We start from the raw sequence: 72,089 nt of genomic DNA on the forward strand, positions 1-72,089 counted from the left end.
GAACAAAGATAGGTCATGTCTTCCAAGAAGCAAGAATAAGCATTGTGAAAAGAACCAAATAGAGAATTTGGAATTTAAAAATATGATTGTTTAAAATTTTAAAACTTGGGGTGCCTGGGTGACTCAGTCAGTTGAGTGTCTGACTTCACTTTAGGTCATGATCTCACTGTCTCTGAGTTCCAGCCCCGCATCAGGCTCTGTGCTGATAGCTGAGAGCCTGGAGCCTGCTTCAGATTCTGTGTCTCCGTCTCTGTCTGTCTCTTTTCCACTCATGCTCTGTCTTTCTCTCTCAAAAATAAAATAAAAACATAATAAAATAAAAATTTAAAACTCAAGACTGGGTTGAAGATTAAATGAGTGAACTAGAAGATTTGCCCAAGAAATTCTCCAAGGAAATAATAGAAAAGTATAAAGGGATGGAAAGGGAAAAAGTTTAAGAAGTCAGGAATTAGATCCAGAAGTTCTAATAGGCATTCCAGAGGGAAGAAGAGAGTGAGGCTGAAACAATATTTGAAAAAAAAATCGCTGAGAATGTCCCAGAACTAAAAGATGGATATAGTTCTCTTATTGAAAAGACTCACCAAGAGCTGAGGTAAGTATGGAAAAAACCCCATTGAGCCACATCTTAAAGGAATTTCAAAGCATCAAAGAAAAAAGAGAAAACCTCAAAAGCTCCCAAGAGAAAAAAAATTATCTACATAGAAACCAAAATCAGATTGGTAAGGGACTTCTTTCATCAGCAACCTGAATGCCAAAGGAAGGCACTGAGGAGAAAGAGACTATTTAACAGCTGAATGTTAGTGTCACCCCAGAATTCATATGTTGAAACAATAATCTCCATATGAGGGCACTTGGAAATAAGACCTTTGGGAGGAGATTGGATCATGAGGGTGGAGCCTTCATGAATGGCATTAGTGCCTTTTTTTTTCACAATTAGAAATAATTTTTTCATTTTCTCCAGCTTTATTAAGACAAAATTGACATGTAACATTGTGTGAGTTTAAGGTATATAATGTGATGATATAATATACGTACGTCTATATTGCAAGATGATTACCACAATACAGTTAGTTAACACATTACCTCACATAGTTGCTGTTGTGTGTATGTGTGGTGAGAACTTATAACATCTACTCTCAGCAACTTCAACTATATAATACAGTATTGTTAACTATAGTCACCGTGCTGTGCATGACATCCCCAGAATTTAGTCATCTTGTAACTGGAAGTTTGTACCCTTTGACTGCCTTTAGCCATTTCCCTGACCTCCACCACTGGCAACCACCAATCTAAATCTCTGCTTCTATGAGTTCAGTTTTTTTTTTTTCATTATTTAAAAACATTTTTTTAAATGTTTATTTTTAAGAGAGAGAGACAGAGAGACAGAGAGACAGAGCATGAACGGGGAAGGGGCAGAGAGAGAGGGAGACTCAGAATCTGAAGCAGGCTCCAACCTCTGAGCTGTCATTACAGAGCCCAAGGTGGGGTCTGAACTCATGAACCATGAGATCATGACCTGAGCCAAAGTTGGACGCTTAACCAACTGAGCCACTGAGGTGCCCCTCAGTTTTGTTTTGTTTTATTTTTTTTAGATTTCACATGTAAGTGAGATCATATAGCATTTGTGTTTCTTTGTATGACTTCTTAAACTTAGCATGATGCCTTCAAAGTTCATCCATGTTGTCATAAATGGCAGGATTTCTGTCTTTTTATGGCTGCATAGTGTTCCGCTGTGTGTGTGTGTGTGTGTGTGTGTGTGTGTACCATTTATTTATTTATTTATCCCTTCATCTGTCAATGGACACAGCCAGTTTCTATGTGTTGGCTAACATAAATAATGGTGCGATGAACCTGGAGACGCAGTTACCTCTTCAAGATGGTGATTTCATTTCCTTCAAATATGCTTTTCTATTTTATCAATTTTTAATTTTTTTGAGAAACTTTCATGGTGTTTTCCATAGAGGCTGCACCAATTTACATTCCTACCAATAACACACTAGAGTTCCCTTTGTTCCACATCCTCACCAGTGCTTGTCATCTGTCTTTTTGGTGATTATTCTAACAGATGTATGGGATGATATTACATCATAGTTTTGTTTTGCACTTCACTAATAACTACTGATATTGAGCACCTTTTCATGTATCTTTTGGCTCTTTTAATGTCTTCTTTGGAAAAAATGTCTATTCAGGTCCTTTGCCCATTTTTCAGTCAGAACATTTTATCTTTGCTATTGTATTGAATGAATTTTATAATTCGCTCCAAACCAGATATCTGATTTGCAAACAGCTTTTTTTTTTAATTCTGTACATTCCCTTTTAATTTTGTTGATGGTTTCTTTTGCTGTGCAGAAGCTTTTAGTTTGATGTAGTCCCTCTTGTTCATTTTTACTTTTGTTGCCTGTGCTTTTGGTGTCGGATCTTAACTATCACTGCTGGGACCAATATCAAAGAGCTTTTCCTCTACGTTTTCTTTTAGGAGTTATAGGGCTTCAGGTCTTACATTTCAGCCTTAAGCCATTTCAAAGTAGTTTTTTAAGTGGTGTAAGACAGGGTTCCACTTTCATTCTTTTGCATGTAACTATCTGTTTTTTTCCAACATCATTTTTTGAAGAGATTGTCTTTTGCCCATTGGGTATTCTTGGCTCCCTTGTGAAGAATACATATGTGTGGGTTTATTTTGGGGCTCTTGATTCTGTTTAATTCATTTTATACCAGTACTACATTGTTTTGATTATGAGAGCTTTGTGATATAGTTAAAAACCAGGAAGTGTGATGCCTCTAGATGTGTTCTTTCTCAAAATTGCTTTGGATGGATTAATGCCCTTATAAGAAGAGGTCATAGAGGGCTGCCTGGGCGGCTCAGTTGGTTGATTCTCTGACTCTTCATATCCACTCAAGTCATGATCTCATGGTTTGTGAGGTTAAGCCCTGTGTTGGGCTCTGTGCTGATAGCATGGAGCCTGCTTGAGATTCTCTCTTTCCCTCTTTCTCTGCCACTCTGCCACTTGCACTTTGTCTCTCAAAACAAACAAATAAATAAACATTAAAAAAAAGAAGTCATAGAGCTAGCTAGTTATCTTTCCACCATATGAGGACACAGCAAGAAGATGGCTGTCTATAAACTAGTAAGAGGGTCTTCACCATGAACCCAGTCCTGCTGACACCCTCATCTCAGATTTCCAATATTCAGAACTGTGAGAAATAAATTTCTGTTGTTTAAGCCACCCAGTCTATTGTGATTTGTCATAGCATCCAGGACTGACTGAGAGAACAATCACATTATTATTGTTCACATGTGATTCAGAATAAATACATATTTTTGATTGCAGTATTATTAGCACACAGTGTTTTATTAGTTTCAGATGTATAATATAATGATTCAACAATTCTATACATTACTCACTGCTCATCACAATAAGCACACTTTAATCCCCTTTATTTATTTCACCCATCCCCCTCCACTTCCCCTCTGGAAACCACCAGTTTGTTCTCTGTATTTAAGAGTCTGTTTTTTTGTTTGGCCCCTTTTTTTTTCTTTGTTCATTTGTTTTGTTTCTTAAATTCCACATATGATGAAATCCTATGGTGTTTAGGTTTCTCTGACTTATTTCACTTAGCATGATAGCCTCTAGGACCATCCATATTGTCACAAATGGCAAGATTTCATTCTTTTTGATTGCCGAGTAATATTTCATTCTCTCTCTCTCTCTCTCTCTCGATACATATGTATATCTTCTTTATCCACTCATCTGTTGATAGACAATTTGGCTACTTCCATATCTTGGTTATTGTAAATAACACTGTAAACATAAGGGTGCATATAACTTTTCAAATTAGTGTTTTGTTTTCTTTGGGTAAATATCTGATAGTGGAATTACTGGATCATATCATATCTATTTTTAATTTTTTGAGAAACCTCCATACTGTTTTCCACAGTGGCTATAGTAATTTACATTCCTACCAACAGTGCACACTTTTTCTCCACATTTTTACCAACATTTATTTTTTGTCCTTTTGATTGTAGCCATTTGACAGGCATAAGGTGATATCTCATTGTGGTTTTGATTTGCATTACCCTGATGATGAGTGATGAGAATCTTTTCATGTGTTTGTTGGCCATTTGTATGTCTTCTTTGGAAAAAGTTTCTATTCGGGTCCTCTGCCCATTTTTAATTGAATTGTTTGGGGTTTTTTTGGTGTTGAGTTGCATATGTTCTTTATACCTTTTTGGCATTAACCCCTTATTGGATATCTCATTTGCAAATATCTTCTCCCACTGAGTAGGTTACCTTGTTGTTTTGCTGATGGTTTCCTTTGTTGTACAGAAGCTTTTTATTTCAGTGTAGTCCCAATAGTTAATTTTGCTTTTGTCTTCTCTTCCTGAGGAGACATATCTAGAAAAAAATGTTTCTATGGCCAATGTCAGAGAAATTACTGCCTATGTTTTTTCGTTTTCTAGAATTTAATGGTTTCAGCTCTCACATTTAGGTCTTTGATCCATTTTGAGTTTATTTTTGTGTATGCTGTAAGAAAGTGGTCTATTTTCATTCTTTTGCATGTAGCTGTCTAGTTTTCCCAACACCATTTGTTGAAATACATTTTTTAAGCATTCAAGGATCCAGGAAAACTTTCTGCCCACAGACCCTACATGAAAGATCTGCTAGAGGATATGCATAAGGAAGGAGAGAGAGTCTGGGAGAAAATAGTAACTTATAAGAAGCAAAGAATAAACAAAGAAAGAATTCATTGTTTATGTAAATTATGCACATTGTTTTTTTTTTTAAGAATTACAAATATATTAATCTTAGATGACATCACTGTGGTGGGAGTGAGGATGAAGAGGTTCTTGATTCATTCATTGACAGCAGGGTGGAGTGGGCAAATTTTGTCCAGACTCTGCCCATCAACTGTTAACAGTCTGTGATGATGTAAGTTTAAAATTTTGATAGTACTTTAACAATGTCTATTGAATCTAAACAAAACAAAACAAAACTGGGGCTTGTTAAAAAAATCAAGTGTTAGGCAGAGATGTGAAGTGTTCCATCAGGCACTTGCCAATTTAAGTAGTAGAACTCAGCTCCAAGTGGCTTAAACAATGAAGGGGATTTATTAGTTCGAATAGCTGAAAACAGTCCATGGTTATGATCTGCATCCCATCTGCCCCTTCAACCTCCTTTCCAACTACATCCCTCCTCTCCAGGTACTCAGCCTGCTTTCTGTCAGAGTGGAATTCTTTGGGTTCCTTTCTGCCTTGGGAATTCCTATCCGGAATTCTCTCTTCCCTGCTCCACTTATCCACTCAAATTCTACTAATTTTGAAAGAGAGAGAGAGAGAGAGAGAATGCAAGCAGGGGAGGGGCAGAGAGAGAGAGAGAGGGAGAGAGAGAATCCCAAGCAGCCTCCATGCTGACAGCATGGAGCCTCATGTGGGGCTCAAATTCACAAACTGTGAGATCATAACCTGAGCTGAAATCAAGAGTTGGATGCTCAACCAGCTGAACCACCCAGGTGCCCTAAGAGTCCTTCCTCAAGGAAGACTTCTTTCCCACATACAGCCATATGGTTCTTGTTATCAACTTTCAGTTTCCTGCACTTTTGGCTAGTACTTTTAAAGTTGCAATTAACTTTGTGTTTATTTGTGTAATTATTCACTCAATATCTATCTCCTTGTTCAGCGACTCTGAACCCTGCAGGGTCTGTGCCGTGTTCTCCTCCTCCACTGTCATTTTCCCCCTCACTAGACCCTTATTGAATAATTTAGTGGACGCATTTTTGTCAGACTGTGGGTTTCCGTGCAACTTTGATATCTAAGTTCAGAATAAAAAGGGTTCGAGAAGCACACAATTCTGACTGTCATCCTATCTGGAGTTACCCAGTTTTCTTTCTTTGACTCCTTCAAGCCAGAAGCAGGAGCTACTTCTTCAAGGACAGATCACTGACTTGTTCTCCTCTCATATTGTTCCGGATCTCTCCTGTCCATGCATCCCTCTGTCTGAGGACTCAGTGGCTTCTTTCCAGGGAGAAGGATTCTGAAGAGGGGATGAGGCAGTGACTCATAACAAGCACATGGTTAATCCATGATAACTGCTTACAGCATCATAGTGGGCTGTGGGTGATGGGCTTGATTTAGTGGAGTGCTGTGCTAATCTGGCCTTGGATTTGGAACCTTGTTGGTTAGCTGTTGTGTAGCCTTAGGAAGTCAACATAACTCCTGCCAGCGGTTTCTTTATAAATCTGTGCTCTTTGCCCCCAGGAATTGCCTGAATGGGGAGCTAGTTAAATTTATCCTCATCCTACCTCACCCCCAGGACTGGAAAAAAATAAAATTTAAATCCTGCCCTTGGCATATACCTAACAGGTGAAACGATGTGGTGCACATGGCTCTTTTGAGGAGCAAATGGCCATGCAGATATAAGCTTTGTTGCTGCTTTCTTTGGCTATGGTAGCACATTGCGGAACATATTTATTTAAGTTAATTACAACAGGAAGAGAAAGGATTTTCATTGCATCTCTACAAACTATCCCCTAGATTCCAAGAATGCTGTTTGCCTGGCAGATTTCGATAAAAGCATCAAGTGGGGTGGAGAGCCACAGGAAATCAAGACAGATCTAGAGGTAATTTCTACAACTAGTTTACTTTTCCATCTTTCACCTTCCTTTTTTTGTTTCATTCATTCCCTTATGTCCTATGGCCAATTAGAGGTCATCATTTCTATTTTAACTAACTTTCACAGTGTTTTCCCAGAGATTGCTGCCTTCAGTCCTGTGCAGACAGTAGCATTTCTCTGGGTTGGTGTGGAGTTGGTTGTTGCTGTGGTTCCTTTCTGTATCTCTTTGGATCTCTCTCCTTCTGCACCAGCTAGATAGTAAATAAATCGAGCATGCCACATCTCTTCTAAAATTACCTCCAAGAAGCATCTCCAAATCACCTCCAGAATTCCTGCAGGAGGTATTTTCTGCCTAAGGACAAAGCAGTTGAGATTTCTTTTCCCATTCCATCCAAACTGGGGTGCTAAACTCCTGGGAAGGCCAGATACTACAGCCCTCTGAAACACAAGGGAGGGATGAGATTGATCTTCAGCTTGAAAGAGACTAATCGTGGCCAAAAGGGTTAAGACCCTGAATAGCTGTTTCTCCTGGGAGGAGAGAGGGCAGAAACAGAGCCTGACCTCTGCAGACCAAAGGTTCCAGATTGATTCTTATCCTGTCAGGGTAGCTTTGTCCTGGGGGATTCTCCAGGGTGCTCAACTTTCAACCCCAGGAGCAAGAGCTCTCTATCCATGTCTGGCCTTTGCTGTTAAAAGCCTCAGATTTTAGCTTCTTCCCTGACTGGTGTCTTGCCTGCTGCATGAAGTTCCTATGCTGACCTCCTTCTTGGCCTTTCCTCCCTGTCATGACCTAACTCCTGGGGCTATCACTCTGTCCCACTGGACCTGGACTGGCTCCTTTATCTGCTCCCTGACATAGCCCCAACCCAAAATCCCAGTTCCCAGCCAGATTCCTACCATTTCCCTTGCTTAAAATATTTTTCTTCTCCCCTGTTTATCTGTATGCTGTCCATACTTTAAGATCAAGCTCAAATTCCTCTTCCTTTAAGCAGTCTGCCCTGACAACTCTGGCCCATGATTACTTTTCACTCCTTATAAACCTCAGTTGTGGGGACCATATACTGCCTCGAAGGGTTCTTTATACACTACCTGTGTCTTTTCTCCCTAATACGCCTGTGGACTCCTTGAGATTTCTCCCACTTTCCATTTGGTCATAACCTATATCACACCTCCATACAGAGTGATAATTCTTGAATACCTTTAGCTCAATTTATGGGTTTCATGCAGGCCCTTGGACTGCTGGTCCTATATGTGGTAAAGAAGGGAGACATCCCTTTTGAAACCCTGAAGACTAAAAGTAATGAAGAGGTGATTCAACTTTCTCCAGATGAGGAAACTTGTAACCTCATTCATCACCTGTTCAACCCTGGAGAAAATGTGAAGGAGCATCTGAGTGGCCTGCTGGGTCATCCCTTCTTTTGGAGTTGGGAGAAGTAAGTAAAGCTTGATTGCATATTTCAGGCATCCAGAAGGGAGACAGTGAGTGTATTAGTCAGGAGATTTTATATATAACATATATAAAATCATATATCATATATCCAAATGATAAATATAAATATATATTTATTTTTCATAAGGAAATGGCTCAGGCAGTACTGAGGCTGAGAATTTTCATGATCTGCCTCTGCAAGCTGGAGACTCAGGAAACCCAATAGTGTAATTTAGTCTAAATCCAAAGGCCTGAGAGCCAGGGGGCACTGATGATGGGGATTCCAGTAAGGGTCTGAAGGTCTGAGAGCCAAAAGGGGTGAGGGCAAAAGAAGGTTGATGTCCCAGATGAAGCCATAAGACAAGAAGGGGTGAATTCCAGGTTTTGTTCTATTCAAGGACCTCAGGGGATTAGATGAGGCCCATTCACAAGGGGAAGGTGATCTGCTTTCCTGAGTTCACCAGTTCAAATACTAATCTCATCTGGAAACACCTCACAGATATGCCTAGAATAATATTTAATCTGGGTCCCTTGTGGCCAGACAAGTTAACACATAAAATTAACCACCATGGTTAGGTGGTGTGGGAAGGAGTTAGGCTGGGAATCAGAAGACCTGGGCTCTCCTCTCAGCTTGGCATCTCCTGACTGTGTATCTTTGGAGTAGTGACTTAATGTCTCTGGATTCTGGTTTTGTTTTCTGAGGAAAAGAAAAAGCCGGGGGGGGGGGGGGGGGAGGGGGAGCGGAGAAAGAGAGCAAGATGCCTGCCTCTTCCAACATACAGAATTTTTAGAGACATGGTTTTACTACTTTTATCAAAAACCAAAATGTAACATTGTTCTTTCTGAAAAGAGAAGGCAGAGTGGAATGACCATGATAATTTTGTCATCTTCAGCCGCTATAGGACCCTTAGGGATGTGGGAAATGAATCGGACATTAAAATGCGAAAATGTAACAGCAGGATTGTCCAACTACTGCAACTTGAAATGTCTGAATGTTCCAGAAGTTTTGCCCAGTGGACTTCTAAGGTATGAACAATTCCTGTGTCTGGAAGTTATTCCAGGAGTAAGGATCTGTGTAATGTGTTATGTTAGTTTTTTTTTTTTTTTTTTTAACTTTCAGTATACTATTGGCCTGGCTCAGCCAAGGGGTAGAAGATGTGATTTCCCTGCCTTCCTCCCCATCCCAGCCCCCTCTGCCCTGTTGGGTCTCTGTCTCATCTTTCAGAGGCTAGGCCCTCCTGACAGACTCTCATCTAGACTTCTCTTCAGGATGGCCGCGTCCCAGCCCAGGAGTCTTTTCCTTTCTCGTGGCTCTTTCCCTCCAGCCCTGGTTCTAAGAGAGGCCTGGCTAATCATCCTATTGCTATTGTGACAAGAGCAGCTGATTAAATAGAGTTTAACCCCAAGGAGGTCCCGCACCGTGAGACTTCTCAGTCCAGGGAGAGATTGGCTGCCTCTGCCGACTGTCCAGCCCAGCTCTGAGGGCCCATATACACATCTACATTCTGCCTGGGGAAACACACCATGAAGAAATCTTTCAAATTTCTCTTCTTCAAGAAATGGTCCACCTAACTTGAACTAAATACAGTAAAACATAACAAATCAATCATCACCTCGATCTGGTCAATGCTACCAAAACTTTCGTTATTATTACTTAGCAGATACCTATCGAGTGCCAGTTTCGTGCTAGACCCATGTGAGGCTGTGGGCATGTAAGGCAGAGTACAGCATGGTCCATGGAGGGCCGAGAGACCCACAGAAACACTGGCTGTATGATACATGCTGGGCTCCCTGGAGACAGTGCAAAGCACTATGGGAGAATCCATATCTCCAGGTCTTTGACCGAAACCAATAGCTTCCCAATCATATGCCTGATCTAGGACTGCTTGTCTCACACCTCTTTGTTTCTGGGTCTCATTTTGCTTTCCTTCCCTTGTTTTCCTCTAGATGACACATCACACTCATAATTGCTGCCTTAGTGTCCATTTCCCCCCACTACCCTGTAAATTCCAGGGGGGCAGAGACTGTCCGGTGTCATGTCTGTTACTGAATTCCTGGCATGGAGTAGGTATGCCATGACTCTTTGCTAAATGAACGTCTATAAAACTTCAGCTAAAACTTAAACTTTTAGAAACAGAGAAGTTTGAAACAAGAACAAGTGATAATAACAGCTGACAATTCTGTAGCACTGACTCTATGGCAGTTATAGTTCCCAGGGCTTTGTGAGAGTTTCCACAGCTAATCCTTATAACAACCTCTAAGGCAATTACCTCCCTTTTGTGGGTGGGCACACTGAGGCACAGGCAAATACTTTTTCCAAAGGCACAGAGCCAGCAACAGAATCTGAAGCTGGGCAGTCGGGCTGCCGATGCTGTGTGCTAAAGCTACTCACTGCACGAAGTAATGATGCCATGAAGTCCACCTGTTCATTTAATTGCTGAGGAAATTGAGACTCAGAGGTATAACCTAAAATAGCCAGACCTGGAAAAGCAAAGATTGGCAGCGCCTGGGAAGGAAAACCTGTTCTTTTGTTTCCCAGTTCATCAGTTCTTTCCCCAAAACTTTATGGACTTATGATGCATTTTGACTGACTTCAAGCCTTACCTTTTTACTATTTTTTAGGTTTTTTTTTAAGTTCATTTATTTATTTTTGAGAGGGAGAGCACAAGCAGGGCAGGGGCAGAGAGAGAGAGAGAGAGAGGGAGACACAGAATCCAAAGCAAGCTCTAGGCTCTGAGCTGTCAGCCCAGAACTTGACGTGGGGCTTGAACCCATGAACCACAGGATCATGACCTGAGCCGAAGTTGGATGCTTAACTGACTGAGCCCCCAGGCGCCCCTCAAGTCTTATCTTTTAATTCCCATTTGAGACTTTGACTTTCTGTCAATTCTCACGACTTGCCCATTTTCACGGTCATACATTCAGCTTTGCGGCAGCCCCGAGGAGCCAAGTTTTCCAGCGTGTGCTCCTGCCTCCTCCCTCCGGGGCGCCCCGCGCTGGCGTGCAGTGGCTCAGCCCTTCTCCCAGGTGCGCTGCACATGGCACATGTGGACTGTCTCAGCAGGTCTTCGCTGGGGTGGTCTAGTCACCCGTGACTCTTGAGGGACTCTATCTTCACGACTGTTGGGTGCTATTCTCTTACCCCTAATGCTTTGTAAAAAGGAGAGCCACCTATAAGGGTGCAAACACACAGAGAAAGGCATGGGCTTGGGAGACGCTGCTGTGAGATACTTAGAGGCAAGGAGGAACATGGAACCTTTGGAAATAGGATTCAGAACAAAACAAAACCCACCACACTCATTTTGGCAATAGCTGCAGGGTCCGATTTTAGTCTGAACACCCCTCTTCAGGGGGGAAATGTAATCAATTACCAACTTGGACAGGTGGCCACCAGGATAAAAATATTGTACAGTCTAACGAGTAAATTTCCTAGGATAGTAGCCAACGAATGTCTAAACCATGTTTCAATATATTTAACTTCCTATGAAAACAATTCACTGAGAAAATAGATACCAGAATGTGAAGTTACTTATAATCCCACATCTAGACAAAACTACTGTTAGCATTTTGATGTTATAGTATTTACTTCCGTTCTTTTTCTATTAATTTACTTTATTAATCAGTGGTAATTTGGGCATATATTCAAATTTGCATTTTGCTTTTTTGTACTAATAGTGCGTTAGGGTTTATTTTGTGTTGCTACTACATTTTTGCTTAACATTTTGTTTTGTAGATTGACAACTACGTTATGCAAGAAATGAATAAGTATTATGAAAACAAACGCAAACGTTATAAGAATACTGTGAGTGATCTGTTAAAGTTCATCCGGAATTTGGGAGAACATATTAATGAAGAAAAAAACAAAGAGTAAGTACTATTTCTGTTCCTCTAAGTCATCTATGAAATGAGGGTGATTTAAAAATCCAATTCTAGGGCTGCCTGGGAGGCTCAGTCTGTTGAGTGTACGACTTCAGCTCAGGTCATGATCTCGTGGTTCATGAGTTCAAGCCCTGTGTTGGGCTCTGTGCTGACAGCTTGAAGCCTGGAGCCCACTTCGGATTCTGTGTCTTCCTCTCTCTCTGCCCCTTCCCCATGTGTGCTCTGTCTCTCTCTCTCTCAAAAATAAATAAACATTAAAAAAATTAAAAATTCAATTCTAAATTTATATCTTCTATTTGTTAGAATAGGAAATTTATTTTGATGGAAGAAAAGTAATTCCTCCCCTCTGGAAAAGGCCAACACAAGGGTCTTACAGTGAATGACAGATGTGCCCCGCAGGCTCTTATCCTCCTTTTTAGCTATTGCTGAGCTCTCTTGAACAGAAGGGTAGTGACTCCCTTATGGGAAGAAATGCAGGGGCCCGGGCAGCTGGCTAAAGTGAATGTGGTGCTGTAAAAGTCTCAAAAGTAGCCCCTGTTAGTGAAATCAGCTGGTGCAGCCTAAAATGTTAGCTGTAAACTCACAGAAAGCTTGCAGTTTTCAGGGCTCTTTTGGATTTTGGAAATGTAGATAAGGGACTGTGGAACTGTATCATCTCCATGTTATGGAGAATAAAACGGGTTCACAAAAATCAAGTTGCTAATTAGTTGAAGAGTTAGGAGATGAATCTTGTTCTGTCAGATTAAAAAAATTTTTTTTAATGTTTATTTATTTTTGAGAGAGAGAGAATGTGAGCAGGGGAGGGGAAGAGAGAGAGGGAGACACGAAATCTGAAGCAGGCTCCAGGCTCTGAGATGTTAGCACAGAGCCTGACACAGGGCTTGAACTCACGAGCTGAGACATCATGACCTGAGCCAAAGTCAGATGCTTAACTGACTGAGCCACCCAGGTGCCCCTTGTTCTGTCAGATTTTAAAGTCCTTACTCCCTCTGCTCTAGAAACCAAGGGAGCAAAGAGATCTTTGGTCGCAGATGCTATAATGGGGGAAGACGATTTGGGGGCAACCATGCCAATATGTTTATGTTTCATTTCAGGATGAAGTCGAGAATTGGAGAACCTTTCCAGTATTTGCAGGAGAAATTTCCCGATCTGGTCATCTATGTCTACACGAAACTACAGAACACAGAATACAAAAAGCATTTTCCCAAAACCCTCAATCCCAGCAAGCCTTAGTGTGATAGAGGTCATCCCTGAGTGGTGGCTGAGCTTTTAGAGTTCAGGGAGGTACTTACTTAGCTGTGATCTGGGGCAAGTCACAACTCTCTGTCTGGGTCTCTTAACTAACCTGGTTGTTTGCGGGGATGTTAGATAGCGGGTATATCAGGCCCTGACACAGTGCCCAGTTTTCCCACATGTTTACAACGAAAAAATGTATATGCTCAAACTACCTTCCTTGTCTTTTTTATGGATAAAGCTTAGTGGTAGGAGCTGGGAGGGCATCCTGCTAAGATTCCTCTTGTCAGTTACACCCCAGGAGTTGAGTGGCTACACCTGTAATGCTTCTATGTTTTACCTTGATTGTCTCATTTAATTCTGCCAACGACCTTGCAAGACAGGGTTTATTATCTCCATTTAAGAACTGGCAGACCTGAGATTCAGAGAGTTTGAATTACTTGCCCCAAGATCATACAACTTGCATAGAGCACTGTATAAATGCATGTCGTGTTATTGTTATCACTTACTTGGGTATTTAGAACTTAATCACTAGCCCAGGGATCTTCTGGATGGATCCCCAAAGGAATATGCCAAAGGGACTCCAGAAAGCTCATTCACTCATTTACTCCACTTATGCATGCATTCATTCATTCAATATTTGTTGAACACCTAGTATAAGACCAGACACTAATTGTATGAATTCCATTCCTTCTAGAACCACCTACATTGGTTTTCCATGACCTCAAGGCAGTAGTTCTCAACTGGGGGCAGTTTTGCCCCTCAGGGACCATTTAGCATCATCTGGGGATGTTTTTGGTTTTAAATCTGGGAGATAGGGCATGTTATTGTCATCAGATAGATGGAGGTCAGGGATGATGCCAAACATTCTATAATGCACAGGATAGCCCCCCACAACAGAGAATTATCCAGCCTAAAATATCAGTGGTACCAAGACTGAGAAACTCTGCCTCAAGGAATTGGGACACTTTTGAACTGGCTTGGGGACTAGGACCATGGATTGTGTAGACCACCTCACAGAGGAGTGACTTGGATTTATTTTCTTGCTTTTGGATTTGTAGTGAAACAATTCCAGTGTCACCTCCCCAGAAAGCCCCCTGAGCCCCCCCCACCCTCCATCCCCCAGTCTGAGTGCTCTTTCTGGCCCCCTAGCACCCATAACCAGAGCATGCTTCTCTCCACCTTGAGCTTGCTTCTTCCTCACTGGAATGTAAGCTTTCAAGGACCAGTGATATTTATAATGTTTATTTATTTATTTTGAGAGAGAGAGTGAGTATAAGTGAGGGAGGGACAGGGCTCAGCGTGGAGCTCGATGTGGGGCTCGATCCTACAACCATGAGATCCTGATCAGAGCCGAAATCAAGTGTTGGACACTTAACTGACTGAGCCACCCAAGCACCCCAATATATATTTTTTGATTTGTATCATTAGTGCCTAGCAAAATGTCTGCCATATGGTAGCATTCAATAGTCACTGAAAAATGAATGAACCATCTTTATAAATGAATAATAATGTTACCTTACATTTTAATCGTGCTTTATAATTTATAAATTACACCCACATATTTTCTCTTTTAGTTTTCAAAATTATCCTGTAAGGTAGGTGTTGTTATCTTCATTTTGCAGATGAGGATAGAGACATATTGATTTACTCTAATACATAGCTAGAAAGTATCACTGTCTTGATTTGAACATATTTTCTGGCATTAAGTCTGATGTATTTTCCACTTATCCTCGTTCTGGTGGTCAAGGTGGAGCCTTGTAATGGGAGGAACTGGGGATAAAACAGTATCTTAGGTTCTTTCTGAAGAGATGACGACAGTAAATGAAGTTAAGAAGAGTTGGAAGTCAAACTAAACATAATTGACACTGATGTCCTCCACTCTCACCTATGATTGCATGGATCATCCTCTCCTTGCTTAAAAAAAAGGTACTGGAAGAAAGAAACTTAAGGCTGTTCTGTAAGGTTTTAGGAGAAGCAAGATTGCCTTAGATTTTAAAATTAAGGTTTGTTTTTCTGATTTGTAGTAAGTACCTGGTTATGTCAATCAAAATGCCCATTTGTAAAGCATAGTCAATAAAACTTGGAGTCATCTTATTCAGTCTGATTTTCTCTAAGTGATATTTCCACTATAGAGAGTAGTGATAAATATAATAGAAAATGCTCAATGAATAATTCCTGGTTAGGTTTTAAGAAAGGGCATCCTCCTCTTTAATAATGGGAAAAGGAGCCTATTTTCAGCCTTTCAGTAATTCTGGAACAATTTGAGGCTGGGGTGTCTGTAGAGAGAGAAGGAAGGAACTGATCGTTTTACCCTCTGCTTTCATTCTCTGAGGGTTTCTGTGGATGCTCTGCAAATATTTCTCACTTGGTCCTCATTATCACAAACATTTCACTGAGTTTGTAGCTCATGTTGGGTGCTATGTTAGGCAAGGTGATCCTGTGCCCGGACTTGTCAAGCAGAAGTGCCAGTTACATAGAGAAGAGGGAAGTTGCCCACCTGGAATGTACTGGACAAGTAATACAGGGGAGACAATTATGGTAAACGTAATAATTACCACTTCTTGAGCACCTACTGGTTTCCAGTGCCTAATGCTTCTATACATGACATCCATCAACACCCAGGACAATGCTATGAGATGCAATTATTCCATTTTACAGAAGAGGCAATAATGTGCAGAAAGGATCGATAAGTTGCTCGAGTTCACAAAGGTGGTAAGTGGAAGAGCTAGGATACAAACCCAGGTCTGCAACTCCATCAGGTGTGGCCTCCCCAGAGAGCCAAAGATGGTGAGTTTGGCAGAGCTGAATGATAATTGTGAGTGGGGCTTATTGCGGCTTTCGTCAGTTGCTCCCAGTGCAGCCTAGGAGGTCAAGGTTACCCATGACCTTCATAGCACCGAATCCAATGACACTTCTCTGTTTTCACCAGTCTACCGGCTGACCACTCTTTTGCTTTTTCACCTGCCCCCATTAGCATCCTCAGCACCACACTCACCTACTTTTTCTCACCCCATTGTTTGCTTCTCCACAATGTCCTTTGCCAACTCATTCTCTGCTCATCCTCTAAACATTGAGTGTCCCTGACTTAAGCCTCAAGCAATTCACTTTTTCCCCCCTTTCTCTTTTAGACGATCTCTTCAACTACCATGACTAATATTATCATAAATAGGCAGAAGATATCCATGTTTTGAAATGCAGGTTCTACTTATGGATTTTACCACCTTCCACCTAATTGCCCCCAAATTATTAGTCTTGTAGGATTCTTTTCTCCACCCCTTAACATCCAATCTATTAACAAGCCCAGTTGGTTCTCCTTCCAAAATAAGTCCCAAATCTGCTCACAACCTTTTGTTTCCACTACGTGGATCAAACCACAATGATTTTTCACTGGAACTGAAGCATCAGCCTCATAACTGACTTCCATACTTGTCCCCTAACAATCCTTCCTCCACAAAATGATCTTGAAAAAAAAAAAAATCAGATCAGGTCACTTCCCTGCTTAAAATACTCCAATGACTTTTCATTGTAGTTAAGATAAAACCCAAATTGTCACCGTCACATAGAGAGTCCTAGAACTCTGTGATTATTGCTTTCACTCTCCTATCTTGCCCTGGCTGTATTCTGTTCCTCAAGAATCCTGAGACCATCACTTCCTCAAAGGCCTGGATTTTGTGGTCCTTTCTGCCTGGGGTTTTATCCTGCTGATCTTAGCATGATGGTTCCTTTCATCTGCTAGGCCTCAGCTGCTGTCATCTGATGGGCTTTCCTTGTCCAAAGTTGTTCACAACAATCATTATTTTTGAAGACATCATAGGACTAATCACTATCTGAAATGATCAAATGTATTTGTTGCCATTAAGAAAAAAACCTTCCACATCATTAAGGAAATCAGGAAAATCACATCAGGAAATACCTTGCATCTGCCTAATCCTTAATCCACACAAATGTGCGTATTTCCCCTGAAAGGTAGAGCTGGAGGAGCCTGGACTTCCTGGCCAAAGGGGGCCAGGTTGGGTTGCTGGGGCACTCACCAGTAAGAGAGACCTGAAAGCCCTGATTGCTGGAGAAGCCTGGGGCCCCATCAGGTGAGCAGTCCATTTGGGAGGGGGTGGGTATTAACTCACCAGCTAAAAGTTGACATTAGATTTTCCTGGGAAGGGCTCTCTCTACCCTGAAGCCAATCAAGGCCAATCAAGTGGTCAGTCTGGATCTTCACAGGCCTGGAGTGCCCCCTGCAGGCCAAAACTGACTGACAGACGATGAACCGCATCTGCGTGCACCATGCAGAATAGGGAATAACTAGGCACCTGGATCAGGGCAATGTCAGAGAGGCAAGGTCACAGGAGAGGCCTATTGGGAGTACATGGCATCTCCTAATTCTAAGCCTTAACCTACCTACAAACATATGTAGTCCCCTGAAGGCAGAGTTGGAGGAGTCCTGACTGCCTTACCAGGACTAGATCTGGCAGGCTGGCTGGGGTATCCTCCAATAAGAGACAGCTGGGAGAACTGATGGCCGCAGAAGCTGGGACCCTATCAGGTAGCTAGTCCACGTGGGGCTTGATCGTTGTCCATTTCAGCAGCTACCTCAGAGCAATTTGGGGCGGTAGGCTTCCTCCACCCTTAAGACAATGCAAGTGGTTGGGGATGAGCCATAGTTTCAGAGGCCTGGAGGGTCCCAGCTGCCCAAGGACAGGTGATGAAATATATACTGCACCTGCGTGGGAGGCATAGGTTAGGCTTGCCAGGGACCCTGAAAGGGGCAAGTGTCAGCACAGGCTAGGTCACAGCAGAGAGCTGTTGGGGGTCCAAAACGTGGGCCAAATCTCAAGCCTCATCCAGCAATGTGGAATATTCACTCTAATGGCAAAGCTGGAGGTTTTTCAACTGCCTTGTGGAGCAAGGGAGCAGGTGAGCAGGAAAGGACATGCTCGATTGGGAGACACCTGGGAGTCCTGGTTCCTAAGGAAGCCCTGGACAGCAAGTCCACATGGGGTCTGTCCCCCATTTGGAGAGGCCACCTCAGAGAAATTTTCAGAAAGTTGGGTCCCTCCATGCCCGAGGCTATGCCAGAGTTCCAAAGGCCTGGAGGGTCAGGCTGGCCTGAGGCTGGCTTATGGGTATTTACTGCGCATGTGTGGGTGGGGCAGGTCAGGGTAGTTAAGGAGCTGACGAGCGCAAGCCTCTGGAGATGCTGGTCACTGGAGCAGGCTCTTGGGGTTACAAGGCAACCGCTTGATTATAGGCCTTAACCTACCCAAGTGCTAAAGGCCAAGCCAGAGTCATCTGGACTGCTTGCCAGGGCTGGATCCTTGTGGGCTGGCCTGGTATCCTAATTAAGAGACACCTGGGAGCCTTGACTGCTGGAGAAGCCCGGGACCCCAGAATACAGTAAGTCTGCGTGGACGCTGACTGTTGCCCATTTCAGCAGTCACCGCAGGGCAATGGGCGTGGGCTCCCTCCATCCCTGATAGTGTGCGGGTGGTTGGGGATGGCCCCAAGCTCTATGGGCCTGGAGGGACTCAGCTTCCTGAGGATGGCCAGTGGGGTCCAAAATACACATGCGTGAGACCTGGAACAGGGCAAGTGTTGGGAGAGGCTGGGTGACAAGGGAAGTACGAGGAAGTACCTGGCATCAGCCTGATTCTAAGCTTTAACCTGTACAGATGTGGATATTCCTGCTGAAGGCCGAGCTGGAAGATCCGGGCTACTTGGCCATCACAGGCCGGGCCACTAGCTGGTGTATCCTTCAGTGAGAGACACCTGGGGGACTTGATTGCTGGAGAAGCCGGGACCCCATCAGGCCTTGGGTCCAAATGGGGACTGACTATTGCCAGTTTCAACCCACTGCTTCAGAAAGACTTTGGGTAGTGGGCTCCCTCATTCCTGAGGCCATTCAGGTGGTTGTGTTCTGGCTGACATTGCACAGGCCCAAAATGCCCCCACGGCCCAGATCCAGCTGACCGTGTGTGGACTGTGCAGGTTAGGGTGGCCGGGCACCTGGGGCAGGGCGACATTGGGTGAGGCTGGATCACAGTAGGGGGCTCTTGCGGGGACAAGACATTAGTCCAATGCATAAGGCCTACCTGCCTGTTGTTTAATCCTCCCCCTTAAGGCAGAGTGAGAGGTTGTTCAACTGCCTTGACAGTGAGGGGCCAGGCAGGCAGGGAAAGGATATCCTATTTGGAGACACCTGGGAGTCCTGGTTCCTAGGGAAGCCCAGGACGCCACTGGCTGCAAGTCCACCTGGGGACTGACTGTCACATGTTTCAGCTGCTGCCTCAAAGTGATTTTTGAGTGTGGACTGCCTCCAGCCTTGAAGCAATGCAGGTGATTGGGGATGGGCTCCAGCTTCTCAGGGCAGGAGGGCCCCGGCAGCCCAAAGTGGCTGAAGGTGCGCTTACTGCGCATGCGTGGGCAGTGAGGTCAGGTTAGTCAGGGACCTGGAACAGGGCAAGTGTCGGGACAGGCATGTCCCTGGTGGCAGGCTTTTGGTGGTGCAAGGTATGGACGGAACTGTAAGGCCTACCTACCCATTATGCAGTATTCCCCCTAAAGGCAGAGCTGAAGGGTTTTCAACTGCTCTGCCGAGGACAGGCAGGGTGGTCGGGACAGGGTATCCCTCCACGAGGAGACACCTGGGAGTCCTGCTTCCTTGTTCGGGCCGGCACCCCATCAGGCAGCAAGTCCACAGGATGACTGACTGTTGCACATTTGCAGCTGCGGCCTCTGCTTTTTTCCCTCCACCCCAGAGGATATGCAAGTGGTCGGGGCCTGGCTGGAGCTCTATGAGCTTGGAGGGCCGGGTCTGCACAAGGCAGGCTTATGGGTGCGTACTGTGTGTGTGTGGTCCACGCAGATCAGGATAACCAGGGACTGTGACAGGAAAAATGTGGGCAAAAGCTGTTCATGAGAACGGGCCCTTGGGTTTATGAGGCCTGATTCCCTGAGTGGCCAGGGTATCCTCCTGTAAGAGACACTGGGGAGCCTTGATTGCTGGAGAAGCCCAGGACCTCATCAGGCAGCCAGTGCAGGTGTGGTCTGACTGTCGTCTATGTAAAGCTGCCACCTCAGGAAAGGGAAGGGATCCCTCCACCCATGAGGCTACGCAGGTGGTTAGGTCCTGGTTGAGCTGGGAGGCCCTGGCTGCCCATGGCCAGATGATGGGGTAAACACAGTGCTTGTGTGAACCATGCAGGTCAGTGCAGTCAAGGAACAGGGCAAGTGTCAGGATAGGCCGTGTCCTCGGTGAGGGCTTTTGTGGATCAAAAGTATCTGCCTAATTCTGAGCCTAACCTTCACAAACCCACACATTTCCCCCGAAGTCAGGACTGGAGGAAATTGGATGCCTTGTTAGGGGAGAGCTGGGCAGGTGAGCAGGGGTATCTTTCAATATGAGACACCTGGGAGTTTGGCTGAAGTCCAGAACCCCATCAGGCAGCCAGTCAAATGGAAACTGATAGTTTCAAGTTGATGCTCCAGAAAGATTTTGGGGGTGAGCTCCTTCTACCTTGGAAACTGTCAGTAGTTGCAAACTGGCTCAAGCTATATCCACCTGGAGGCCCTAGCTGCCAAAGTCTGGCTGTCCTGGTGTGGGCCACACAGGTCTGGGAACTCAGGGACCTGCAACTGGGCAGTGCCTGGAGAATCCAGGCCTCAAGAGCAGTCTCATGGTGGGGGGCTCTTGGCATCTGCCTTATTCTAAGCCCTAACCTGTAAGGATGCACCTGTGGGGGCCAAGGATAGGCCACCCTAACATGTGCCACTTTGGTACGTTACTTAAGAAACAGCCAGTGCAAGAAAGTCACCCAGACTCCCCCCCTTTGTCTCCAGAAGGCAGGAAAAAAATCTCACATGTGAAAGGTACCCTCCCTGGACCAAAATCTAAAAGATATCCGCATCAGAGGTAGGGCATTCAGAGTTGAAAAGGCTGTATAAATCCTTATCACTTTTATTAATGGCTGCCTCAGACCAAATTCTGTTTAGAATTTCTTGCTAATGGAAGCTCCCAAACCTAAGTGTTCTCCTTTCTGTCAATTTCGGTCTAAAAAGTATAAACGCTGCCTGCCTGGGTCTTTTCTTCAGTTCTCAATTTGGTTACAGACAGTGAGCTAAACTTTGCTTTCTTCTCCTGTGAATCTGCCTCCTGTCAGTTTAATTCTTAGGCCAGCTAGAGGAACTTTGAGGAAGAGGAAAATATTTCCTCCTCAAGAGCTGGCATAGTCAGCAAGACAAACTTCCCTGCCTAGACACTGTTAGCTGAGACATCCTGGGACATCTGAGCAGCAGCTGGCAGAAGATAGGAATATTTCCATGTCAGCCCCTGGCTCTCTGCCCACAGGGTCTAATGGAGCAAGAGGGAGGAGTCCATTTTCTCTCACTTTCTAAGTTTAGTCAGATAAAACATTTGTAGAACTAGTTTCTTGGGCTTAGTGACTCTGGCAAATTTGGTAAAATACTCTTGGTGTGATTGATCCCTTTCCTCCCAGAGGTGGTTACTGTTTTCTTTGTCTTTTGTGTCATTGGTCACAAAAAGGATTTATAATACCACAGGGAAAGGACACCAGTCTAAGCCCTTATCCGCCTGCTGTTCAAGCCAGCTCACAGAGGGGGGAGCTCAGGTTCTCCTAAGACCAGTGTCTGTTTAGACAAACTTAGCTGTGGGTCCTCTCTGTAAAAACAAGATGAAGTTTTTCCTTTCATCTTGTTCTGCGTCCTAAGAACTTGGCTTTGTGACCAGTGAGAATATCTCTGGTCTCTGTCATCTGAAGGATGCACTTGCCGGGGTGTACCAGGTGGCCAGTGGGATAGAATACAGTTCTGAAACACAAGGCTCGCAGCAGCACTCTTTGTCGAGCCTCTCCCTTTCTCCAAGCTCTCAGTGGAGTTTGTCATGAGGGGTCCCAGCCATAAGGGATATGTGTGTCTCAAACTTCATTGATTGTTAATACTGGAAAGTCCCATTCCGGTGGTGCCTGCCTGGTGTCACAGATTAGCAGTCTGGGACTGGAGATGTCTCACATTTCCAGGAGAGAACAGAGACACTGTCTTCACTACACCATCCTTACTGCCTGTGCAATGAACACCTTTGCTTTCTTAGAGGATTTTTGGGATCATGGGGGCCAGCATCGGTGATGCCCTCTCTAAGCATGCCCTTTGCATCCATGGTCTAAGCCTGGAAAGTTGACTTTGGGTCTTTCTGTTACAAGGTGTGTTGGTTTGAGTAGCCGTTGAGGTTAATAAACACCTACTGGTTAGTGGCCAGATGGCAGATCCTTTAAATTTGTTATATCTGAAAGGAAAGACAAGTCTTTGTCTTATTAGTAAAACAACTAGCTTAGGGACTCCCTTGGTAAGATGAAAGAAGGGAAATTAGACTTAAGACCAAATTTAATGTCTGCATCCAACTAAAATCCCCCTTCTTACAATCTGGCCCCATCTACCTGCTCTAACTTCCCTTTTCCTACATCATTTACCGGGAGCACTCTGGCCTAATCTCTAGGTTCAAAGTATAGAGGTTACTCTTATAAATGCTGAAAGTGAGGAAATGAATTTAACCAGCTCCTGAGACTGGTAGTAAGGCTGGCTTTGCGCCTACTGTTTAGGCCTCTGCCAGCTTCATGCATTCCTATGCAATGTCCTTTATAGATCTATCCTAGACCCTCTCCCCCACCCCATCAAAATGAAATTCATGTCCCCTGAATAATCATGTCTCTTCACTCATAAAGCCCTTTTCCCTCCATTTTCAGAAGATCTCCCAAATTCAGGGAGCAATTAGAAAGATAGTTGTCATGCACAATACTTCCCCACAGAGAAAATAGGTGACCAAAATATCTCCTAGGTGCATCTGCAGATGATCAGCAGAAGGGCTGATGTTCAGGGACTGATAGACGCCAATGCTGAATTGTGTACACAGAAACAAGGCTTTTGTTAAAATGCTTTATACAGACCTTACAAAGGCCTAAGTTGTCTGATTTTCATTCTAGTTAAAATCTCCCTGATGTAAAGTAGCACGTTTAATTAAAAAGGTGGGTCAGTCCCTTAATACTTAGGCTATAAGCCAATTCCTTTGGGAGGATTAAAAACAACGGTCTTTGTCTTGCAAATCTCTACAAAACCAGAAATCCAACTCAAGAAATGGCCAAAGCCCACCTATCTTTACTAACCTCCAAAGCTCACCTGTATCTCTCAAAATGCTTGTAGATAAACATCAAGATATTGGAACAAAATTGTCCTGTATTTTAAAAAGGTCAATTACAGGGGCGCCTGGGTGGTTCTGTCGGTTAAGTGCTGACTTCGGCTCAGGCCATGATCTCATGGTTCCTGGGTTTGAGTCTGCATCAGGCTCTGTGCTGACAGCTCGGAGCCTGGAGCCTGCTTTGGATTCTGTGTCTCCCTCTCTCTCTGCTCCTTCCCCACTCGTGCTCTCTCTCTCAAAAATGAATAAAAATTAAAAAAAAAAAATTTTTAAAGAGGTCAATTACAACTACCCCAAATATCTTAGAAAAAATGTGCATTATTTCTTTTTTAAAGTTAGAAATCTTAGGTCTTTGAAACATAAACATAGCTCACAGTAACCTGAGAGTAAAGGGAAAAAATGGAAAGAGGCCTTTATTTAAAAAAAAAAAAAATTTAATGTTTATTTAGTTTTTTGAGACAGAGAGAGACAGAGCATGAACGAGGGAGGGTCAGAGAGAGAGGGAGACACAGAATCTGAACAGGCTCCAGGCTCTGAGCTGTCGGCACAGAGCCTGATGCGGGGCTCGAACTCACAGACCGTGAGATCCTGACCTGAGCCGAAGTCGGACGCTCAACCGACTGAGCCACCCAGGCGCCCCGAAAGGGGCCTTTAAAAAATACAAACAGTTAAAATGAATCTTGTGCCCAAATTCTAGCACTGCCTCCTTAAGATTACTGCCAGGGACAGATACAAATCTCAAAAGTCTTCCCCACAAATAGTAAAAGACTTTACTCATCTGAATGAGTAGACAGTTTATTCCAACTCTTATTTATAAGCTGGTGAGTTTTATAGTGTTGTAAAACAGAACTATAATACCTCTGTCTATATGTGTGTATTTGTGTACATTTTAGGTGTCGACCTTAAAAATAAAATGCCAGTTATTTTATCAGCAAAATGAGTTTATTTGGGACTAGCAGCAGAATTGTAATTCAGGACAAGCTCCTGGGTGGCTCAGTCAGTTAGTTGAGCTAATATGGTTATGATTGCGGACAGGGTGAAACAAGCTATGGGAACATCTGGTCAAATCAATCTAACCTGATTGGTGACATCCATAGTCTTATATATGTATTCAGTTGTGGCATTGGACTATGGAGAAATTAGTTACAAGACCAAAGGGTCTCTGACATTGTGAACAAATTGGAGTTTCTGGTGACAGATTTAAAACTCAGGGTTTCCCTTTTTGCAACAGACTGAGAAATGCACATAGGAGTATTATCTCTCCAAGTGAAAGGGGCGGGGGGCAGGGCGGGAAACAAGGTAAGAAGGAACAGTAAGGAGAGGGCATACCGGCCTGTTCTTATTGTCTTGGGAAAGCTGTCTTCTTCAGATAGATGCTTCAGTTCCTGGAAATCTTTACTTTTAGGTCACCTATGAGTGTGTGGATCTAGTCAGGGGTTGGTGCTTCCTTTTAGATGTGACACATGAATCCAAGGGTCTGGTCTTTGGAGTTTGGTGACACAAGAGTTGGTCTGACAGTTCCTGATTAATGTCTTTCCAACGGGGTTGAAGAGAGTCTTTCTGGAGATATGTTTTCCAGTAGATAAAGTCCCCAGTTTATAAAGGTGATGTTTTAATTTCTGTCTTCCAGGAGCATATGCTGTGGAATGAATGCTCTACAAAAGCGTGATTATTTTTAATAGAAGCAATGAGGCCTTTCCAATATTAAAGTATATCTCCTTTTATCGACTGTTGGTCAAAGCAGGAGGTAGTTGCATTGGGTATGCTATTCCAAAGAGAACAGATTCTCATGAACTTGTGTAAATACATACATTGTCATAAATGATAAGAATATTTAATAAGAGTTTAATATTTGATAATTAATTAAATATTTAATAAGAATTTAATAAGAGTTTCAGAATTCTAGAGGGATCAGGTAGGGAGAAAAAGTTAAATGCTTTAATTTTCATTTAGAGATATACTTTACTTGGGTAGAACAGTCGGTTGAGCGTCCGACTTTGGCTCAGGTCACGATCTCGTGGTTCGTGAGTTCGAGCCTCAGGTCAAGCTCACTACTGTAAGCCTGTCAGTGAAGAGCCTGCTTCAGATCCTCTGCTCCTCTCTCTCTGCCCCTCTCCTGCTTGCTCTCTCCCCTAAAATAAGTAAATTAAATAAAAATATATTTTACAAAATTGTTGTGAGCTATAGATAGATTATAGGAGAAGAAAAACAGAAGTCCTTTAAATCTGGAAAACAAAATACTAAAGCAATCTATCTTAGAAATTCTTACCCAGTTCAGTGTTATAATCTTAAATTTATTAAAAACTATCAAATATTTCCCATAACTATCCTTGAAGATGAAGTACTTAAAATCATGGCTATAGATGACAAAAGACTTAAAAATAGCAATGGTTAGAGGTCTCATGAGAGTTTATTATGAGGTAATTGGCAAGGGAATTTGGTTATTTCTGTGACATACTTCAAGATATGTCATATCGTAATATATAACAACATATTAGGGGCACCTGGGTGGCTCAGTTGGTTAAGCGTCTGACTTTGGCTCAGGTCATGATTTCACACTCATGAGTTCAAGCCCTGCATCAGGCTCTGTACTGACAGCCTGGAGCCTGCTTCCGATTCTGTGTCTCCCTCTCTCTCTCTGCCCCTCTGTCTCTGTCTGTGTCTCTCTCAAAAATAAACAAACATTAAAAAAAAAAAGAACATATCAGATTTCAAGGAGTTTCACACAATTTATAGACCACTTATTTTAACATATATCTACACAAAAATATTCAAATTTAGCATCTCTTATTTGACAATACTTGTCATGTAATTTAAAATACCCAATGTACCTAATTAGCACAGTTTAACCTTTCCCTTTTTATAAGGAGAGAGAGCAAACCTTTTGAGAAATTTCAAGCATCTTGTGGAAATACTCAGTTACTTTTAGAGAAAAAGACTATTTAAAATTTAATTTTGAGAAGTTTGTAAAAAAAAAAAAATCAAAAGGTGTTGGACAGTTGACCAAATAGAATTACAGATCATTATGAAGCAGTATTTAATTGTCTATTTGTACAAAGTGACAAGGGAAGATTTCAAAGACTCACAAAGTTGAAGCAAAACTTAGCTCTCTTAATATGCAGAAGACTTGGTTTTCCTGAGTGCTCCGAGACCTGATGAAGACAAAACAAGAGCACCTGGGTGGCTCAGTCAGTTTACCATCTGACTTCAGCTCGGGTTTGTGAGTTCGAGCCCCGCATCGGCCTCTGTGCTGACACCTCAGAGCCGGGAGCCTGCTTTGGAATCTGTGACTCTTTCTCTCCCTGTCCCTCCCCTGCTCCTATTCTGTCTCTCAAATGTAAATAAGTATTAAAAAATTTTTTTTTTAAAAAGACACAATATAAAACCTTTGTTTCCTATGCAGATTATGTTAAAGGTAAGGAAAACATTTGTTTACAACTTCTTATTGAAAACAGACCGATAATATAAGAAAACTTTGTTCTTTTAACCGAAGAAAAATGTTGATTATGAATTTTAAAAATATTTTTGATATTAAAACTCTTTTTAACTTAAATACATTCTAATTTTAGGTTGACTATATAGAATTCATTTCTCTATATTTCTTTTCCATAAAGCTTCTACAACTTTATATATCTATTTAAAATGAATTTTTTTCTTTTTTTCAATATATGAAGTTTATTGTCAAATTGGTTTCCATACAACACCCAGTGTTCATCCCAAAAGGCGCCCTCCTCAATACCCATTACCCACCCTCCCCTCCCTCCCACCCCGCATCAACCCTCAGTTTGTTCTCAGTTTTTAAGAGTCTTTTATGCTTTGGCTCTCTTCCACTCTAACCCCCCTTTTTTTTTCTTCCCCTCCCCCATGGGTTTCTGTTAAGTTTCTCAGGATCCACATGAGTGTGAAACATTTTGGTATCTGTCTTTCTCTGTATGGCTTATTTCTTTTATTTAAATTTTTTTTTTATTTTTTTTTCAACGTTTATTTATTTTGGGGACAGAGAGAGACAGAGCATGAACGGGGGAGGGGCAGAGAGAGAGGGAGACACAGAATTGGAAACAGGCTCCAGGCTCTGAGCCATCAGCCCAGAGCCCGATGCGGGGCTCGAACTCACGGACCGTGAGATCGTGACCTGGCTGAAGTCGGTCGCTTAACCGACTGCGCCACCCAGGCGCCCCTGTATGGCTTATTTCACTTAGCATCACACTCTCCAGTTCCATCCATGTTGCTACAAAGGGCCATATTTCATTCTTTCTCATTGCCACATAGTACTCCATTGTGTATATAAACCACAATTTCTTTATCCATTCATCAGTTGATGGACATTTAGGCTCTTTCCATAATTTGGCTATTGTTGACAGTGCTGCTATAAACATTGGGGTACAAGTGCTCCTATGCATCAGTACTCCTGTATTCCTTGGGTAAATTCCTAGCAGTGCTATTGCTGGGTCAAAGGGTAGGTCTATTTTTAATTTTTTGAGGAACCTCCACACTGTTTTCCAGAGTGGCTGCACCAATTTGCATTCCCACCAAGAGTGCAAGAGGGTTCCCATTTCTCCACATCATATCCAGCATCTATAGTCTCCTGATTGGTTCATTTTGGCCACTCTGACTGGCGTGAGGTGATATCTGAGTGTGGTTTTGATTTGTATTTCCCTGATAAGGAGCGACGTTGAACATCTTTTCATGTGCCTGTTGGCCATCTGGATGTCTTCTTTAGAGAAGTGTCTATTCATGTTTTCTGCCCATTTCTTCACTGGATTATTTGTTTCTCGGGTGTGGAGTTTGGTGAGCTCTTTATAGATTTTGGATACTAGCCCTTTGTCTGATATGTCATTTGCAAATATCTTTTCCCATTCTGTTGGTTGCCTTTTAGTTTTGTTGGTTGTTTCCTTTGCTGTGCAGAAGCTTTTTATCTTCATAAGGTCCCAGTAGTTCATTTTTGCTTTTAACTCCCTTGCCTTTGGGGATGTGTCAAGTAAGAAATTGCTACGGCTGAGGTCAGAGAGGTCTTTTCCTGCTTTCTCCTCTAGGGTTTTGATGGTTTCCTGTCTCACATTCAGGTCCTTTATCCATTTTGAGTTTATTTTTGTGAATGGTGTGAGAAAGTGGTCTAGTTTCAATCTTCTGCATGTTGCTGTCCAGTTCTCCCAGCACCATTTGTTAAAGAGACTGTCTTTTTCCCATTGGATATTCTTTCCTGCTTTGTCAAAGATTAGTTGGCCATATGTTTGTGGGTCTAGTTCTGGGGTTTCTATTCTATTCCATTGGTCTATGTGTCTGTTTTTGTGCCAATACCATGCTGTCTTGATGATTACAGCTTTGTAGTAGAGGCTAAAGTCTGGGATTGTGATGCCTCCTGCTTTGGTCTTCTTCTTCAAAATTCCTTTGGCTATTCAGGGCCTTTTGTGGTTCCATATGAATTTTAGGATTGGTTGTTCTAGTTTCGAGAAGAATGCTGGTGCAATTTTGATTGGGATTGCGTTGAATGTTGTAGATAGCTTTGGTTAGTATTGACATTTTGGCAATATTTATTCTTCCAATCCACGAGCATGGAATGTTTTTCCATTTCTTTGTGTCTTCTTCAATTTCCTTCATAAGCTTTCTATAGTTTTCAGCATACAGATCTTGTACATCTTTGGTTAGATTTATTCCTAAGTATTTTATGCTTCTTGGTGCAATTGTGAATGGGATCAGTTTCTTTATTTGTCTTTCTGTTGCTTCATTATTAGTGTATAAGAATGCACCTGATTTCTGTACATTGATTTTGTATCCTGCAACTTTGCTAAATTCATGTATCAGTTCTAGCAGACTTCTGGTGGAGTCTATCGGATTTTCCATGTATAATAGCATGTCATCTGCAAAAAGTGAAAGCTTGACTTCATCTTTGCCAATTTTGATGCCTTTGATTTCCTTTTGTTGTCTGATTGCTGATGCTAGAACTTCCAAGACTATGTTAAACAACAGTGGTGAGAGTGGACATCCCCGTCGTGTTCCTGATCTCAGGGAAAAGCTGTCAGTTTTTCCCCATTGAGGATGATATTAGCTGTGGGATTTTCATAAATGGCTTTTATGATATTTAAGTATGTTCGTTCTATCCTGACTTTCTCGAGGGTTTTTATTAAGAAACGTTGCTGAATTTTGTCAAAGGCCTTTTCTGCATCGATTGACAGGATCATATGGTTCTTATCTTTTCTTTTATTAATGTGATGTATCACACTGATTGATTTGCGAATGTTGAACCAGCCCTGCATCCCAGGAACGAATCCCACTTGATCATGGTGAATAATTCTTTTTATATGCTGTTGAATTCGATTTGCTAGTATCTTATTGAGAATTTTTGCATCCATATTCATCAGGGATATTGGCCTGTAGTTCTCTTTTTTTACTGGGTTTCTGTCTGGTTTAGGAATCAAAGTAATACTGGCTGCATAGAATGAGTCTGGAAGTTTTCCTTCCTTTTCTATTTTTTGGAATAGCTTGAGAAGGATAGGCATTGTCTCTGCTTTAAACGTCTGGTAGAACTCCCCTGGGAAGCAATCTGATCCTGGACTCTTATTTGTTGGGAGATTTTTGATGACTGATTCAATTTCTTCGCTGGTTATGGATCTGTTCAATTTCCTCCTGATTGAGTTTTGGAAGTGTGCGGGTGTTTAGGAATTTGTCCATTTCTTCCAGGTTGTCCAGTTTGTTGGCATATAGTTTTTCATAGTATTCCCTGATAATTGTTTGTATCTCTGAGGGATTGGTTGTAATAATTCCATTTTCATTCATGATTTTATCTATTTGGGTCATCTCCCTTTTCTTTTTGAGAAGCCAGGCTAGAGGTTTATCAATTTTGTTTATTTTTTCAAAAAACCAACTCTTGGTTTCGTTGATCTGCTCTGCAGTTTTTTTAGATTCTATATTGTTTATTTCTGCTCTGATCTTTATTATTTCTCTTCTTCTGCTGGATTTAGGCTGTCTTTGCTGTTCTGCTTCTATTTCCTTTAGGTGTGCTGTTAGATTTTGTATTTGGGATTTTTCTTGTTTCTTGAGATAGGCCTGGATTGCAATGTATTTTTCTCTCAGGACTGCCTTTGCTGCATCCCAAAGCGTTTGGATTGTTGTATTTTCATTTTCATTTGTTTCCATATATTTTTTAAATTTCTTCTCTAATTGCCTGGTTGACCCATTCATTCTTTAGTAGGGTGTTCTTTAACCTCCATGCTTTTGGACGTTTTCCAGACTTTTTCCTGTGGTTTATTTCAAGCTTCATATCATTGCAGTCTGAAAGTATGCATGGTATGATTTCAATTCTTGTATACTTATGAAGGGTTGTTTTGTGACCCAGTAGGTGATCTATCTTGGAGAAGGTTCCATGTGCACTCGAGAATAAAGTATATTCTGTTGCTTGGGATGCAGAGTTCTAAATATATCTGTCAAGTCCATCTGATCCAATGTATCATTCAGGGCCCTTGTTTCTTTATTGACCGTGTGTCTAGATGATCTATCCATTTCTGTCAGTGGAGTGTTAAAACCCCGCAATTACCATATTCTTATCAATAAGGTTGCTTATGTTTGTGATTGTTTTATATATTTGGGGGCTCCTGTATTCGGCGCATAGACATTTATAATTGTTAGCTCTTCCTGATGGATAGAGCCTGTGATTATTATATAATGCCCTTCTTCATCTCTTGTTACAGCCTTTAATTTAAAGTCTAGTTTGTCTGATATAAGTGTGGCTACTTCAGCTTTCTTTTGACTTCCAGTGGCATGATAAATAGTTCTCCATCCCCTCACTTTCAATCTGAAGGTGTCCTCAGGTCTAAAATGAGTCTCTTGTAGACAGCAAATACATGGGTCTTGTTTTTTTATCCATTCTGATACCCTATGTCTTTTGGTTGGTGCATTTAGTCCATTTACATTCAGTGTTATTATAGAAAGATATAGGTTTAGAGTCATTGTGATGTCCGTAGGTTTCATGCCTGTAGCAATGTCTCTGGTACTTTGTCTCACAGGATCCCCCTTAGGATCTTGTAGGGCTGGTTTAGTGGTGACGAATTCCTTCAGTTTTTGTTTGTTTGGGAAGACCTTTATCTCTCCTTCTATTCTGAATGACAAACTTGTGGGATAGAGGATTCTCGGCTGCATATTTTTTCTGTTCATCAGTTAGAGCACGTTTATCTCTAGCTGCTTTCAGAATTTTCTCTTTATTCTTGTATTTTGCCAGTTCACTATGATATGTTGTGCAGAAGATCGATTCAAGTTACGTCTGAAGGGAGTTCTCTGTGCCTCTTGGATTTCAATGTCTTTTTCCTTCCCCAGATCAGGGAAGTTCTCAGCTATGATTTCTTCAAGTACACCTTCAGCACCTTTCCCTGTCTCTTCCTCCTCTGGAATACCAATTATGCGTATATTATTTCTCTTTAGTGCATCACTTAGTTCTCTAATTTTCCCCTCATACTCCTGGATTTTTTTTATCTCTCTTTTTCTCAGTTTCTTCTTTTTCATAATTTTATCTTCTAGTTCACCTATTCTCTCCTCTGCCTTTTCAATCCGAGCCGTAGTTGTCTCCATTTTATTTTGCAGTTCATTGACAGCATTTTTTAGTTCCTCCTGGCTGTTCCTTAGTCCCTTGATCTCTGATCTCTGTAGCAATAGATTCTCTGCTGTCCTTTATACTGTTTTCAAGCCCAGCAATTAATTTTATGACTATTCTAAATTCACTTTCTGTTATATTGTTTAAATAGTTTTTGATCAGTTCATTAGCTGTCATTATTTCCTGGAGGTTTTTTTGAGGGGAATTCTTCCGTTTCGTCATTTTGGATAGTCCCTGGAGTGGTGTGCAACTGCGGGGCACTTCCCCTGTGCTGTCTTGAGTCACTTGTGTTGGTGGGCGGGGCTGCAGTCAGACCTGATGTCTTCCCCCAGCCCACTGCTGGGGCCACAGTCAGACTCGTGTGTGCCTTCTCTTCCCCTCTCCTAGGGGTGGGATTCACCGTGGGGTGGCATGGCCCGTCTGGGCTACTTGCACAGTGCCAGGCTTGTGGTGCTGGGGATCTGGAGTATTAGCTGGGGTGGATGGGCAAGGTGCACGGGGTGGGAGGGGTAGGCTCAGCTCGCTTTTCCTTCGGAGATCCGCTTTGGGAGGGGCCCTGCGGCACCAGGAGGGAGTCAGACCCGCCAGGAGGGATGAATCCGCAGAAGCACAGCGTTGGGTGTTTGCGTGGTGCAAGTTCCCTGGCAGGAACTGGTTCCCTTTGGGATTTGGCTGGGGGATGGGCGGAGGAGATGGCACTGGTGAGCGCCTTTGTTCCCCCCCCCCCCCCGAAACTGAGCTCTGTGTCCCGGGGCTCAGCAACTCTCCCTCCCATTGTCCTCCAGCCCTCTCGTTCTCCAAGCAGAGCTGTTAGCTTATAACCTTTCAGATGTCAAGTCCCACTTGGCGGTTTTCTGGGTTTCTGGGATCAGCAGGACGCGCAGTGAGCCCAGCATCCTCCTATGCTGCCATCTTCCCAGGATTCGCCCAAAATGAATTTTTTTTAAATTCTGAAACAATCATTTTACTTTAGAAAAAAATTATTTTTTTTTACTTTACCAAGAAAAAAACCCCAAACCCTCATATTCTTTGTAATTTTTTAAAATATTTATTCATTTTTGAGAGACAGAATATGAGCAGGGGAAGGGCAGAGAGGGAGACACAGAATCTGAAGCAGGCTCTAGGCTCTGAGTTGTCAGCACAGAACCCAATGTGGGGCTCGAACTCATGAACAATGAGATCATGACCTGAGCTAAAGTTGGATACTCAGCCCACTGAGCCACCCAGGTGCCCCCAAAACCCTCATATTTCTTCATACTTTCCTTATCTAAAACACACATTCTATTTTTTAAACTTACTTTTCATATGTATTTTCTTTCACTTTTATTATTTCTAGTAGTTTTAGGAAAACATCTTTTTGGGTGACAATTTCAACTTTAAGAGTTCAAGTGTCATTTTCTCAATTTCAAAAACTTACAGAGCTTATCTAGAAAAGAAATGTAAGACAGTCGGCCAGAGTAATTACAGATTTACTCTTAGAGGATAGTATAATTGCTCAGGTATTACATTAAAAGAATGTAAACTTCTCTTACATAATCTAGTTATAAACCATATGCTTTTTGGAAACTATAGAATGAGATTTCCTCATGTGTATAGGCTCATCCTCACACCGCTCTGTTGGACTGGGAGTGATCAAACAGGAAGGGGCAACAGGATCCTCACTGTATTGTTGAAGAGGTCGCACTAAGCTGAATGGCAGAATGAAGATCTGAAAAATAGGACAACTTTTAAACTGATGGCAGAGCTATAAGGCTCTGGAGGGCTTCACCAGAACTCCAAGCCTTGCAAGGAGTTAGAAGAAAAGGGGAATATTCTTTTACATAGATGGTTGCCTGAATGCAAATCTGAAAAGAACACAAAAAAGTATGAGCCTATCAAAAAGTGATTACAGTTTGGCTTTGAGGGTTTATCACTCTGTGTGTACAGGACAGAGAGGGTGGTTGTTTTGCATTCCCCACTTCAGCTGGCTGAACAGACCCCTTTGTTGCTCACCTGACTGTGATATAAGAGTAGTGGCTTTCAAACACATTGGATTGTTCCTTAGCAGGAATATAGTGTAGTATATTAGGGCCCATCATATATACCTATGTATGTAAAACTATATAGGTAACAGGGAGCCCTGATTGCTAGAGAAGCCCAGGGCCACATAGGCAACCTAAGTGGGGACTGACTACGGCCAGTTTAAAAGCTGCTGCGTCACAAAGATTTTCCGGAAGGGGGCTCTCTTCCATCTGAGGCTGCTCAAGTGCTTGGGGTCAGCTGGAGCTCCATAGGCCTGGAATGCCCATGGAATGCCTAACCCAAGGCTGGCTGATAGGGGGAACTGCACACATGCTGGCAGGATAGTTGGGGACCTAAACCAGGACACATATTCCTCCAATTAAACCTCCTACAAGGCCAACAAGGAACTGAAAGAATTTCCTTCTTTTTAGTGAATCTGTTTTTGACATAGGTTGTGCTAAAACTGAGCACAATTTTGGGATCTATATCTGGCTTGAAAATCCTGCATATTAAACTTCAGAACATAGCCTAGTATTCTAAGTTCCAATATGACCAGGACAGGTTTTAGTAACATAGGTTCCCATATTCTTGGGGTAGAAAAATATGGTGTAAGAAAGAAGCCTCATGGGGGCACCTGGGTGGTTCAGTCGGTTGAGCATCTGACTTCAGCTCAGATCATGATCACACACTTTGTGGACTCGAGCCTCCTATCAGGCTCTGTGCCAACAGCTCAGAGCCTGGAGTCTGTTACAGATTCTGTGTCTCCATCTCTGTCTGTCTCTCTTGCACTCAAGCTCTGTCTCTCTCTCAAAAATAAATAAAACATGAAAATAAATTTAAAAAGAGAGGTCTCATGTATACCATGAAGGATAATGATATGTGTTATATGCTAAGTTTCCTATGAAAATTTCACTATATACCTTACAGGATGTCTCTGTTCATTTAAAGTCTGGCTATAGTATCCATGGATCTATTGTTCATTTTCTAATAGGTGATTATGGATTAGTGTTAATAGGGAGTGTAGCAAATTATCAATTTTCGACCTATTTATACTTAAAGATATAATGATCTATTCTGCATATTAAGCAGCTGCTCTTTTACAAATACTAGCACAGAGTAAATCAGGAGTTAAATCTGGGTTATTGTCACAGAGTCTCTGCCATGTGTCCAGTGCTGAACTCAAAAGTAAGATAAGGGAAAAGTAGAAAAGTTAGTCCCTGGTTGTCTTGGCATATACACTGGGTTACAATAGCAAAGGCAAGTTAGTAATTCTGGTGAATCTTCATCCTCCAAGTCAATGTCTAGTAGGGAGTGTTGTTGAGGATCCTTGTGGATTCTTATGGAGCTTTCCACTGCTTCATCAGCATCCCTGAATATTTGGTTTCTCCATTGATTGAAGGATTCCCAGCAAATAGATGGCACTGATAATAAAGGATGGGATGGAGAGGCTGGGCTTGGTGATGTGGATAATGTTGGGGATGCTGGTGACTTCTCAGTTGCAATAAGGTGACCAGGCTGATTTCTGAAGAAAGTGGAGGATGTCACAGAGGGTGGAGTATCTAGACCAGAAGGTTGCATTCCGCTTTGGAACAGTGGCACAACTACTCTTGCTGGAGCTGTCAGAAGATTATCCATCGCTGCAATGAGTATGGTAACCAACAATAAACAACAGGCAGAATGGTATAGCCAACAGGCAGCGTGCTACTGACCAGGTTAGAGATACTGATAGAGTTAAAGATGCATAGTGGATTCATGCCTACAAAATATAGGTAGGTGTACTGTACTATAAATTTTCAATTCTTCCTTGTTGTTCTTGCCACTTAAGGAAATCTATAGTTATTATGGCCACTGTTCCAATACACCTCTAAGTGCAATCATCCCGCACATGTTAGGCTAAATATTAGGCATCTGGTACTGATAAAATAAAAGATGGTGTTCTTCCCTCCTGAAATTGCTAGGGAGGCATCACATTATTTTCCTTAACTTGATGTGATATACTTTTTCCTTTGGTCACCCAATACGTTTGATTAGTAGCAGGTGCTATTTTCCCCTGAGTACTATATATATTATTATGTTTTGTTTTGTAAAGTTTATTTTGAGAGAGAGAGAGAGAGAGAGAGAGAGAGAGAGAGAGAGAAGGGGAGGGGCAGAGAGAGAGGGAAAGAGAGGATCCCAAGGAAACTCCACACTGCCAGTGCAGAGCCTGACTCGAGTCTTGAACTCATGAACCATGAGATCATGACCTGAGCTGAGACCAAGATTCAGACACTTAATTGACTGAGCCACCCAGGTGCCCCTATATATTATTATGTTTTTAATTAATACTTTTTCTTTTGGTTTAGATTCTGGGGTGTTCGTGCTAATTCTTATCTCTGTAGATGACTGCAATATTTATTTAATAGTTTTTCCATCCTTTCTATAATGATGATTTGGAGATCTTGCCACCCCCAGATTGTTTTGGTCCAAGCTTTCATATCTGGATTGTTAGCAAGAATTCTAAGCTTTTGCTTGAGTAAACCATTATACTTCTCAATTGATCCAGAGGCAACTGGATTGTAGGGTAAGTTTACATTCCAATTATGACTTCTTCCTTAGCTCATTCTTATATTCACTTACCTGTGAAGTGGGTGCTGTAATCTGATTTTATTATGGTTGTAATACCATATCAAGCATTGGTATTTTCTATTCTGATGGTGAATTTTTAAAAATAATTTCCCTGCAAGGATAGGATGATCCTATTGGTGATCATGTGTCTACAATGGCACATGCATATAGTTTATTCTTTGATAAGGGCAAATGTCCTGTATAATCAATTTGTATAATTTTGAAGGGTCTGTCACTTTAACCTTATCTGGTGTATTCATTAATTACTTCCAAGCTTTAAACTTTCAGAAATTCTCATATTTCTTAATTTGAAATTGAAGACATTTCATGGGTATATACATGCTTCTTTCCTCTAACCATGTTCTAGTGCCATGTGTAACAGCATGACTTCTTTGGTGATGTGCCCATGCAATGGTCCTATCAGTTGGCATAGCTGTGCATTTAGATATTACATTCTAATGTCTTTCTTCTTTATTTTATGGTTATGTTTTGAATTGGTTATCTCCTTAGCCATGAATCATTTTTTTTTAAGATAAATTTTAGGATTCTTTGATTTACTAGTTTTCTTGTTGAGTTTACCTAGTTATTAAATTTGGTTACTTCAGAGTTGTCCTTTTGATCTGTAGAGACATGTATGATGAATAGGGCCATGTTAGCCAGTGATATTTTCTGCCATCTGTCCTTACTGCATATGCTATTTCTCATTTTCCATTCATTTTCCTGCCATGTTCCTGACCAAAGAGCTTTTCCATTAGCTACTTCCCACAGGTCTGATAAAACATGTGTCATTCTACTTTTTTTTGAACTGAGTGTTCCCTCATCAATTTTAAAATTAGTTCGGTGTACTGTGCTGCTTTTCCAGAGCGTGCTTCTGTCAGGATTAGACCATCATTAGTCCTCAAGGTTGCAGTCTACCAGTATAATCCAGATGATGTCATGGAGGCTGATCCATCTGTAAACCATTCAGAGGACCAGGGTGCTCCCATTGCCCAAGTGCTCAAGCTTGGATAGGCTTACCCTGTTGGAAATTCTAGCAACTTCACTATTGGTATTGCAGAGATTTCCTCAGTTCATGCAGATGGTTCAAACTTCATCCATTAGTCCTGCTTGGAAAAACACAATTTCCACTTAGAACTTTATGGTCAGGAGTTGTTCCCCTCTGTGAGGGGTCTGCTTTACCCACTCCAAAATAGGCTATTGGCATTTAACTATAATTGGTTTATATTCTGTTACTGGCTCTGTGTTCTGTAGGGCCACATAGAGTGCCTAAGTGAGCATTCCAATTGGTTATCTGGTCTTGGACCATGGGAACTTATTAGTCCTAAACACAATCTGGTAAAATTTGAGGTCCTGCAATGTTTTAATCCACAGACACCATGTTGTAAACCTTGTGAGTATAGACACTTCAGTTTGTATTTGGAGTCCTTACTATCTGACACCAATGTATTAAGAATTTGAGTGCATTTTTGAAATAACTGAAGCCTGCTTTTTGAGTCGCTGTCCAACTGAATTCCCTATCTTCCTTGTTACTTCATAAATGTGTTTTAGTATTATCCCCATTAGAGGTATGTGCTGTTTCCAATATCTAAACAGTCCTATCAGTTTCTGAGCTGCTGCTTTTGTGGTAGCAGCTGGGATGCAATCTATCTTGTTTATGACTGGGTCTGTTATTTTTCTGTCTTCAGAGGACCAAATTATGCCTAGAAATTTTACAGTTGTGTGGGGTCCTTAGATGTTACTTGGGTCAATTGTCCATGCTCTGAGTGTAAGGAATTCAATTAACTCTATTACAACCCTAGTCTGTTCCAAGTTAGCACCATAAATGAGCATGTCACCAATATAAGAAATGCTGGTGTGTGTGTGTGTGTGTGTGTGTGTGTGTGTGTGTTGTTTTCCTGAAAAGCCTGGATGTCTTGTGTTAGAAGGTTGTGTGCTATTACTGGCTGTTAAGGTCTCCTGTTGGTAATCTAGTAAACTGATATCATTTGCCTTGTCATGTGAATGCAGTCAGGAGTAGGTTCTCCTTATCAACTGGAATAGCAAAGAACATGTCACATGAATCTATCCCCATGAATAAGTTCCAGATCCAGTGGTGGTATTGTTTATGCCTATATTCAGGAGTGCTCCTTCAATTTGGAGAGAGTATTTACATTCCTAATATCTACTAGATAAATCTATCTGACCTTTCTGGATTTTTGACAGGACAGATTTATTTATATGGTGAAATAGTAGGAACAATCATTTGTTTCTTTAGAAGTTCCTGAATGGTTCCTTATGATGTGTCCTATTATATCAATTCCAAGAATTTTTTCTAAATTGGGACTTTGAAAGCATTTAAAGTCTGTCCTCAGGCGGGGCACCTGGGTGGCTCAGTTGGTTAAGTGACTTCAGCTCAGGTCATGATCTCACGGTTTGTGGGTTTAATCCCCGCATTGGGCTCTCTGCTGACAGCTCAGAGCCTGGAGCCTGCTTTGGATTCTATGTCTCCCTCTCTCTCTGCCCCTCCCTTACTCGTGCTCTGTCTCTGTCTCAAAAATAAACATTAAAAGAAATAAAGTCTGTCCTCAGGGGCATCTGGCTGTCTCAGTCAGTAGAGTGTGTGACTTTTGATCTCAGGGTTGTGAGTTTGAGTCCCACATTGGGTATAGAGATTGCTTAAAAATAAAATCTTAAAAAAAAATCTGCCCTGATTGTTAGGAATCTATGTGTATATTCATGTGCATGGGGTTAATTTTCCTTCTAATCCTTCAGTTGGTCCCTTTTTATTGTTTAAATTCTCAAATTAGTAGGATATCTTTGTATCAAAATTAGTAGGATATCTTTGTATCATTGTTACTGGGACCCTGTATCTAACAATACAGCAGTATACATAATATTTTTATTTGCAAGAGAAGTTTCTATTTATACGGCCAGTGTAACATATGGGCAATTGTCTCTGGCCTGGGGCAAGGATAAAAAACTGCTGAGTCCTGTGGGGAGCTCACAGGGTTTGCTCTCTTGGGCTAGCAGTGATTTGTCTGTTAATGGGATTAGGTTTTGTAAAGGAGTAGTATTTACAGTAAATGGACTAGTGGGTATATGTGGGTTTATTTTCCGCAATTCTATTTACTGTACAAGTTTGGTTGTTTTTCTGCCTGTGTAGTTTCTGGAGCATTTTTTGAGTTTCTATGGTTATAATTGGTTTTCAAGGGTGGTGGTCTAAATGGTCTAGGTAGCCAAAAGGGCCTTGTAGATTTGGGTCTAGATGGCCTATTTTGATTGCCTTTTTTTTTTTTAATTTTTATGAGGCATAGGCTTCTATTGTCTATATACGTAAGTGTTAAAATTATCCTTTATATCTTGACTTAGTTCCTCAGCTGTCCTTATCAAGCCAATCAGTTCTCCTGTTTCTGGGGCCTACAAATACTATAAATAATGCTGTTGTGACTGTGGGCAGGGGAAGGGGTACAGCTTTTAGACTTCTTAATTCTCTTGCTTCCACATTTAGCAGTGTTGGTTTCTGCCCTTATCATAAATCATAGTTAATAGTCCTAATTTCATTATATTAGTAGCGTCCCCTGCTGTTTCCTATGGAGGTGTTGTGAGGGATGATATATTTGGAGTAGACCATCTTCATCTCCAGGTTGCTGCTACCCAAAGATTTTATAAATTAGTACTGTTTTCCCCCAGATGCTCTAAGGTATTGATTCAATGTAGCAATGCTGGTAATGGGTTTGAGGTTCACAATCTCTGCTCCTGTGAGGATCAGGTTTTGTCCTCCTTTGGACCATAAATCTAATAGTCACTGAGTTTGTAGGTCAAAATCAGTATGTTGGAATTCCAGTTTTTGTTCTTTATTGTTTGGTATAAGGTTTCTCTTTAGTGATTCTGATTGGTTCCATATTATCATTTGTTGTGGTTTTGTCTATTTTCATCGGCCTAGCTTCTAGGTAGTTAAAATGAACAGGGTCAAAAAGGGTTAAAATAATCAGCTCAGGGTGTGGGTTGGTGCCCTAAGGAGCATTCTACCCTGGAGATCACTTTTTGTGCTGGCACTTTTCCTTTCTATCTATAGGCATCTATGCAAGCTAATGCTCTTAATAAGAGTGCTGTGATGTCTTTAGTTGGTCTTTTTAATACAGGATGTAACTCAGTGGGTCAGGTGATCAGGCCAACATCTGGAGTCTCAAATTTTGTCCAATCTAAAATTTCAATAGGTCTCTCAGAATCCTCTGAAGTTAATTATGTAATCTATTCTACCCCTAAACAGCCTCTTGAGTGATTTTGGTGGGATTAGTGAACAAGGCATATTTTCAATCTGTTCCCATTCAGAACTATGTTCAAAATAGGTTTTGTTATGGAAGTCTGCTGATGGGGAGGAAATAGTGCATGTGCAAGACAAGCAAATCAGCGTATCTAGGGACCTGTTTCAGAAAACTTGTCGGGGGTAGCCTGGTCATGGCAGTAGGCCATTGGGGTATAGGGCATCTTCCCAATTCTAAGTCCTAACCTACACCGATGTGTAGATTCTCCCTGAAGGCAGAGGAGGAAGACCTAGACTGCCTTGCACAGTTTGCTTGTGCAAAGTGGCCCAAGTATCCTATAATAAGGGACACCTGGGTGCCTTGGAGAATCCCAGAAGCCATCAGAAAACCAGTGAAAATATAAACTTTCACCAGTTTAAAGCTGACACCTCAGAAATATTTTTGGGCTTGGCCTCTCAGTGCCCTGGTAGTGATATAGGTAAGATTGGGGACCAGCCAGAGCTCCACAGACCTGGGGGGCCCTTGCTACCCAAAGGCTGGTTGATAGGTATTTATTATTCATGCACAGGTGAGGCAGGACAGTATAGCCAGGGGTCTGGAACATAAAAAGTATCCAGAGAGTCCAGATGTCCAGAGCAGGCTCTTGGGTGTCCATGGCATCTGCCTATAGCCAAGCCCCAACCTACACTAAATGCATGTATTCCCTCTGAGGGCAAAGTTGGAGCAGTGTGGGGCCAGCTGGTCTGGCTGGGGTACCCTTCATTAAGAGGCACCTGGGCGACTTGATTATTGTTTTTGGGGAGGAAGAATTTTCTTTTCTACCCTTTTCTTCCCTTCAAACTAGTCTAAGAATTAAATTGACATGAGACAGATTAACACAAGAAAAAAATTTTTATTTTGTATACACAGATGTCCAATAATGAAATTGAGACTCCCCACATGACCAAAGCAAGCAGCTGTTGTATGTTTAGGCAAAGAACCATAAATCTGTGAGGAATGGACAAAGCAGAGAAAACTTATGTTCATTGGCTTTAATTAGCATACAATTCTAAACAGAATTTGGGCTGAGGTAGTAAACTAGTAAAAGTAACAAGACTTGTTGATTTATACAGTCTTCTTGGCTCTAAATACCTATTTCAGGTGATAAGGATGTCTTTCTGCTCCCTGATGCAGGAAGGATAGCTTTCACATTGGAGATTTATTTCCTGCTATCTGGAGACAAAGAGAGTCAGAATGTTCTTCTGTTCTTAAATAGCTTTAATTCAAAATAACATGACAAAGTGGCATATTTTAGGGTGGCCTGGCCTGGGCCCCTAGAGTTCCTTAGAAACTCCACATACTAAAATGTGAGCTGGTAGATTGTTTTATCTCACTGAGCTAGTCTCTTAGAGTTGAAAATAGGTCAGTTCTACTAAATTCATTTCAGGAAGTGGTGATGGATGTGTGTTCCCAAAGTTAGGCTCATGGTTCAAGCAGGTATTAAATAAGAGGCATTTCTGTGGAAACAAGAGAAAAACAATGGTTAAGGGTTGGAACAAATTATAAACCAGTTTCAGAGTTCTGAGGGTACCCAGTTGAGATGAGTTTTAGATGTCAAAGTATCTTTAGATGGATTGAAAGCAGGCAATGGCCATCTTCCAGATTTTCTTGGTTTGTAGTTTGAATGTCTCTGATGATTATTTTTCTTCTTCTTTTTCTAAATATGAAATTTATTGTCAAATTGGTTTCCATACAACACCCAGTGCTCATCCCAACAGGTGCCCTCCTCAATGCCCATCACCCACTTTCCCCTCCCACCCACCCACCATCAACCTTCAGTTATTCTCAGTTTTTAAGAGTCTCTTATGGTTTGCCTCCCTCCCTAACTTTTTCCCCTCCCCAACCCCCCCCCCCCGGTCTTCTGTTAAGTTTCTCAGGATCCACATAAGAGTGAAAACATATGGTATCTGTCATTCTCTGTATGACTTATTTCACTTAGATAACACTCCCCAGTTCCAACCACGTTGCTACAAAAGGCCAGATTTCATTTTTCTCATTGTCAAGTAGTATTCCATTGTATATATAAACCACAATTTCTTTATCCATTCATCAGTTGATGGACATTTAGGCTCTTTCCATAATTTGGCTATTGTTGAAAGTGCTGCTATAAACATTGGAGTACAAGTCCCTCTATGCATGAGCACCCCTGTGTCCTTTGGGTAAATTCCTAGCAGTGCTATTTCTGGGTCAAGGGTAGATCTATTTTTAACTTTTTGAGGAGCCTCCACACTGTTTTTCAGAGTGGCTGTACCAGTTTGCATTTGCACCAGTGTCTATTCATGTTTTCTGCCCATTTCTTCACTGGATTATTTGTTTTTTGGGTGTGGAGTTTGGTGAGTTCTTCGTAGTTTGGATACTAGCCCTTTATCTGATATGTCATTTGCAAATATATTTTCCCATTCTGTTGGTTGCCTTTTAGTTTCATTGATTGTTTCCTTTGCAGTGCAGAAGCTTTTTATCTTCATGAGGTCCGAATAGTTCATTTTTGCTTTTGTTTCCCTTGCTTCTGGAGATGTGTTGAGTAAGAAGTTGCTGCGGCCAAGGTTAAAGAGGTTTTTGCCTGCTTTCTCCTTGAGGATTTTGATGGCTTCCTCTCTTGCTTTTCGGTCTTTCATCCATTTTGAGTTTATTTTTGTGTCTGGTGTGAGAAAGTGGTCCAGGTTCATTCTTCTGCATGTTGCTGTCCAGTTTTCCCAGCACCACTTGCTGAAGACACTGTCTTTTTTCCATTGGATATTCTTTTCTGCTTTGTCAAAGATTAGTTGGCCATACTTTTGTGGGTCCATTTCTGGAGTCTCTAGTCTATTCCATTGGTCTATGTGTCTGTTTTTGTGCCAATACCATGCTGTCTTGATGATTACAGCTTTGTAGTAGAGGCTAAAGTCTGGGGGATTGTGATGCCTCCCACTTTGGTCTTCTTCATCAATATTACTTTGGCTATTTGGGGTCTTTTGTGGTTCCATACAAATCTTAGGATTGCTTGTTTTAGCTTCGAGAAGAATGCTGGTGCAATTTTGATTGGGATTGCATTGAATGTGTAGATAGCTCTGGGTAGTATTGACATTTTAACAATATTTATTCTTCCAATCCATGAGCATGGAATGTTTTTCCATTTCTTTGTGTCTTCTTCAATTTCCTTCATAAGCTTTCTATAGTTTTCAGCATACAGATATTTTACATCTTTGGTTACGTTTATTCCTAGGTATTTTATGTTTCTTGGTGCAATTGCGAATGGGATCAGTTTCTTTGTCTTCGTTGCTTCATTATTAGTGTATAAGAATGCAACTCATTTCTATACATAAACGTTGTATCCTGTGATGTTGCTGAATTCATGTATCAGTTCTAGCAAACTTATTATACATCAGTTTTTCCATGTATAATATTATGTCATCTGCAAAATTGAAAGCTTGACTTCATCTTTGCCAATTTTGATGACTTTGATTTCCTTTTGTTGTCTGATAGCTGATGCTAGAACTTCCAACACTATGTTAAACAACAGCAGTGAGAGTGGACATCCCTGTCATGTTCCTGATCTCAGAGGGAAAGCTGTCAGTTTTTCCCCATTGAGGATGATATTAGCTGTGGGCTTTTCATAAATGGCTTTTATGATGTTTAAGTATGTTCGTTCTATCCTTTCTCAAGGGTTTTAATTAAGAAAGGATGCTGAATTTTGTCAAATGCTTTTTCTGCATCGATTGACAGGATCATATGGTTCTTTTCTTTTCTTTTACTAATGTCATGTATCACATTGATTGATTTGCGAACGTTGAACCAGGTCTGCAGCTCAGGAATGAATCCCACTTGATCATGGTGAATAATTCATTTTGTATGCTGTTGAATTTGATTTGCTAGTATATTGTGGAGAATTTTTGCATCCATATTCATCAGGGATATTGGCCTGTAGTCTCTTGTTTTGCTGGGTCTCTGTCAGGTTTGGGAATCAAAGTAATGCTGGCTTCATAGAATGAGTCTGGAAGTTTTCCTTCTCTATTTTTTGGAGCAGCTTGAAAAGAATAGGCATTATCTCTGCTTTAAATGTCTAGTAGACTTCCCCAGGGAAGCCATCTGGTCCTGGACTCTTATTTGTTAGGAGAATTTTGATAACTGATTCAATTTCTTCGCTAGTTAAAAGTCTGTTCAAGTTTTCTATTTCTTCCTGTTTGAGTTTTGGAACTGTGTGGGTGCTTAGGAATTTTTCCATTTCTCCCAGGTTGTCCAGTTTGTTGGCATATAATTTTTCATAGTATTTCCTGATAATTGCTTATATTTCTGAGGGATTGGTTGTAATAATTCCATTTTCATTCATGAATTTATCTAGTTGGGTCATCTCCCTTTTCTTTTTGAGAAGCCTGGCTAGAGGTTTATCAATTTTTTTTTCCAGAAAACCAACTCTTGGTTTCATTGATCTGCTCTGCAGTTTTTTTAGATTCTATATTGTTTATTTCTGCTCTGATCTTTATTTCTCTTCTGCTGGGTTTGGGGTGTCTTTGCTGTTTGCTTCTGTTTCCTTTAGATGTGCTGTTAGATTTTGTATTTGGGATTTTTCTTGTTTCTTGAGATAGGCCTGGATTGCAATGTATTTTTCTCTCAGGACTGCCTTTGCTGCATCCCAAAGCGTTTGGATTGTTGTATTTTCATTTGTTTCCATATATTTCTTAATTTCTTCTCTAATTGCCTGGTTGACCCATTCATTCTTTAGTAGGGTGTTCTTTAACCTCCATGCTTTTGGAGGTTTTCCAGACCTTTTCCTGTGGTTGATTTCAAGTTTCATAGCATTGCAGTCTACAAATGTGCATGGTATGATCTCAATTCTTTTATACTTATGAAGGGCTGCTTTGTGACCCAGTATGTGATCTATCTTGGAGAAGGTTCCATGTGCACTCGAGAATAAAGTATATTCTGTTGCTTTGGGATGCAGAGTTCTAAATATATCTGTCAAGCCCATCTGATCCAATGTATCATTCAGGGCCCTTGTTTCTTTATTGATCCTGTGTCTAGATGATCTATCCATTGTTGTAAGTGGAGTATTAAAGTCCCCTGCAATTACCATATTCTTATCAATAAGGTTGCTTATGTTTGTGATTGTTTTATATATTTAGGGGCTCCCGTATTCGGTGTACAGACATTTATAATTGTTAGCTCTTCCAGATAGACCCTGTAATTATATAATACCTTTCTTCATCTCTTGTTACAGCCTTTAATTTGACGTCTAGTTTGTCTGATATAAGTGTGGCTACTTCAGCTTTCTTTTGACTTCTAGTAGCATGATAGATAGTTCTCCACCCCCTCACTTTCAATCTGAAGGTGTCCTCAGGTCTAAAATGAGTCTCTTGTAGACAGCAAATAGATGGGTCTTGTTTTTTTTTTTATCCATTCTGATGTCCATCCTATGTCTTTTGACTGGAGTATTTAGCCCATTTACATTCAGTGTGATTATTGAAAGATATGGGTTTAGAGTCATTGTGATGTCAGGTTTCATGTTTGCAGTGATGTCTCGGGTACTTGTAGTCCTTGAAATATTTCACTCACAGAATCCCCCTTAGGATCTCTTGTAGGGCTGGTTTAGTGGTGATGAATTCCTTCAGTTTTTGTTTGGGAAAGCCTTTATCTCTCCTTCTATTCTGAATGACAGACTTGCTGGATAAAGGATTCTTGGCTGCATATTTTTTTTCTGTTCAACACATTGAAGATTTCCTGCCATTCCTTTCTGGCCTGCCAAGTTTCAGTAAGTAGGTCTGCCACTAGTCTTATTGGTCTCCCTTTATATGTTAGAGCCTGTTTTATCCCTAGCTGCTTTCAGAATTTTCTCTTTATCCTTGTATTTTGCCAGTTTCACTATGATATGTCATGCAGAAGATTGATTCAGGTTACATCTAAAGGGAGTCCTCTGTGCCTCTTGGATTTCAATGTCTTTTTCCTTCCCCAGATCAGGGAAGTTCTCAGCTATGATTTGTTCGAGTACACCTTCAGCCCCTTTCTCTCTCTTCTTCTTCTTCTGGAATTCCTATGATACGGATATTGTTCCATTTGATTGCATCACTTAGTTCTCTAATTCTTCCCTCATACTCCTGGATTTTTTTATCTCTCTTTTTCTCAGCTTCCTCTTTTTCCATAACTTTATCTTCTAGTTCACCTATTCTCTCCTCTGCCTCTTTAATCCGTGCTATGGCTGCCTCCATTTTATTTTGCATCTCATTTATAGCATTTTTTTTAGCTCATGACTATCTCTTAGTCCCTTGATCTCTGCAGTCCTCTATTCATTTTTCAAGCGCAGCAATTTTAGGACATTATTCTAAATTCTTGTTCCATTATATTGCTTAAATCAGTTTTGATCAATTCATTAGCTGTTGCTACTTCCTGGGAGTTTCTTTTGAGGAGAATTCTTCTGTTTTATCATTTTGGGTAGTCATTGGGGTGGCTCCAAACTGCAGGGCACTTCCCTTGTGCTGTCGGGAGTAATTTGTGTTGGTGGGCGGGGCTGCAGTCAGACCCAATGTCTGTCCCCAGCCCACCGGTGGGGCTGCAGTCAGACTGGTGTGTACCTTATGTTCCCCTCTCCCAGGGGCAGGACTCATTGTGGAGTGGTGTGGCCCCTGTCTGGGCCACTTGCACACTGCCAGGCTTGTGGTACTGCTTTAATGGGATCTGGCCAAGGGGCTATTAGCAGGGGTGGATCCACAAGGTGCACAGGGGTGGGAGGGCAGGCTTAGCTTGCTTTGGCATCAGTGGTCCCCTGTGGGAGGGGCCCTGCAGCACGGGAAGGGAGGCAGACCCCTCGGAGGGATGGATCCACAGAAGCACAGCATTGGGCATTTGTGCAGTGCAAGCAAGTTCGGTGATGGGAACTGGTTCCCTTTGGGATTTTGGCTGGGTGATGGGAGAGGGAGATGGCACTTACCAGCACCTTTGTTCCCTCACTGAGCTGAGCCCTGTCCTCCAGGGCTTGACAACTCTCCCTCCCAGTGTCCTCTTGCCCTCCCTGCTCTCCGAGAGCAGAGCTGTTGACTCTTAACATTCCAGATGTTAGTCCTGCTGTCAGAACACACTCCATCTGGCCCCTCTGCTTTTGCCAGCCAGACTCCGGGGCTCTGCTTTGCTGGGCAGGCTGCCCCTCCACCGCCCCGGCTCCCTCCTGCCAGTCCGTGTAGCACACACCACCTCTCCACCCTTCCTACCCTCTTCCATGGGCCTCTTGTCTACACTTGGCTACAGAGAGTCTGTTATGCTAGTCTGCTGGCAGTTTTCTGGGTTATTTAGGCAGATGTGGGTGGAATCTAAGTGATCAGCAGGACAAGGTGAGCCCAGTGTCCTCCTACACCTTGATATTCCTCTTGAATACTCTCTGTTGATCTTTTTGAGTGGACACACAGCAACCTGCACAAAGATCATCCATGCATGTGCTGTTGTGACAATTTCCCTGAAGTTTACATCAAGTCATTCATACTCAGTTTGGAAGGCCTCAGGAAAAAGGGCAGATTTCATTTTCAATGATTTCAAGTCCAAAGGATGGGAGAAAATTGTAAATGTTAGTTTGGATGAAACCAGAAGACTTCAGGATCTGGTCAAGTTTACAGGTAGAAAACAAAATCTCAAAAACGATGAACAGAAATAGAATCTAGAATCCAAAAGTACATTTCATAGTTTCAAATGAAACAGTTTTTTTCTCTGTACACTTACAATGGTTATCACTGATAGAAATGAGGGTAAGACTAATTTGTTTGCCAATTACGTCTAGTTTCAAGAAACCTGATTATTTACAGAGTGCAGCAAGAGTAGCAATTGGTCATACAAGCTCTTTTAAACCTGCTTTGGTGGAACTTTCCATCGGGAATCTCCAGACTGAACTTTTAGCAGCCTCTTGAAGCAAAGAAGCCAACTCAAATACTTGCCATCAGATTTGCCTGCAATATCTGTAGAATTAAATTCTTTCTTTTCAAGATCTCCCAAATATCCTGATATTTCTCCATCTGCCAGATGTGACCTTACTCACCTGGTAAGGCTGCTGAGATCCTTGTAAGCAAGATAGCAGGCTGATATTCCTAGGGGGATTTATTGGCTCCATTAAGTCATCCTTAGTTCCATAAAGCATAGACTCATAAATCTGAGTCTATGCATGTTTGTCTCAAATATGACATTTCAGTCAAAGCCTTGGTAATATAACCAATGTTTCCAACTGTGTTTTGTCACAAAGAGAAAAGATTCTTATTGATCTTAGGCAAATATTTCTATGAAACCATAAGAATGCTCACTGAGAGATTCCAAATTCTGGAGAGATCAGGTAGGGGAGAAAGATAGATGTTGCAATTCTGCTTACAAAGGTACAATTTACCAAATTGCTGTGAGTCATATTTAGTTTAAGAGGAAAGGCTTTCTTATATCTGGAAAACAAAAGATGAAATAACAAGCAGTACTGCCAACAAAAAGCCATAAAAATTATCATCATTCTCAGTTTATTCATTCCTATGTGATAATTTTTTGTTGATCTTGATCTTTTGTTAGTAGTTTTAAGAAGCCTTCAGTTTCTGTTAGAGTTCTATAAATTCTTACCCAGTTCAATGGCATGATCTTAAAGTTAGTAGAGACCTGTATTCGAGAGCACTTGTCAGAGTCCTTTCCCTGAATGTCTTTGAAGATGAAAGACTTTTGCAGTAGCATCAGAGTTAACCTTTTGTCTGTAAATGACAAAAGTCTTAAAATTGCAGTGGTTAAGGATCTGATCAGAGTTCATTACAATGTTACTGACAAGGTAATTTGGTCATTTCTATCACACAGCACTTCAAGATTAGAACTAGAATGGCAAGCGATAACATATTGAGACATATCTGATTTCTAGGAGTTTCATACAATTTCTAGAACACTAATCTTAACATATATTTACACAAATATAATCTAAGAAAGGTTAGCATCACTTATTTGACATTACTTCCCAGGTGATTCAACATACCAAGTAAGACAATTCTCTTTCTTTTACAAGGAGAACAAATCCTTCAAATGTCCTAGGGATCTGCTGGAATATTTCAAAGTTAGTTGGTGGTCAAGACTTCATTTTAAAATTTGATTTTGGGAGGTTTGTCAAATATCAAAAAGTTTGGACATTTAATTAAATAGGATCACAGATCATTATGAAACCATACTTAGTTATCAATTTAGCCAAAGTGCCAATTAAAGACTTCAAAGACAAACACAGGTAGTTACATGGCTGTAAAAGCCTTAGCTCTTTTAATATTAAATAGAAAAAAACCCAAAGACATTATAAAGACAACACAGACTCTTTGTTTTCCTAGGTAGATTACATAAATGGTAAAGAAAAAAATTACTTACTTCTTATTAAAAGAAGACCAATAATCTAAGTTTATCCTTTTAACAGAGAGAGAAGTCAAATTTTAATTTTGTACAAGCTTACTTTTGATATTAAAACTCAGTTTTAAAAAATGTTTATGAGAGAGAAAGAGTAAGAGCATGAGTTGGGGGGGTTGTGGTGCAGAGAGAGAGAGGAGGCAGAGATCCCAAGCCGTGCTGTATGGACATCAGAGAGCACAATGTGGGGCTCGAACTCACAAACCATGAGATCATGACCTGAGCCAAAGTCTGACTCTTAACCAACTGAGCCACCAGGTGCCCCTTAAAACTCGTGTTTAAACTAAATTCATTTTATTTTTTAATTTTTTTTTTTTTTAGAGAGTGCGTGCAAGTGCGAGTTGGGGAGGGGCAGAGAGAGGAACAGATAATGCTAAGCAGGCTTCATGCTCAGCATGGAGTCTGATGAGGCACTTGATCTCATGACTGTGAGATCATGACCTGAGCTAAAATCAAGAGGTGGACAGTTAACCAACTGAGTCACCTAGGCACCCCTAAATAAATTCATTTTAATCTTAACCAACTGACCACACATTAAAATCTTTTTAAAGATTCCTTTTTCAGAGATGAAAAACGTATACACTGAAGACTATAGAAAGCTTATGAAAGAAATTGAAGAAGACACACAAAAATGGAAAACTATTCCATGCTCCTGGATTGGAAGAATAAATATTGTTAAAATGTCAATACTACCCAAAACTATCTACATAGTCAATGCAATCCCTATCAAAATAACAGCAGCATTCTTCACAGAACTAGAACAAACAATCCTAAAATTTGTAATGAGCTAGAAAAAAACCCGAATAACCAAAGCAATCCTGAAAAAGAAAACCAAAGGTGGAAGCATCACAATCCCAGACTTCAAGCTATATTACAAAACTGTAATCATCAAGACAGCATGGTATTGGCACAAAAACAGACACATAGACCAATGGAATAGACTAGAGACTCCAGAAATGGACCCACAAAAGTATGGCCAACTAATCTTTGACAAAGCAGAAAAGAATATCCAATGGAAAAAAGACAGTGTCTTCAGCAAGTGGTGCTGGGAAAACTGGACAGCAACATGCAGAAGAATGAACCTGGACCACTTTCTTACACCAGACACAAAAATAAAATGGATGAAAGACCGAAAAGCAAGAGAGGAAGCCATCAAAATCCTCAAGGAGAAAGCAGGCAAAAACCTCTTTAACCTCGGCCGCAGAAACTTCTTACTCAACATGTCTCCAGAGGCAAGGGAAACAAAAGCAAAAATGAACTACTGGGACCTCATGAAGATAAAAAGCTTCTGCACAGTGAAGGAATCAATCAGCAAAACTAAAAGGTAACCAAGGGAATGGGAGGAGATATTTGCAAATGACATATCAGATAAAGGGTTAGTATCCAAAATCTGTAAAGAACTTATCAAACTCAACACCCAAAAAACAAATAATCCAGTGAAGAAATGGGCAAAAGACATGAATAGACATTTTTCTGAAGGAGACATCCAGATGGTTTACACATGTGTTTTAGACACATGTCGAAAATGCTCAATATCACTCATCATCAGGGAAATACAAGTCAAAACCATAATGAGATACCACCTCACACCTGTCAGAATGGCTACCATTAACAACTCAGGCAACAACAGATAGGCGAGGATGTGGAGAAAGAGGATCTCTTTTGCATTGTTGGTGGGAATGCAAGCTGGTGCAGCCATTCTGGAAAACAGTATGGAGGTTTCTCAAAAAATTAAAAATAGAACACCTTATGACCCAGCAATTGAAATACCAGGTATTTATCCAAGGGATACAGGTGTGCTGTTTCAAAGGGGCACTTGCACCGTAATGTTTATAGCAGCACTATCCACAATAGCCAAAGTACAGAAAGAGCCCAAATGTCCATCGATGGATGAATGGATAAAGATGTGGTATATACATACAATGGAGCATTACTCGGCAATCAAAAAGAATGAAATCTTGCTATTTGCAACTACATGGATGGAACTGGAGGGTATTATGCTAAGTGAAATTAGATCAAGACAAATATCATATGACTTCACTCATATGAGGACTTTAAGAGACAAAACAGATGAACATAAGGGAAGGGAAACAAAAATAATATAAAAACAGGGAGGGGGACAAAACATAAGAGACTCATAAATATGGAGAACAAACAGAAGGTTACTGGAGGGGTTGTGGGAGGGGGGATGGGCTAAATGGGTACGGAGCACTAAGGAACCTACTCCTGAAATTGTTGCACTATATGCTAACTAATTTGGATACAAATTAAAAAAATAAAATTAAAAAAAAACAATTGTGGTTAGATCACCCACAAACACTTCATGAGATATCACAGAAAGTCAGCCAGTCTTCCAAGCTATTCTGTTCTTGTTGGCATATTTTGTAACCTAAATAACATGAACTTATTTGACTTTCAGTAAACCCAAGCAGAATGAAAGTTTTAATTTTAAAGCTGATACTATAAAGATATTTCTATTTTATTAAATTAACCTTAAATAAATTTTCATATTGAATATTTTCCCAGATCATTTGAACCTGAAATTCATTTGGACTATTTCTGAGAATTTTTATCATACTAAATTTCTATAAACAATTTTTAAGCCAATTCAACAGAGCTGTTTACAAATAATTTTTGGAAATAACATTGAGAAGTAGAAAAACACCGCATCTATAATGCACATACATACACAGACACAGCTTCTATTTTAAAACAATATAAAACTCACTAGTTTATAAAGTATTTTACTATTTGTGGAAAAGACTTAGAGTTTGGGCACAAACTTTAGTGGTTTGTTTTTAAAAAGACCTGCTCCTTTTTTCCCTTAAGTCTAAGGTGACTGGGGTTGTGCTTATATTTCAAGAGCATAAAATGCATGACTTTAAGGGACAGAGAAAGAATGCAAGTTGTTTATTTTTTTATTTTTATTTTTTAAGAGATTCAGTGTTAATTGCTATTTACTTTTTTGAAGCAAGGGGAATTTTGTCCTAATATCCTGATTTTTTGTCATATCTGCAAGCATTTTGAGAGAAATAGACAAAGTTTGAGGATTAGTAAAGTAGGTTTTGACTTATTTCTAGAGTTGCATTTCTGGTTTCCTAGAGATTTGCAAGGCAAAGGCAGTTGTTTTTAATTCCCTCCAAAGAACTGGGTTACAGCCTGAATACTAAGGGACTGACTCACCTTTTTAAATTAAACTAGCTACTTTATATCAGGGAGATTTTACCCAAAATGGGAATCAAAAGACTTATGGCTTTGTAAAGTCTGTAAAGCATTTTAACAAAAGCCTTCTTTCTGAGTACATAATTCAACCTTGGCTTCTATCAGTCCCTAAACATGGGCCTTCTGCTGATCATTTATAGGAAGGCCTAGGAGATTTTGGTCACCTGTTTTTTCTGTGTGTGTGTGTGTGTGGAGGGGTGGTGTTGTGAATGGCCATTAATCTTTTAATTCTTTTCTAAATTTGGGGAGAAAGAGGATGGAAGTAAAAAGTCTCTATGATTGAAAAGATCTGCTGTTGTTCAGGGGAAATAAATGTGTTGCCTTTTGGTCGGGGGTCTAGGATGTATCTGCAAAGGACACTGCACAGGAATGCCTGACGCTTGTACAACCTGATTACGGAGCCCTGGAAAACAGGAGCAAAGGGAGACTTACTGCCAGTGACCGGAGCTTGTGTTGATTCATTATGTGACTTTCAGTACTTACATGAGTAATCCCTATACTTTGAACCTAAAGATTAGGCCAGAATGCTCTCTGTAAATCATATAGGGAAAGGGAAGTTAAAACAGGTAGATGGGGCCAGAGTGTGAGAAGGATAATTTTTTACATTAGATGTAGGATTTCTGTTCTCTCATCTTGTCAAGGGAATCCCTAAGCTTAGCTGTTAAACCCATAAGACAATTAAGAGATCTCTATAAATAATTTTCTCTTCTTGCAAATCTAGCCAATTTAAGGAACTCATCATCTGGCCATTGATAAGTAAGATCTTATTTGTCTGTATTCAGACCAATACATCTTTTTTTGGAAAAACATGAAAGCAACTTTCCAGGCTTAGACCACGGACACAAGAAGTATCCCTAGAGAAGCCTTAAATGATGCAGTCCCCATGGTACAAAAGTTTATTCCCCAAAATAGTTTAAAAAAGCAAAAACAGGGGCGCCTGGGTGGCTCAGTCGGTTAAGCGGCCGACTTCAGCTCAGGTCATGATCTCGCGGTCAGTGAGTTCAAGCCCCGCGTCGGGCTCTGTGCTGACAGCTCAGAGCCTGGAGCCTGTTTCAGATTCTGTGTCTCCCTCTCTCTGACCCTCCCCCGGGTCTGTCTCTCTCTGTCTCAAAAATAAATAAACGTTAAAAAGAAAAAAAAAAAAAAAAAAAAAAAAAAAAAGCAGAGGCACCTGTAGGGCTCAGTCAGTTAAGTGTCTGACTCCTGGTTTTGGTTCAGGGCATGATCTCATGGTTTGTGAGTTCAAGCCCCATGGCGAGCTCTGTGCCAACAGTGTGGAGCCTGCTTGGGATCCTCTTTCTCTGCCCCTTCCCTGCTTGTGCTCGCTCTCACTCGCTCTCTCTCTCTCTCTCTCTCTCTCTCCAAATAAATAAATAAACTTAAAAAAAAAAAAAGTGAAAACTTTTTTTTTTTTTTTTTTTTGCACAGGCAGTAAGAATGGTGCAGTAAAGACTGTGTCCCAGATCTCTCCTGAAAACATAAGACCCCTCCAGTTACAGACCCACTAATCTGGGACGCTGGACAAGCACTAGTGGAATGGGACTTTCCAGTACTAACAAACAACAAAGATTAAGATGATAAAGGTCCCTTATGAGCTGGGACCGCTTATGAAAAATTCCCCTGAGAGCTGACACAGCCAAACAAAGAAAGTGCTGTTTGTAATTTTGTCCCTCAGAATCCCAGTCTATTCAACTGGCCACCAAGGTAAACCCAGATTGACCCTTGCTACCAGGACTGGGCTGAGCTGGGACCCTCTCACCCTCTCCAGCTATCTGAGGGCTTGGCTGGCAGACCCAGCCCCGAGCTGACACCTTTGGTAAATAAAGCCACATCCACAATTTAAAAAAAAAATGGAGCACCTGTTTGGCTCAGTCGGTTGAGCTTCTGACTTCAGCTCAGGTCATGATCTCATGGTACGTGGGTTCAAGCCCCACAACGGGCTCTGTGCTGACAGCTCAGAGCCTGGAACCTATTTCGGGTTCTGTGTCTCCCTCTCTCTCTGCCCCTCCTCTGCTCACACTCTATCTCTCTAGAACAAACAAACAAACAAAAAGCATCATACTTTGTGGGGGACTCACAGCACAGGAAATTCTTGGTGTGTGGGATGGGGTTAGAAATAAAGCAGTTTCTTCCACACACCCTGGATTGTGGAGACCAGAGAGAATAATCTTACTGGACATAAAGCCAAGCTCTTTGGACACAGAAGATGACAAAGGAAAAACTTCATTTTGTTTTCATGTAGAGGACTCACAGTAGATTTTGTCTAAACAGATGTCAGTCTTATGAGAACCACGAACCCATCACTTTTTGAGGCTGGCTTGAACAGCAGTCTTAAAAAGACCTAAGACCTGTGTTCTTTCTCTCTAGTAATTTCTTTTTATAACAAATGACTCAAAAGACAGAGACAAAGAAAAACCATGACCATCTCTATGAGGCAATGAATCAGCCACATGAAGAGTACCCTACCAAATCTTACCAGAATCACCAAGACCAAGAAACCAGCTCCACAAATATTTTCTTTTGTTGATATAAATTTAGAGAAGATAGATGCTCACCAATATCACTCCATTAGACCATGCAGGCAGAGATCAGGAGGCTGATGTGGTAACAACTTAAGAAGCCTGCCAAGGATTCTTACCTTCTGCTGGCTGTTTGTCAGATGTTCCAGGATGTGTCAGCTGCAAGAGCCTCAAAGCAAACAGTGTCCAGTGAGGGAAGTGTATCCTACTGATTATGCCAAATGTTGGGAAGGAAAACTTTTATTCTACACGTCAAGGTTCTTCTAGGTGGCCTAAGAGTTAAAAGTGATATGAAAACATGTTAATAGAATAAAAAAACACTCCAAAGTTTATTACATGTGCACAGAGGCCAACTATTAATACTGATACCCAAAGAAATAATCAGGTCACACAGCTTTTGTAAGTTATAGTCAAAGAAGCATAAATCTGTGAGGAAGTGACAAAACAAAATCTATGTTTAAGAGCTTCAGTTAGTAAGGAATTCTAAACAGATTTGGGCTGTGACAGTAAATCAGTAAAAGTAATAAGGTTTGTTTATTTAGGCTTCTTTGAATCTCCTGTCTCTGCACATCCTGGTGCAGGGAGGCTCCTCATGTGAGAGATTTATTCATTGGTTTCTGGAGACAACAGAGAGTCAGAGTGTTCTTCCTATACTGGCTGTTTTTTAGGTAACTTTAAATGAAAATGATTAATATGCCATTGTTGAACTTTTTGGGGTAGGCTACCTTGGAAAGCTATACTGGTAAACCTATGACCCCACCAGGCAGCAGATCAAATGAAGACTGTCCCTGGTTTAAAGCTACCTTTCCAGAATGATTTTCTTGGTGTGGATTTTCTCTGCCCTGGAGGCTATGCAGGTGGTTTGGGAAGGTTGCAGCTACACAGCCCAGAAGTCCTAGGCTGCCCAATGCCTGATAGGATAGGTACTCTGCATGCGTAGACTGCATAGGTCAGGGTAGCTAGGGACCTCTTAAAGGTCAAGTGTCAAGCAATGCCAGTCACAGGAGAGAGCTATTAGGGGTATAAAATATCTTCCTAATTCCAAAGTCTGACCTACACAAATACGCATATTCTCTCAACAACAGAGCTGCAGGAAAATGGACCACCTTGCCAGGGTGTAGTCTGGCAAGACTGATGGAATATCCCTGAATAACAGACAGCTGGGAGACTTGATAACTGGTCCCATTCTGGCAAGGCCATCCAGTTTCCTCCAGGGATGCCTTCAGGAGGAATATGAACATTTGTTTAGGTTAAAAATTGGAATTAGGCAGATGCCAGGGACCTCCAAGAGCTTACTCTCGACACCTAGACACTCTCAACAGTTGCCCAGTTCTGGGTTCCTGGCCTCCCTGACCCATGTGGCCGGCACATGTGCCATAGGTACCCTGTCAGCCCGCCGGTGTCTAGCCGGACCCCTTCGCCCTGTGGAGCTGGGGCTCATATCCAACCACTCACCTAGCTTCCAGAGCAAAAGAACCCACTTCCAGGAAATCTTTCTGAGGTGGCAGCTTTAAAATGGCTACAGTCAGTACACACATTTGGACCAGTTGCTTGATAGGGTCCCAGGCTTCTCCAACAATCAAGACTCTCAGGTGTCTTTTAGTGGTGGGTACCCGGTCCAGTCTGCTCAGCCCTACTCTGGCAAGTCAGTCCAGTTTTCATCAGTTCTGTCTTCAGGGGCATTCTTCACATTTGTGTAGTTTATAGCTTGGAATCAGGCGGTGCCTTGTACCCCCAAAAGTCCTCTTCAGTGGCCTGGCCTCTCAAGACCAGTGCTCTATTCCAGTTCAATGTCTAACCTGAAGGAAGCTGCACTGAAAGCTCAGTACACAGTCTGTCAGCCATCCTTGGGAAGCTGAGGCCCTCTGGGCCTGTGGAGCTGGGGCCAATGCCTGACCACCGGTGTGGCCTCCAGGGCAGAGGGAGCCCACTGCTCATAAATCCTCTTGAGGTGGCAGCCAATCCATTGGTTGCCTAAAGAAGTTCTGGATTTACCACTGATCATGGCTTTCAGGTGTTTTTATTTATTTTTTTACTGAGAGAGAGCATGAGCAGGGGAGGGGCAGAGGATGAGAGAGACAGAATCTCAAGCAGGCTGTAGGCAGAAAGTGGAGCCATATGGATCCTGAGCCCTGTGGACCATGGGATCATGACCTGAGCCGAAATCAAAAGGTGGACTCTTAGCCGACTGAGCTACCCAGGCGCCCCATCCCAGGTGATTTTTAGTGAATGCTCCCCTGGCTAGCCAACTAGTCTGGCCTCATTCCTAGAAAAGCAGTCCAGATTCCTCCAGCTTTGCCTTTGCTATGTATTGGTTTGATATGATTTCAAACCCATTTGTTTATGACTAAGACAAAAAGTATTTTCAGAGGTAAGTTGTTTTGATAGAAGAATAAAGTCAACTGTGTCAGGAAGTCATTATGTCATCTGTTCTCACAGATAAGAACTAGTAGCTCAGCAGCTGGGAGCTTGTCAACAAAAACTCATGAAGAAGTAAGTATGCCAAGGGGACATTAGACTACGAATACTGAAAGTTTACGGGTTGATCCGAGAATGATTGGTCTGCACAAGTCTCCACTTTGCTAATCTAAAATAGCTCTCTGAAGATGCTGAGACAATTAGTTCCTGCCATGGTAAAGGTGATCCCTTTACTGACAGCAGCAAAAACCACGCAGAGGCCTTGCTAAGATCATCATTTTGCCCATCAACACCCTAGCCACCGTTCCCTAGTAACCTGCTCTAGCAACACAGGACTTTTCCTGTTACACTGGCAGCTGGACATCAGCTCTCAGTTGGCTAACCTGTCCCACCCCAGTATCAACTCATATAAAGCGTTTAAAGAAGAAACAAGTAGTCCAAAATGGAGTCCTTTGCCTTCAACCTCAGCGAACCAAAACCTTAATGACAGTTTCACCCTATCCCAGGAATGTGGTCTTTTAAAAGTCAGTCTGAAATTTTCTGATCAGTACCAGTGAGGTGGTGACAGAGAAACAAACCCTGCTGGTCCCCACCCTTATCCTTAAAAGAAGCCATCCTGGCCTGAAACAATCCTTTCTTTTCTTTTGCTAATAACATCTTTGCCCCACCCTCCTTCCTATAAAAACCTTCCATTTAGTACAACTCCTCGGAGCAACTCTTTGCTTGCTAGATGGGATGATGCCTTATTAATGAATTGCTTAATAAAGTCAATTAGATATTCTGATTTATTAGGTTGAGTTTAGTTTTTTAACAAATGTTCATCTCAACTAAATTTAGACTTTGTTCCTTTCATTGCCCTTTGCCTGGAACAATAGTGTGATTAATCTGTGATTGATTTGGAGTATGCTATTTCTTTATTGGCTTATTAAAAGACATTATTGTATGTCCTATTGGCTTATAAAATTCCACACTGAACTGTGTTAAATATAGAACATTCTTGTAATTTGATGCTAATGTTGCCCACAATAGTTATCTTAATACTGATTAACCATAGTATGAACCATTTGGAATGCTCTATTAAGCATCTTGATGATAAAATATCATAGATATTTGTGATTAGCAGAGGAAATAGTAAATATACCTTGCTCACAAACCCTACCAAAATTAGTCAATAGGTGGTTTAGGGGTAGAACGGGTTGTGTAGTAACTTCTGAAGATCCCTAGAGACCTACTGAAGATTTCATCTGGGCAAAACTGAAAATTAAGGAAACTCCAGATGTTAGACTGATCATCCAACCCAGTCAGTTGTATTCTATATTAAAAAGTACAACTGAGGAAGATGTTACCAAGCTCTTCTTAGGAGCATTAAGTTACATAGATTTCTATAGGCAGAAAGGAAGAGCACTAGTGAGACAGGGAAGCTGCAGGACTCCATAAACATCTGTTTTTTGGGTCACCTGAGTGGCTCAGTCGGTTAGGCGTTCAACTCTTGGTTTTGGCTCAGGTCATGATCTCACAACTGGTGAATTCAAGCCCCGCACTGGACTCTGTGCTGATGCATGGAGCCTGCTTGGGATTTTTTCTCTCTCCCTCTCTCTCTGTCCCTCCCCCACTCACTCTGTCTCTCTCCAAATAAACTTAAAAAAAATTTTTTTAAAGATTTAAATTAAAAAAATCTGTTTTCTGCCTTTTCCTGCTTCTATTCTTGCTAGAACCAGCACCCCCACTTTACACATGCCTCATAATGCAAACTGTACATTCTTCTTGTAAGGGTCAAGGAGTTCTTTAGAATAGATCCCATCTAAGGAAGGACCAGGTGAGAATGACCAGACAAAGCCATCATATGTGCATTCCAGACCACTGGTACTTGACAACTCAATGCCAAGCCTCCCTGGCTCCAAGGAATAACACCTGGGCCCCCATCTTTGTTCTCACCAGTTCCTTGATGCCTGAGAGGACACATACAATAAACCACAATCCTCAATAAAAACCCCAGGCCCCAAGTGAAGTTGAGACTCTCTTCTTTCCTTTCTGAGTCTCCCAGATACCCTGTATCTATACTCCCTCTATACCATCAGTAAACTCTGCTTTCACTTTCTGCTGGCTCACATATCATTTCTATCCTGTGTGCAGCCAGGGATCCTCCTGGCTTGTCCTGCAAGACCCCCTCTGGGTCCTGGGATCCAGCCTGCTAGCATCACTAACACAAAAAATGTATCTCCAGTCTTGAGAAACTTAACAGAAGACCATGGGGGAGGGGAAGGGGGGGGAAAGTTAGAGAGAGGGAGGGAGGTAAACCATAAGAGACTCTTAGATACTGAGAATGGACTGAGGGTTGAAGGGGAGTTGGGGAGAGGGGAAAGTGGGTGATGAGCATTGAGGAGGGCACTTATTGGGATGAGCACTGGGTGTTGTATGGAAACCAATTTGACAAGAAATTATATTTAAAAAGTTTATCTCCAGGATAGGAAGAAATCCAGAACCTTTTGCCTCTGAGGGACTAATTCACATCCTGAAGATGACACTTACTTTAACTTTTTTGACCCTAGTAACATTAACTAGAAGCTAAGCCCATGATAATAGACAAAATGACAAATGTGATAATAGGGAACCAATCAGTCCTGAAGAGAGAGCTTATACCAGGTAAGAGATGATAAAAATTAAAATGGAATCCCAATAGGGGTGCCTGGGTGGCTCAGTTGGTTGAGCATCTGACTCTCAATTTTGGATCGGGACATGACTTCACAATTTTGTGGGTTTGGGCCCCATGTCAGGCTCTGCATAGGCAGTGCCAAGCCTGCTTGGGATTCTCTCTCTCTCTCTCTCTCTCTCTCTCTCTCTCTCTCTCTGCTCCTCCCCTACTCTTGCTGTCGCTGTCTCTCTCAAAATAAATACATACAATTTTTTTTAAAAATAAGAAAAATAAAATAAAATGGAATCCCAACAAACTGATTTGGATACAGAAACCCAGTGGCTATTAGATTTATGGTTCAAAGGAGGACAAAACCTGATCTTCACAGGAGCAGAGGTTGTGTACCTCAAACCCATTACCACTGACACTAAATTGAATCAGCACCTTAGAGCAACTGGAAAAAATAATATTAATTTACAAAGATCTTTGATTGGGTAGCAGCAACCTGGAGGTTAACATGGCCTATACCTAACATATTATCCCTTACAAACATCTCCATGGAAAACAGCAGGGGAAGCTAATATAATAATGAAATTAGGACTATTAACTGTGATTTATGAAAAGGGACAGACACATACACTGTGACATGTGGAAGCAACAGAACAAATTAAGAGGTCAACTTTTAAACTGCATCCTGGTGGGACAGAACAGCATTATTTACAGTATTTGCAGGCACCAGAAACCCAGGGGAACTGATTGATAAGAACAGCTGAGGAAGTAAGTCAAGATAGAGGCTGTAAGAGAAAGGCTGTAAGGGGTGCCTAGCTGGCTCAGTTGGAAAAGCATGCTATATTTGAACCCCACTTTGGGTATACAGAATACTAAAACAAAACAAAACAGACAAAAAACTTAGAAAGATAAAGCCTGTAGCTTGTAGCTTTAACACTCCTCTTTATAGACAACAGCTACACTAATAAAATAGACCCAATCAAAATAGACCATCTAGACTATCTACATAGTCCATCTACAAAATAGACCATCCAAATCTACAAGGCATATTTGGCTACCTAGACCATTTAGACCACCACCCTTGAAAACAAATTATAAAACTAGAAACTAAAATAGATACCCCTGAAATATATAGGAGAGGTAGGGAAACAGAAACAACAAATCTTCATAGTAAATAGACCTACAGAAAATAAACCCACATTTACCCACTAGTCCATTTACTGTAAATACTACCCTCTTATAAAACCTAATCTCATTAGTGGACAAATCACTGCTAGCCAAAGAGAGCAAACCCTATGAGCTCCCCATAGGGATTCAGCAGTCTCTTCCTCTTGGCTCAAGCCAGAGACAATTGTTTGTACAAATAGAAACCTCTTCTGCAAATAAAAACACACTATGTATACCACTATGTCGTTAGATACTGGATCCCAATAACAGTGACACAAGGAGATCCTACTAATTTAGAAAAATTAAACAAAAAAAAGGACTGATTGAAGGATTAGAAGGAAAACTAACCCCCATACACATGGGTATATATGTAGATTCCTAACAATGAGGACAGACTTTAAAACTAAATGCCTTATAAGTCCTAATTTAGAAAACATTCTTAGACTGGATATAACAGGACAAACAAATAAAAGGAAAACATTCAGGAACTTCTAAAGGAACAAATGATTGTGTCTCCTATTTTATAATATAAATAACTCAATCTGGCCTGTGAAAAAGTCCAGAAAGGTCATATAGATTTATAGATTTTAGGAATTTAGGAAAATATTCTCCCCAAATTGAGGGACCACTCCCAAATAAGGGCATTATCATGAACAATATCACCACTGGATCTGGGCACTGATTACATGGGGTAGACTTAGCTGTCATGTTCTTTGCTATTCCAATTGATCAAGACAGCCAACCCAAGATGCATTCACAAGGGAAGGCAGATGATATGTTTACTAGGTTACCAACAGGAGACCTTAACAGCCAGTAATACCTTGCAACTTTATTTCTTTTTCTTTTTTTTTTAAGTATATGAAATTTTTTGTCAAATTGGTTTCCCTACAACACCCAGTGCTCATCCCAAAAGATGCCCTCTTCAATACCCATCACCCTCCCTCCCCTTCCTCGCACCCCCCATCAGCCCTCAGTTTGTTCTCAGTTTTTTGTTTTTTTTAATTTTTTTTTCAACGTTTATTTATTTTTGGGACAGAGAGAGACAGAGCATGAACGGGGGAGGGGCAGAGAGAGAGGGAGACACAGAATCGGAAACAGGCTCCAGGCTCCGAGCCATCAGCCCAGAGCCTGATGCGGGGCTCGAACTCCCGGACCGCGAGATCGTGACCTGGCTGAAGTCGGACGCTTAACCGACTGCGCCACCCAGGCGCCCCTGTTCTCAGTTTTTAAGAGTCTCTTATGCTTTGACTCTCTCCCACTCTAACCTCTCTCTCTCTCTCTCTTTTTTTCCTTCCCCTCCCCCATGGGTTTCTGTTAAGTTTCTCAGGATCCACATAGGAGTGAAAACATATGGTATCTGTCTTTCTCTGTATGGCTTATTTCACTCAGCATCACACTCTCCAGTTCCATTCACGTTGCTACAAAGGGCCATACTTCATTCTTTCTCATTGCCACGTAGTACTCCATTGTGTATATAAACCACAATTTCTTTATCCATTCATCAGTTGATGGACATTTAGGCTCTTTCCATAATTTGGCTATTGTTGAGAGTGCAGCTTGCAACTTTCTAACACAAGACATCTAGGCCTTTTGGGAAAACACAACACAACACACACACACACACACCAGCATTTCTTATATTGATGACATGCTCATTTTTGGTGCTAACTTGGAACAGACTAGGGTTGTAACAGAGTTCATTGAATTCCTTACACTCAAAGCATGGACAATTAACTCAAGTAATGTCTAAGGACCCTACACTACAGTAAAATTTCTAGGCACAATTTGATCCTCTGAAGGCAGAAAAATAACAGAGCCAGTCATAAACAAGGTAGATTGCATCCCAGCTCCTACCACAAAAGAAACAGCTCAGAAACTGATAGGACTGGAGTGCCTGGGTGGCTCAGTCGGTTAAGCACCCAACTTCAGCTCAGGTCATGATTTCACGATTCATGAGTTCGAGCCCCGTGTCGGGCTCTGTGCTGACAGCTCCGAGCCTGGAGCCTGCTTTGGAATCTGTGTCTCCCTCTTTCTCTCTGCCCCTCCCCCACTCATGTTGTCTCTCTGTGTCTCTCAAAAATAAGCAAACATTTAAAAATTGAAAAAAGAAAAAAGAAACTGATAGGACTGTTTGGATATTGGAAATTGGAAACAGCACATATCACTAATGGGATATTTTCACATGGTCCAAGACCAGATACTAACCAATTGAAAGACTCACCTGGGCACTCTACGAAGCCCTAAAAACTACCTAAGCCAATTATACTGAAACTCCGATAGCTTATTCTGGAGTAAAGCAGACCCCTGAGAGAGAGGAATTATTCCTGACCATAAATTCCTAACATAGAAAATGTATATTTCCATGCAGGACTAATGGATGGAGGGTCAGCTCTCTGCATGAATTGAGAAAATCTCCACAATTCCAGACATAGATTTTACAGAATTTCCGAGGGGTGAAGCTATTGAAGCTTGGGCAGTTGGGCAATGGGGACCACTCTGGTCCATGGCACTCAACAATGCTTGGTTTTTAGATGGATCAGCTTCCAGGACACCATCAAGAGAATGCTGGCCTTGAGGACTAGTGATGGTCTTACCTTGACAGAATCAGGTTCTGGAGAACACAATGTGCTTAACAAATAGCCATAAATTGGTGAGTAATATGGGAAGTGAGAGTAAGGTAGACCTTTCCTCAGACTTATGGACAGTAGCTAATGGAACAGCAGTTTTGGACATGAACAGGGCAGAAAAATTACTAAATAATACCAAATAAGAACATAATGAAGTAAGGACATAGGGCAGAAAATAGCACTGGCTGGCATCTCCATGTTTATCACTGATGTTTCTGCACATCAGAAGAACAAGTCTGAAGTAACAAAATTTAATAGCCAGATAGACAAACTCGGTAGGTAAACTAAAGAAGTGGAGATACCTAAAATTTAACTTAAATAACCTAATAATTTATGGCTAATGAGGAAACCAATTCAAAGCATAACTATACATAAACAAGAAGGACAATGGACTTACAACCTGAACACACAGATATGCTGAATAACAGAATCATCCCGTGGGCACAACGTCAAAAAGATCTTGTGGCACACATGGCACTGGAACATGTTAGAGGTAAGAAACACATATGAGCCTACCAAATCCCTCCAATTTCGTATTAAGAAATGTGGGAATTGCTGAAAGTTTAAAGCATGTGGGTCATTAATGAATACTCCAGATGACATCAAAGCTGACAGACCCTTCCAAATTATACAAATGATTACATAGGACCCATGCCTGTATCAGAGAATAAACTGTATGCATGCACCATTGTAGACATGGTCAGGAATAGGATTACCCTATTCCTGCAGAAAAAATAATTAAAAATCTGCCATCAGAGCATTAGAAATCTGGGTGCTTGCTATGGTAGCCCAGCCATCACAAAATCAGATCAGAGCACCCACTTTACAGGAAAGTGAATATAAGATTGGGCAAATAAACAAGGCATAATGTGGAAATTCCACTTACCCTACAACCCTACTGCCTCTGGGTCAACTGAAAGGTATAATGATTTGCTCAAGCAAAAGCTTAGGTTGCTTCCTAACAATCTAGATGTGAAAGCTTGGACTAAAGCAATCTGGGAGGTGGCAAGATCTCTAAAGCATAGATATAGAAAGCATGGAAAAACTCCTATTGAATGAATATACAACACTGGGGAAAGGAAGCACCTGCCACTAACAAAACCTATTGGGTGACCTAATGAAAAGGAATATTACATCAAATTAAGGAAAATAATACAATGATTCTATAAAAATTTCATTATAGATATATACCACCTTTTATTATATCAACATTAGAGGTCTACTATTTACTCTAGCATGATACAGGGTGATTATGCCTGGGGAAATATTGGCAATAATGGTTATAATGACTATAGATATCCTTGAATGGCAAGAAAAATAGGAAGAAATTAAACATTTTGAGGACAGTGCTTTTATTTTGTAGGCATAAAACCTCTGTGCATCTTCAACTCTAACAATTATGAAGTAGATCCATGCAGCACGCTGCTTGCTGGCCATACTATTTTACCTATTGCTTACTACTGGATATCATACTTGCTATATGTATGGACACTCTTCCAACAGACTCAGCAATAGCAGTTATGCCACCATTCCAAAGTGGAATGCACCTACTGGTCCATGTACAACTCCACTGTCTGTGACATCCTCTACTTCCTTCACAGATCACCATCTTAGGTCATCTTATTATAACTAAGGACTCAACAGCATCACCAGCATCATCCATACCTCCAAGTCCAACCCCTCTCCATCTCACCCTTCAGTATCAGCACCGTCTACTCACTGAGAAACCTTTAATCAGTGGAAAAATCAAATACTAGGGAATCTAGTGGAAGTCTCCAAAGAATCTCAACAATATCCCCTACTAGACACTGACTTGAAGGATGAAGGTTGGCCTGAACTACTAACTGGTCCCTGTTATAACCCAGCTTATATACTAAGACAATCAGGTACTGACTTTTTTACTTTCCTTATCATACCTTACTGAATTGAGTATAGCATTGGACACATGACAGACTGTGAAAACCTCAATTTAATTTCTGAGATACTCTTTTATAAAATACTAGCAAACAAAGTAACAGTTGAGTATGCAGAATGGGCAATTATATCTTTAAATATTAACAGGCGAGAAACTGATCAGTTACTATACTCAATTAACACTGTTTAATCCATATTCACCTATTAGAAAATAAATCAATCCATGGATATCATGTTTAGCCTTTACAAGAATAAGGACAAGTTGTCAGGTGTATAGCAATATATAGGAAACTTAGCATATAACACTTATCATTATCCTTCATGGTAGACATCAGGTTTCTCTCTCACACTGCAGGTTTCTACCCCAAGAACATAGGAACCTAGGTTACTAAAACCTATCATGGTCATATTGGAACCTATAATAGCAGGCTATGCTTTGATATTTAGTATGCAGAACTTTAAATAAGATACAGATCCTCAAATTTTGTTCAGTTTTATCCATATTTGATTATGCTCAATTTATAACATATGCTAGAAACAAATTCACTGAAGGAAGGAAACTCTTGCAGTTCCTTGTTGGACTTGTAGGAAGTTTAATTGGAGGAACAATGGCAGTCATTTTTTTAAGTAGGCTCCATGCCCAGCATGGAACCCAGCATGGGACTTGAACTCACAACTCTGAGATCAAGACCTGAGCTGAGATCAAGAGTCAGACACTTAATGACTGAGCCACCCAGGTGCCCCTGGCAGTTACTTTTTTACTAACATTATACTTAATGATGAAAAGCTGAATACTTTCCCATTAAGCTCAGGAACAAGACAAGGATGTCCACTTTCTCCACTTTTACTCACAACAGTGCTGGGAGTCCTGCTACACCTATCAGACATTTCTTTTTTTTTTTTTTTAATTTTTTTAACGTTTATTTATTTTTGAGACAGAGAGAGACAGAGCATGAACGGGGGAGGGGCAGAGAGAGAGGGAGACACAGAATCGGAAGCAGGCTCCAGGCTCTGAGCCATCAGCCCAGAGCCCGACGCGGGGCTCGAACTCACAGACCACGAGATCGTGACCTGAGCTGAAGTTGGGTGCTTAACCGACTGAGCCACCCAGGCGCCCCACCTATCAGACATTTCTATTCACTACTAGCAAAGTAGAAGAAATAGAAATTAATAATCTCTTTTACAATTGAACCAAAAAGGATAAAACACGTAGGGATAAATTTAACCAAGAAGGTGAAAAATTATAAAACACTGATGTGAAATTATAAAACACTGATGAAAAAAATGAAGAAGACACAAACAAATGAAAAGATAATACTGTGTTCACAGATTGGAAAAATTAATATTGTTAAAATGTTTTACCCAAAGCAATCTACAGATTCAATACAATACCTGTCAAAATACCAAGAGCATTTTTTATAGATAATCCTAAAATTTGTATGAAACCACAAAATACACCTAATAGCCAAAGCAATATTGAGAAAGAACCAAATTGAAGTTCTCAAAATCCTAGATTTCAAGATATAATACAAAGCTACAGTAATCAAAACAGTATGTGCTGGCACAAAAATAGACACATCAATAGAACACGATGGAGAACTGAGAAACAAACCCATGCTTATATGATTAATTAGTCCATGTGGAAGGAGGCAAGAATACAAAATGGGGAAAATACAGTTTGTTTAATAAATGGTGTTTGGAAAACTAGACAGCTACATGCAAAAGAATGAAACAACTTTCTTACACCATACACAAAAATAAACTCAAAATGGATTAAAGACCTAACCATGAGACCATAAAACTCCTAAAATAAAACATAGACAGTAATATCTTAGACATCCACCTTAGCAACATTTTTCTAGATATGTCTCCTCAGACAATGGAAGCAAAGCAAAAATAGACTATTGGGACTACACCAAAATAAAATCTTTGCACGGCAAAAGGAAAACAACAACAAAACTAAAGGCAACTTACAAATTGGGAGAAGATATTTGCCAATAAGGGATTAATAGCCAAAATATATAAAGAGTTTATGGGGTGCCTGGGTGGAATCTGACTTCGGCTCAGGTCATGATCTCACTGTTTGTGAGTTCAAGCCCCACATCAGGCTCTCTGCTCTCAGCACAGAGCATGCTTGGGATCCTCTGTGCCCCCCTCTCTCTGGCCTTCCCCCACTCTCTCTCTCCAAAATAAATAAACATTAAAAAAAAGAATTTATGCATCTCAATACCAAAAAAAAAAAAATTAAGAAATGGGCAGAGGACCTAAACAAAATCCTAAGACATAGAGATGGCCAATAGACACATGAAAAGGTGTTCAACATCACTAATCATCTAGAAAGTGCAAATCAGGGTGCCTGGCTGGCTCAGTCAGTAGATCATGCAACTCTTGATCTCAGGGTCATGAATTTAAGACCCATGTTGGGCACAGGGCTAGTTACAAAAAAAAAAGAAAAGAAAGTGCAAAATAAACCATAATGAGATATCACCTTACATTTATCAGGATGTCTAGTATCAAAAAGACAAGAAAGTAGTATTAGAGAGGATATGAGAAAAAGGGAACACTTGTGCACTATTGGTAGGAATATAAATTGGTGCAACCACAATAGAAAACAGTATGGAGTTTCCTAAAAAAAAATTGAAAATAGAATTACCATATGGTTCAGTAATTCCACTACTGGGTATTTACCAGCCCCCCCATAAGAACACTAATTTGAAAAGATATATGCACCCCTAGGTTTATTGCAGCATTATTTACAATAACTGAGATATGGAAGTAAACTAAGTGCCTACTGATAGATAAATAGATTAAAAAGTTGGTATATGTACATAATGACGGAATACTACTCAGTTATAAAATATGAGATCTTGCCATTTGTGACAACATGGATGGATCTAGAGGGTATTATGCTAAGGGAAATAAAAGGAGAAAAATATATGACTTCAATTTTTGTGGAATCAAAAAACAAAACAAATGTACAAACAGAAAAGAAATAGAATCATAAATATGGAGAATAAAATGAGGATGGGCGAAATAGGTGAAAGAGATAAATAGGTACAAACTTCCAGTTATTAAATAGGACACAGAGATGACAAGTGCAGCCTAGGGAATATAGTCAATAATATTGTAATAACATACGACAGATCACAACTATACTTATTGTGAGCATAGAATGTATTGTTGAATCACTATGTTGTACATCTGAAACTAATAACATTGTATGTTAACTATCCTTCAGTGAAAAAAGACAAAATATGTTTCTCTATAGATTGTCAATTGTTGCAATTAAATTTTGTTAATGTGTGGACTACTCTTAGAACAGCTATAATCTTGGGGCAATACTGGTCATCTGAGATAACAGACAACCCAACCAGAAGTAAAGTAGATATCACATACCCTAATGGCTGTGATTTCTTGGGCAACTGAAAATTAGAAGCAAAAATTTTTACATCATTAAAGGAAAAAAGAATCCCATGATATTGGGGTCCACACTTTTGCCATTCCATAATATCAACAGGGAGAGTGGAGCCTACAGGCCACAGACAGCTTCCTTATGATAAAAGAAAAACATGTTCCTAAGTTGTTGTTGGAATGGAACCAAAGTACCTTTATTAGAGAGTGGATATACTTATGGTAGAAGTACCTATGACTATGGCCATGATGGTCCCTCAATCGGTTACATATACTATGGGAAGCTGACTGGGATAGTATGCACTAAGCCAAGCCTCATCCTAACCTATTAGAGTCAAGGGAAAAATAAGGAACACATGATGGGATGTGTAAAACTAAAACAGGTAATGGATCCTACAGTAAAAAGAAAAATATGTTATTCCAGATCAATAGAAGGTAAAGGAACTATTAAAATAACTGGAGAAATAAAACTTAGGACAAGAAAACTTAGGACAACTTAGACACATTTGGAAGATGACACGAATAAAGTCAAAATAACTTTGCAGGAATTGAAAAGAGAACAAAACATGCATCCCTAAAATAATGACATCCCTGAATTCTGATGTTCACAATTGAATGTGTGTTTAATAATGCTATGCAAGCTTATAACCTGGAGCATTATAAAAATGGTCTCTACCTGGGTATATATTTGTCAAGAAGTTAAACTGAGTGGTTTAATAAGGTTAAGTTTTTGTTGTTTGGTCTTTAATTTGGTACCATGCTAAAGAGTTCTTTATTATGTTGATGTTGTTATGGTTGTTTAAACTGGTCATTAAACTGTGGTGTAAAAGAGTGTGCATCAAGGGAAAAATACTCCTAAAATATGACCGTTTGTGATTAAGATTATAAGTGATGTGGAATCAAGATGGAATGGTATTTTTGTGAGCTTAGATTTGTATTGGGCATTACACCCCTAGTATTAATTAGCATGTGAGCGATTTGGAATGATGGGATGTTGTATATTGGTTTGATATGCTTTCATATACACTTGTTTATGACAATGACAAAAAAAAGTTTTTAGGAGCAAAGTTGTTTCAATATAAGAAAAAAAATATGTGGAGTCAGGATGTTATTAGCACGTCTGTTCTCACTGAAAATAACTCAATAACTCAGCTGCTGAGGGAGTCCAGTAGTGGGGGGGCTTATTAATAAAAACATAAAGAAACAATTATGGCAAGGGGGCATATAGACTATAAACGCTGAGGGTCTGTGAGAATGATCTGGGATTCATTGGTCAGGGCGAGACTACACTGTGTTGAACTGATAGCCCTTAAAGACCTTGGGGCAATTAACTCCTGCCTGGCAAAAGCAACTCTTTCATAGGCAGTGGAGAAAGTTGTACAGAGACCTCTCACAAAGATCATTTTTTCCCATTAACACTAGCACAGTTGTCCCCTAGCAATCTGCTCTAACAACACAGGACGTTTACTTTTGTACTAGCGGCTGGACTTCAGTTCTTGGTTGGGTAAGCGGTCTCTGCCAGGTACCAACTCTGATAAAGGTACATATCAACTAACTTTGGACTTGACTGCTTCCATCTCTCCTTGCCTGGAACAATAGTGTGATTCAACTGACATTGGTTTGAAGTAGACTTCTTTATTAGCTTATTAAAAGACATTATCCTGTGTGCTATTGGCTTGTGAGGTTTGCACAGTAAATCAGCTTTGAATACATTGTTGGCAGGGCATCTGAGTGGCTCAGTTTGTTAAGCGTCCAACTCTCGATTTCAGCCTGCCTCAGGCTCTGTGCTGACAGCATGGAGCCTGCTTGGGGTTCTCTCTCTCCCTCTCTCTCTGCCCCTCCCCTGCTCTCTCTTGCTCACTCTCTCAAAGTAAAAAACACTTAAAAACAAAAATTACATTGTTGGCAAAGACAAATCAGTCTGTGAGCATTATTTGCTTCCCTAAACAAAACAGCCTCCAGGGGGAATATGTGCATCTGTGTAGGTTAGGGCT

General features: G+C 41.0%; 1 protein-coding gene and 1 long non-coding RNA gene across 3 annotated transcripts in view; one reads left to right on the forward strand and one right to left on the reverse strand.

The window, feature by feature from the left end:
- Window positions 1–15,246, forward strand: part of RNASEL (ribonuclease L) — a 22,963-nt gene extending 7,717 nt beyond the window's left edge. For both annotated transcript variants that reach the window (XM_047841285.1, XM_047841286.1), the window contains exons 3-7: window positions 6,530–6,615; window positions 7,836–8,041; window positions 8,931–9,063; window positions 11,771–11,904; window positions 13,011–15,246. In XM_047841285.1, the coding sequence (XP_047697241.1) occupies window positions 6,530–6,615; window positions 7,836–8,041; window positions 8,931–9,063; window positions 11,771–11,904; window positions 13,011–13,149 (698 nt within the window). In that variant the 3' untranslated portion in view covers window positions 13,150–15,246. The remainder of the gene's footprint in view (window positions 1–6,529; window positions 6,616–7,835; window positions 8,042–8,930; window positions 9,064–11,770; window positions 11,905–13,010) is intronic.
- Window positions 15,247–41,695: 26,449 nt separating this feature from the next.
- On the reverse strand, window positions 41,696–56,180 carry LOC125155586 (uncharacterized). Its single transcript, XR_007148281.1, has 3 exons — window positions 56,037–56,180; window positions 49,367–49,491; window positions 41,696–42,276 (listed from the first exon to the last, which is right to left on the reverse strand). It is a non-coding gene; the product is annotated as an uncharacterized LOC125155586 (long non-coding RNA).
- Window positions 56,181–72,089: the final 15,909 nt, after the last annotated feature.

Source organism: Prionailurus viverrinus, chromosome F1, assembly GCF_022837055.1.
Source record: "Prionailurus viverrinus isolate Anna chromosome F1, UM_Priviv_1.0, whole genome shotgun sequence".
Taxonomy (NCBI): Eukaryota; Metazoa; Chordata; class Mammalia; order Carnivora; family Felidae; genus Prionailurus; species Prionailurus viverrinus.